The sequence below is a fragment of the Thalassophryne amazonica genome, chromosome 3 (genome assembly GCF_902500255.1).
Source record: "Thalassophryne amazonica chromosome 3, fThaAma1.1, whole genome shotgun sequence".
Classification (NCBI taxonomy): domain Eukaryota; kingdom Metazoa; phylum Chordata; class Actinopteri; order Batrachoidiformes; family Batrachoididae; genus Thalassophryne; species Thalassophryne amazonica.
This window is the reverse complement of record NC_047105.1, coordinates 75,384,497-75,456,585: the sequence shown is the minus strand read 5'-3', so window position 1 is coordinate 75,456,585 and position 72,089 is coordinate 75,384,497. Positions and strand designations below refer to the sequence as shown.

The 72,089-nt window shown below is 41.1% G+C and overlaps 2 protein-coding genes across 3 annotated transcripts in view; both read right to left on the bottom strand.

Moving 5' to 3' along the window:
* LOC117507068 (25-hydroxyvitamin D-1 alpha hydroxylase, mitochondrial) overlaps nucleotides 1–31,901 on the bottom strand; it is a 36,044-nt gene extending 4,143 nt beyond the window's left edge. The window contains exons 1-8 of the mRNA XM_034166824.1: nucleotides 31,728–31,901; nucleotides 26,317–26,507; nucleotides 23,188–23,378; nucleotides 21,913–22,113; nucleotides 4,188–4,351; nucleotides 3,936–4,102; nucleotides 3,773–3,854; nucleotides 2,550–2,747 (exon numbers count right to left, since the gene is read on the bottom strand). Coding sequence (XP_034022715.1) covers nucleotides 2,550–2,747; nucleotides 3,773–3,854; nucleotides 3,936–4,102; nucleotides 4,188–4,351; nucleotides 21,913–22,113; nucleotides 23,188–23,378; nucleotides 26,317–26,507; nucleotides 31,728–31,901 — 1,368 coding nt within the window. The remainder of the gene's footprint in view (nucleotides 1–2,549; nucleotides 2,748–3,772; nucleotides 3,855–3,935; nucleotides 4,103–4,187; nucleotides 4,352–21,912; nucleotides 22,114–23,187; nucleotides 23,379–26,316; nucleotides 26,508–31,727) is intronic.
* Nucleotides 31,902–52,207: 20,306 nt separating this feature from the next.
* Nucleotides 52,208–71,798, bottom strand: mettl1 (methyltransferase like 1). Of its 2 annotated transcripts, none has more exons than XM_034166823.1 (6): nucleotides 71,635–71,798; nucleotides 71,406–71,533; nucleotides 68,949–69,133; nucleotides 60,054–60,125; nucleotides 52,685–52,786; nucleotides 52,208–52,466 (listed from the first exon to the last, which is right to left on the bottom strand). In XM_034166823.1, exons 1-6 carry the CDS (start codon nucleotides 71,712–71,714, stop codon nucleotides 52,350–52,352), a joined length of 684 nt encoding a protein of 227 aa, XP_034022714.1. In that variant the 5' UTR covers nucleotides 71,715–71,798; the 3' UTR covers nucleotides 52,208–52,349. The 2 variants fall into 2 exon arrangements, with proteins under 2 accessions (XP_034022714.1, XP_034022713.1); XM_034166822.1 differs by having other exon boundaries at nucleotides 52,223–52,466; nucleotides 60,054–60,167; nucleotides 71,635–71,795.
* Nucleotides 71,799–72,089: the final 291 nt, after the last annotated feature.

The window sequence follows — 72,089 nt, the reverse complement described above, 5'->3', positions numbered from 1 at the left end:
GCAAGGAAGTTAGGGATTCCATCATCTACAGTCCATAATATAATCAGAAGATTCAGAGAATCTGGAGAACTTTCTACATGTAAGCTGCAAGGCCGAAAACCAGCAATGAATGCCCGTGACCTTCTATCCCTCAGGTGGCACTGCATTAAAAATTGACATTGTGTAAAGGATCTTACTGCGTTGGCTCAGGAACACTTCAGAAAACCATTGTCAGTTAACACAGTTCGTCACTACGTTTACAAATGCAAGTTAAAACTCTGCCATGCAAAGTGAAAGCCATACATGAACAACATCCAGAAACGCCGCCACCTTCTCTGGGCCCGAGCTCATTTGAAATGGACAGACACAAAGTGGAAAAGTGTGCTATGGTCTGATGAGTCCACATTTCAAATTGTTTTTGGAAATCATGGACGTCGTGTCCTCCATACAAAAGAGGAAATCGACCATCCAGATTGTTACCAGCACAAAGTTCAAAAGCCAGCATCTGTGATGGTATGGGGGTGTGTTAGTGCCCATGGCATGGACAACTTACACATCTGTAATGGCGCCATCATTGCCGAAAAGTACACCCAGGTTTTGGAGCAACACATGCTGCGATCCAAGCAACGTCTTTTTCAGGGACGTCCCTGCTTATTTCAGCAAGACAATGCCAAGCCACATTCTGCACGTGTTACAACAGCGTGGCCTCATAGTAAAAGAGTGCAGGTACTAGACTGGCCTGCCTGCAGTCCAGACCTGTTGCCCATTGAAAATGTGTGGCGCATTATGAAGCGCAAAATATGACAACAGAGACCCCGGACTGTTGAACAACTGAAGTCTACTTCAAGCAAGAATGGGAAAGAATTCCACCTACAAAGCTTCAACAATTAGTGTCCTCAGTTCCCAAACGCTTATTGAGTGTTGTTAGAAGGAAAGGTGATGTAACACAGTGGTAAACATACCACTGTCCAGCTTTTTTGAAACGTGTTGCAGGCATCCATTTCAAAATGAGCAAATACAAGGTCTATTAGAAAAGTATCCGACCTTTTTATTTTTTTCAAAAACTATATGGATTTGAATCACGTGCGATTACATCAGACAAGCTTGAACCCTCGTGCGCATGCGTGAGTTTTTCCACGCCTGTCGGTTGCGTCATTCGCCTGTGAGCAGGCTTTGAGTGAGGAGTGGTCCAGCCCCCTTGTCGTTGTTTCATTGCCAGGAAATGGCGGAATGATTTGGGCTTTTTTTCCATCAGTATTTGCACAAAAACAATAAAGTTTATCAGTTTGAACATTAAATATCTTGTCTTTGTGGTGTATTCAACTGAATATAGGTGGAAAAGGATTTGCAAATCATTGTATTCTGTTTTTATTTACATTTTACACAACGTCCCAACTTCATTGAAATTGGGATTGTATATAACCCCAGGTGATGAGCAGCAAATCAGGAACAGGTGTGCATGGAAAGCACCAGAACAAGGGTGTGGCAAGAGAGGGAAACACCCACCATCAAGAACCAAGAGACAGACAAAAGAGATAGAGACAGACAGACCCAAGCAGAAAAACCCCAGCAAGAGAATACACATGCAAAAACCAACAAAGTAAGAAAAATAACTATCAGACTAGAGAACAGATAACCAAACAAACTCAAATCCTGATAGTAACAAGATGAAAACATATTAATTTACTACACAAGGATATACACAACATTTTTAAATTGGAAAGCCATAAACAACTTTTTTTCCCCCCGGGTCACTGAGTGTCAGCACTGCAGAGTCAGTTTGTTATCTGGGATCAGGTCAGTACTGGACAAACTGTTCCTTGTCTGCATTAATTTGACCACGACAGTCTGTTTGCACTCAGGTGTGAACACAATCACACTTTAGTGGATTCTGATGTAACACAGCATTTTCAAATTAAAAGGTGTCAATGAAAGGCCTTTTTAAAAAAAATAATATTGAATTCTCCACAGCTATACAATTTAGATATTCATTCATTCATTCATCTTCTACTGCTTAGTCCAATTAAGGGTGGGGGGGGCTGGAGCCTATCCCAGCAGTCATAGAGCGCGAGGCGGGGTACACCCAGGACAGGACGCCAGTCTGTCGCAGGGCCACAAATAGACAAACAAACACAGACACACCCACACACACACACATACGGACAATTTTAAAGATTCCAATCCACCTAACCCGCATGTCTTCAGATGTGGGAGGAAACCAGAGCACCCGGAGGAAACCCACGCAAACATGGGGAGAACATGCAAACTCCACACAGAAAGGCCACAGGAATTGAACCCACGACCTTCTCACTGTGAGGCAACAGTGCTAACCACTAAGCCACCATTGTTCTTATTCTTATCTTGTGTGTTTGTTGTCTTCTCATCAAAATTTCTCAAAGTCTATTGAACCAATTTTGGTCAAATTTGCTAAATATATTAGACATGGCTGGGATGGATTCAATTATAGTCACTAAAAATATTATGATGCAACACTTTCATTTTTGCTCCCATTTTTCATGAGTTGAAATAAAAGATCTAAAATTTCTCGTGATTCTATCCCATCAACTCACCCTGGAAATTGCAAGGTAAAGCTCCAGCTCAGCAATACGGCGCCCGATGCAGCTGCGTTTTCCCACTCCAAAGGGTACAGAGGCATATGGGTGGTGGTTCTGGTGCTTGTTCAGCCATCGATGGGGCTGGAATTGATTTGGGTTTGGAAACACTGCTGCATCCCGTGAGGTGGCAAAGTGGCACAAGGTAATCAGAGTCTGGATGGGAAGACGTTATAGTCATCTGGATGTTACACTACTCTTAAATCAATACAGCTTTGCTCAATGCAGACACCCTTTCCACAATGCAAACTCATATTTTAATTCACATTATTGTCACAAGGGGGCAGTATACATTATAATGAAAATGTGCTTTATAATGTAGAAAACTCCTGTTTCTTGGAGTTAAATTCAAAATATATATGGTTTGATATAAAAGTATTGCGTGAACCTCCATCTTTGCATGATGAATTTTCTTTTTGTTCCTCCTTTATTTATGCCTTGGCCATGGAGGTTTGGGCCTTAACTACCACACTGCCAAAACAATGACAACTTTTATTGCCAGTTTTTGTATTCTTGTTCACCTTATCTCAGTGCATCCTCATAAACCATCTGCTGTAGTCTATGAGCCAGTCATCAATTATGACCAAATCAGTAAGGTGGTGAAACGACACTTAGAATACAGCCTCAGTTTACCATGGCCTACACAAAAATGTATGATAACCATTCCAAGGTGGCAGCTGTAGCCAGCTAGGGGTCAATGAAGAATTACACAGAGGTCATGCTTGGCCCATGGACTACTGATGTTCACTGATAAACATTACAGGCTTTCTTTGTGTTTACTAGTTCAAACATTGTAGGTTGTTTAATCTTTAGTCACTTTAAATAAAATGTACAGATAAAACAAAAATCATTGAATTTGTCCATTTTAAGGAATTTTGCAGTTGAAAAGAAGAATCAGATAAGCATTTGGACTTTACTCTTGTCTTTCTTGTGTGTCAACTCAATCATCTGTTATAGAAGCACAGACCTTCAAACACACCGATGGTAATGTCAGTTGTACATTTGACAGCTTTTGAGAACACATCACATTTTATCTGTCACATGACAATACCGGATTCTTTAAGGAGGGTTTCTCAGCCTGTTTAGTCTTGGAAAGACAGAGAGAACAAAAGATGCGGTGGGGAGAGTTGGTGGTGATGGTAATGCGGGGGGGGGGGGGGGGGGGGGGGGGGTCAACTCACATTTTTAGGGATGAGATATCCTCCGACTTGTATGTCTCTTTCTGTGATGACCCTTGCATTGGCAGGAATAATAGGATACAATCTATAAAACAAAGTTCAAAAATTACATGTATATTGGCACTTAATATCATCATGAAAATATGAGAGATGTTTCACATTATACCTGAGCACTTCCTTAACTACGGCCTTCAAGAGAGGCATCTGAGCCACATCTGCTGCCTCTGGTACACGTCGTCCGTCCAGAACAGCTAACACCTCGTGTCGGACAGAGGCCTGTATCTCAGGGTGACGTGACAGCTCGTAGAGTGACCATGACAACGTGTTGGCGATCTTTAAAAATAAATAAATATAGTGAGTGTTCTGTGGGACTGGCAGTGGATTGTAGTGAAGAAGACAAGGATGAGATTGGTCTTACAGTGTCAACCCCTGCAACAAGCAGCTCTGTCACGTTGCTGTAGATGGTCTTCATGGGCAGCCCCGTCTGGGACAGGAAGTAGGTGAGATAACGCCCCTCTATCTTCTCACCCTGTACCACCTTCTCTGCTTCTGCTGTCAGACGCTGGTCAATGTGACCTTTTGCTGTATGACAGAGATAATGAGCCGTTATGACACAGTCAATTAAATAAACTAATTGTCATTTTAAGAAGCGATGTTAGTCCATTAATACCTAAAACCGCATGTTGGGTCAAAGGGTAAGAGTACTTTCACATTAGGTGCACCTCCCCCCCCCCCAACCACAAACCAGCTTTCACATAGTGATGTCATTTTGTACCCGAGTACATCTGCATTATCATACCTCATCATAGTGTGACATTTGTTGTGAAACAATCAGTGTTGGACAAGTTACTTTAAAAAAGTAATTCGTTATAGTTACTAGTTACTTCTCCCAAAAAGTAACTGAGTTAGTAACTAATTTACAGCACTATAAAAATAATTAGTTACTAGGGCATGTAACTATTGCCTTACTTTTTAAAAAATGTTCAAATACATCAATGAATTTGGACCCCCCCCCCCCCCCCCACCCTTAATGAACTTTAAATTCAACTGTATGTTCAATTATTTATAATAAAACTGTTTATTGTATTATATGGCTGCGACGCTACGCGCGCTGACTGGCTGATTACCGGTCGGATATTTTCCCATGTTGGACCAGTTTCTGTGACAATCAGACCGCAACACGTATTTTTTCTTTACACACCAGGAAGCTAAAAACACGATTAGAAAAACCAAGTCGGACATGAACGTACTCCATAAATATCTAAACAGCATCGGAAAAACTACACAGATTGAAAGTTTAACAGCTAACAACTTGACCATCTCTTACCAAGTTCTTCACAGAGGTGAAGAAAGCGAACGAGCTCAACACCGTCAGCAGCATATTCGGGTGATACTGTAAGTTTGCATGTTTATGTAACAGCCATATAATAAATGAATTATTAACCTCACTTGGTTGGTCTGTACAGGGATATCAGACCTCTCAGTTGGTTAATAATCCTTTAATATTAAATATGTTTTTAGTGGATTAAATAATAGGATAAATTGTTAACAGAAAACATTGTACACAAATCTACACTATTTTAATGTTGGAGTGGGACAACATGAGACAAGACAAGCAACAAATGAAATATATTATTCTAGATATTATCATTACTATGTTTATAATAGTAGAGGAATCAAACATAATAGATATTTGAGACATTTTGACATTTATTGCACTTCAGCAGGCCACAACCCATCAAATAAATGTAAAATTAAATTCTGCCCATTCACACGTACATTCTTGCCTTTTGTCTCAGTGAGGGGAAAGTTAATGTCTGTAGTTCCAGTTGAAAAACACTAATGTGTATGTGTATGTGTCTTGGTGGTTGGTGTGAGAGAGTGCGTGTGTTTGTATTTGTGTGAACTCCCGCCCACCTCTGCCTCTGGTTGGCTTACTATCAAATTTTACTCTTCCTTAGCCAATCACCATCATTTATGCAGTTACCCCCCCCCACCAAAGAAAAGAAAAAGAAAAAACTACTTAGTAGCTCAGCTGTGGCTGAGTAGTGCAGCAGATAAGAGAATATTTAGAGCAGAATCCTGCAAATGGTGATAAAAGCATCAAATTTGGCAGAAATACTCCTTAGACATTCCTCTTTTGGAAAAAAAAAAAAAAAAACAGATTGGCCACTTGAATTTTCAGTCAACGTTCAGGTAGAGGAGCAAGAATGGTGACTAAGGTCAGTGTCAGTTTGTACAGGGATCAAAAGTTAAAGTTTCTCCAATTTAGTAAAACATGATGCAAATTTATTAATTGATTTAACACGGTTTTAAAAAGGAATAGTTTGGACCATGTATCATGCTTAGTTATCACGTTATGGGGTAACATATGTCACATGTCATAGAATCCAGTGGACATTGACCTTTTTTGACCTTTACTTTGGAGACCAAGCATTCAACACTGTCAAAACTACGCCATTTATTAATCATATTAGCTCAACCAATAATGTGCATCACTTTTTTACCAACATTGGAGCAACTTTAACTTTTGACCCCTGTACAAACTGACACTGACCTTTGTCACCATTCTTGCTGTTTTTATCCCATAACTCCATAGAATTCAGTCACAGATAGTCCAAACTATACCTTTTTGGAATCTTTATGATCAGGTAAATAATGTGGTATAGGTTTCAATACGATTGGAGCATCTTTTAATTTTGACCCCTGTGTAATTCTTCAATTGACCTCTACCTGAGTGCTGACTGAAAATTCAAGTGGCCAATCGTTTTTTCAAAAGAGGAATGTCTAAGGAGTATTTCTGCCAAATTTGATGCTTTTATCACCATTTGCATGATTGTTTTAGTTATCTGCTGCACTAGAGAGATGAGACCAGCTTTAGTGAGCTTCATTATAGTAACTCACCGCATTTTATTGTAAATAACGATAATGGCATTACAGCAGTGAAAACAACAATTAGCTAGATTGCCTGTTGGTGAAAAAATAACTGTGTTTGTAACGCCATTTATCTTAACTGTGTCATTCCCATCAGATGAAGCCATGCAAATGTAAATATGCTTAAATTATTCCAAACATGTCAGAGTTGCTGTTTGCAATGGCCAGATGTGACTTTTTTTTTGTCAGCCCAAAGTGCCAGAAAGAACGGCTGAAATAGCAGTCCCCTTCATTGTTTTGGTACAGTTTGCTTTCACACCATGTGTGAACTGTACCAGAGTGCACATGAACCATATTCTTGATGATGTTTTCAAGTGGACCCAGGCACGGTTCGTTGATCCATACTTGATTACAGTACACAATGTTCACACGATATGACTTTGGTGTCAGGGGCACTTGGATCCTGGTCAGAGTCTCTGGTGTGAAAACCCCCTTAAGCAGTTTTTTGTCCCTCATTTTGCATTTACACCCTGTATGCAATAGCACAAGCAGGAGCATTATGTTTGGGTGTGTGTACAAAATAACTCAAATAGGTTTGATCTGGTTTGGGCCAACCTTGGTGGAGTCAAGGATCAGCCTATCACAATTTTTTTCTTTTATTCTGAGTAAAAACAGCTAAATCATGGTCACAGGCCAAGATCAAAATTCCGGCCCAATGCAATATAATCTGGAATATTTAGACTAGCGGGCAGCACGGTGGCTTAGTGGTTAGCACTGTTGTCTCACAGCGAGAAGGTTGTGGGTTCAATTCCCGTGGCCTTTCTGTGTGGAGTTTGCATGTTCTCCCCGTGTTTGCGTGGGTTTCCTCTGGGTGCTCCGGTTTCCTCCCACATCCAAAGACATGCGGCTTAGGTGGATTGGAATCTTTAAAATTGTCTGTAGGTGTGTGTGTGGGTGTGTCTGTGTTTGTTTGTCTATTTGTGGCCATGCGACAGACTAGCGTCCTGTCCTGGATGTACCTCGCCTCGCGCTCTATGACTGCTGGGATAGGCTCCAGCCCCCCGTGACCCTTAATTGGACTAAGCAGTAGAAGATGGATGGATGGATATTTAGACTAGCTAGTCCGAGGAATCGGTCACAAATACTCCTATGGTTAAACACTAATATCAGTTATCAAGTTGTTCATCAATGAATATGGCTTTATACACCCTGAAGAAAACCACATGGTTTTCAGGAGAAAACCATACACCAAAAAGAAACAGCACCATTCAGCTGAAGCATTTGTGGACGTACGTGACACCGGTGGGAAATACACACGTGGAACAAGAGGTGAAGCTCTTAACAGACAGAATATTTTACGCCCACTAATGCTTCAGCTGAACGGTGCTGTTTCTTTTTTTTTTCTCCCTTGTTTCAGAAGCCATAACTGGCAACTGTCTTCTAGTGTTAGCGGAGGTTAGCCTGTAAGCTCGCCGTCATGCTGATTCGAGTACATTTGTTTAATGAAGCTGCTGTAAAAGAAGAAATTCATCAAAATATCGACATAAATTGCAAAGGTGTTTTGCTTCTTTTATCATCCATCCACCTCAAGTTCCAAGCGCTGTTTTCTAAGCGCGGAGGAAAGAACTGTACGTGACACCTGATTGGCTGATTACTCAGGTGGTATGAAAAATATTACCCGTCTGTGAAAAGGGTGTATTGCTATTTATTCTTTAGTGTTTTATCCAATCACGTTGGCGTATCATTTATAGGTATATGATAAGACGTCATATTACCTTTCTATTGGCATCACGACCTTTGACAGCAATAAAACATCAAACTCAAGGTCATAAGTGCTTATAACATATACAGCTCACCTGCAAAACTGATGCTTAATTTGCACCTTAAAAAATACATATGACTGCATGGGTCAAAAAATGAAATATGAAAATATAATGATGTGCTGCTTACATTATGATTAATTCAAAGGTGAAGTCAAAATTTGTATAGATTGATATAGCAGCTCTAGGCATGTTAAAAAAAATGAACTAGATATGATGTATGTACACAGAACCATATATTACTGATCACTAACCCACTCTGTTTATATACTGTATATGCATATGTACTTATATATGTATGTACATATATATATATATATATATATATACAGTATATGCATATGTGTATGTATATATATATATATATATATATATATATATATATATATATATATATATGTGTGTGTGTGTGTGTGTGTATATATATATATATATACATACATCCATATTCTATTTCTACCTCATTTTCTTAGGTCTTGTACTGTTACAAGTATTATTATTATTGCTTATCCTTGCACACGCTGTTTGATGAACATTTTCCTCTACTTGCACCCAACTTGTGTGTTTTTTAAGAACTGACGTAACATGTGAATTTCTCCACTGTTAGATCAATAAAGTTTATCTTATCTTATCATATAAACATGTCACGTACAGGTGCTGCATGCTCTGAGTGTCCCTTCTAGTTCTGATGTTAACATAGTTCATATTTCTTTAGGTTTTCTGAATGTTATAAAAAAAATTGCACGGCTGACTGGCTGACATTGTACTACATGGATGATAAGAACTGTAATCTCCTGCTTTCTGATACAGTTTGGCCCAGCTTGATGATGCCCATTTTGAACATCACAGATTTGGATCAATTTTAATTTACTATAGTTTTGGTGGGATGTCAACTGTGTTTTGACAGCAACAACAGCCAGTGAGGAGAAAAAGAAAAAAAGCCCAGTATTGGAGAGGAATTTTTTTCTCTCTCTCTCTCTCTCTCTCTAACAGCCAATGACAGAGGAGTGCAAATAATATGTGATTTGTCTTTATGGACAAGACATCACAAAAGCTGTGGTTAAAGTTGAATGAAATGCTGTTGACAGACAGTTTTTGGTTCAGGGAATAGTTTAAATTTGAGTGATGCTTTGGAAGAGCAGCACGTTGGTTTTGTCAGGATGTGAGTTTTGTCTGCTTTTATTTTTATGCGTTGGGTTGTTTCAGTATGTTCAGCTGCTTTTATTCTCTTCTTGGGTTTTTCTTGCTTGAGTTTGTCTGTCCCTGTCTCTCTTGTCTGTCTCTTGGTTCTTGGTGGTGGGTGTTTCTCTCTTTCTGGCCAAACCCTCGTTCTTGTTGTGTGGGCCGCTGAAGAGGAGGTACTGCTGGCCCACCACCACCAGAGGGCACCCTGCCTGGAGTGCGGGCTCCAGGCACCAGAGGGCGCTGCCACCTCACAGGAGCAGCCGGGGTGACAGCTGACACTCATCACCTGTGACAGCTGTCACCACTCATCTGATCCGCATCGGTATATCAGCAAGACGTCATCTCCACCTCTTTGCCGAGATATCGTTCTACCTGAAAGGTAATATCCTCAGCCTGACTGCTTGATAGAAAGCCCTTTTTGTGATTTTTGTGAGTGATAACAGACTTTTTCTCCAACGAGAGGTGGAGGTAGCTTCCCTGCCGTGCAGATTGCTGGGTGCAGACGCACCCACGTTTAATTGTGTTTTTGTTCCTCGCCAGCAGTACCAGGTCCGACACGCGGAGGCAGTGGCCACCTGGGAGTTCGGGACTTGGCGGCTCCAGTATTCCCGGGGTCTGGTGGCGGAGGAAATCGTGTGGTTCCGGTTCTGCTTTGGACAGGCGTCTCCTATCTTCGAGCCTGCCCACACGACACCTTGTAATTTGACCTCTGATCTATTGTGTAATCTGTTGTGTTTGTTGTGCACGTTTGCAACAGTAAAGTGTTGTTATTTGACCTATTCCATTGTCCGTTCATTTGCGCCCCCTGTTGTGGGTCCGTGTACTTACACTTTCCCAACAGGATATCTCGGCCAACGTCATGGATCCCGAGGGGCGTCAACCGGCTGTTGAACGGCCAATGGAAGAACAGGGTGCACAGGCGCCCGCAGGAGGAATGATCGGTGAGTTGCAGCGGATCCTCACCGTTTTCACGGCTCGGTTGGATTTAATGACCGAGCAGAACATCCTCCTTAACCGCAGGGTGGAGGCTCTCGCCGCGCAGGTGGAGGCGCGCCCTCAGGGCGCTGCTGCGGCTCTCCCTCCTGTCGACCCTGTGCGTAACAGTGACGTTCCACTGGTCGTTCAACGACCCCTCCCACCTTCCCCGGAAGCATACATAAGCCCTCCAGAGCCATACGGAGGTTGTGTGGAGACGTGCGCGGACTTCCTTATGCAGTGTTCGCTCGTCTTCGCACAACGTCCTGTCATGTACGCGACTGATTCTAGCAAAATAGCTTATGTAATTAATCTGCTTCGCGGCAAGGCACGCGCTTGGGCTACAGCGCTTTGGGAGCAAAATTCACGGCTCCTTCTGACATATGATGGGTTTGTGAGGGAGTTCAGAACAGTGTTCGATCACCCAAATAGAGGAGAGACCGCTTCAGCCGTGCTGCTGTCAATGAGACAGGGGCGCTGGAGCGCAGCTGCTTATGCAGTCGACTTCCGCATCGCGGCTGCGAGGTCCGGCTGGAATAACACTGCCCTCCGCGCCGCCTTCGTAAACGGACTGTCGTTGGTCCTAAAGGAGCTCCTGGTGGCTAAGGACGAACCGCGGGATTTAGACGGGCTTATTGATCTCGTTATACGATTAGACAATCGGTTAGAGGAACGCCGTCGGGAGCGAGGCGAAGGACGTGACCGGATACGCGCCGCCCCTCTCCCTTCCGGGTTCGAAAAGGGGCCGCCCTCCCCACGCTCCACAGCCGCAGCGCTTTGTGGGGCAACAGCTCCCCCTGTTGACGTTGTTAGGGAGACGCACAGGGCCAAAATGGGAAGGCTGATCCGTGGAGAGTGTTTTCTCTGCAGCTCAACAGAGCACACACAGAGAGACTGCCCCAAACGGCCAAAACGTCAACACTCGCCCTTAGAGACTGGGCTAAGGGGGGGTCAAGACATTCAAGTGAGACACACACAAATTGCCACACGACTCCCAGTCACAATCCTGAGCGGGGATTTAACCCTTCAAGCCCGAGCACTGGTGGACACGGGGTCAGAAGGGAATCTGCTAGACAGCAGATGGGCAAAGGAGGTAGGGCTCCCTCTGGTGGCGCTTCCTACGCCATTGCAGGTGCGGGCACTAGATGGCACCCTCCTCCCTTTACTCACACAAAAGACACCACCAGTAACTCTGGTGGTGTCTGGAAACCACCGGGAGGAGATTGAGTTTTTTGTAACTCCTGCCACCTCCCGCGTGATTTTGGGCATCCCATGGATGTTAAAGCACAATCCCCGGATCGATTGGCCGTCTGGGGTGGTGGTTCAGTGGAGCGAAACCTGCCATCGGGTGTGTTTGGGATCCTCGGTTCCTCCCGGTTCCCAGGCTAAGGAGGAGGTCAAAGTCCCGCCCAATCTGACGGCAGTGCCAGTTGAGTACCACGATCTTGCTGACGTCTTCAGCAAGGATCTGGCACTCACCCTTCCCCCGCACCGTCCGTACGATTGTGCCATTGATTTGGTTCCAGGCGGTGAGTTCCCGTCCAGCAGGCTGTACAACCTCTCACGACCTGAGCGCGAATCAATGGAGACCTACATCCGGGACTCATTAGCTGCCGGGCTGATTCGGAACTCCACCTCCCCGATGGGGGCAGGTTTCTTTTTTTGTGGGCAAGAAAGATGGCGGACTTCGTCCATGTATTGATTACAGGGGGCTGAATGAGATTACGGTTCGCAACCGATACCCGTTGCCATTATTAGATTCCGTGTTCACCCCCCTGCATGGAGCCAAAATCTTTACTAAACTGGATCTTAGAAATGCGTATCACCTGGTTCGGATCCGGAAGGGAGACGAATGGAAGACGGCATTCAACACCCCATTAGGTCACTTTGAGTACCTGGTCATGCCGTTCGGCCTCACAAACACCAAGCGACGTTCCAAGCATTAGTTAATGATGTCTTGCGGGATTTCCTGCAACGATTCGTCTTCGTATATCTAGACGATATACTCATCTTTTCTCCGGATCCTGAGACTCATGTCCGGCATGTACGTCAGGTCCTGCAGCGGTTGTTGGAGAACCGGCTGTTTGTGAAGGGCGAGAAGTGTGAGTTCCACCGCACCTCTTTGTCCTTCCTGGGGTTTATCATCTCCCCCAACTCCGTCGCTCCTGATCCGGCCAAGGTTGCGGCGGTGAGAGACTGGCCCCAACCCACTAGCCGTAGGAAGCTGCAACAGTTCCTCGGCTTTGCTAATTTCTACAGGAGGTTCATTAAGGGCTACAGTCAGGTAGTTAGCCCCCTGACAGCCCTGACCTCACCAAAAGTTCCCTTCACCTGGTCGGATCGTTGCGATGCCGCGTTCAAGGAGTTGAAACGGCGCTTCTCGTCTGCACCCGTTCTGGCGCAGCCCGATCCTAGTCGCCAGTTAGTGGTTGAAGTGGACGCCTCGGACTCAGGGATAGGAGCTGTGCTTTCCCAGAGCGGGAAGACAGATAAGGTCCTTCACCCGTGTGCCTATTTTTCCCGCAGGTTGACCCCGGCCGAACGGAACTATGACGTCGGCAATCGAGAACTCCTTGCGGTGAAAGAGGCTCTTGAAGATTGGAGACATCTGTTGGAGGGAACGACCGTGCCATTCACGGTTTTCACTGACCACCGGAACCTGGAGTATATCAGGACCGCCAAGCGGCTGAATCCCAGGCAGGCCCGCTGGTCACTGTTCTTCGGCAGTTTTGACTTCCGGATCACCTACCGTCCCGGGACCAAGAACAAGACATCGGATGCCTTGTCCCGGGTACATGAAGATGAAGTCAAAATGGAGTTGTCGGATCCACCGGAACCCATCATCCCGGAGTCCACTATCGTGGCCACCCTCACCTGGGACGTAGAGAGAACCGTCTGGGAGGCCCTGGCACGAAGCCCGGACCCCGGAACTGGGCCGAAGAACAGACTTTACGTCCCACCAGAAGCTAGGGCTGCAGTCCTGGACTTCTGTCACGGCTCTAAGCTCTCCTGTCATCCAGGGGTGCGAAGAACCGTGGCAGTTGTCCGGCAGCGCTTCTGGTGGGCGTCCCTAGAGGCCGACGTCCGGGATTATATCCAGGCCTGCACCACCTGCGCCAGGGGCAAGGCTGACCATCGTAGGGCTTCGGGTCTGCTCCAGCCGCTGCCCGTGCCCCATCGCCCCTGGTCCCACATCGGCCTGGATTTTGCCACGGGTCTCCCGCCGTCCCAGGGCAACACCACCATCTTCACGATAGTGGACCGATTCTCCAAGGCGGCCCACTTCGTGGCCCTCCCGAAGTTCCCGACGGCCCAGGAGACAGCGGACCTCCTGGTTCACCACGTCGTCCGGCTGCATGGGATCCCAACAGACATTGTCTCAGATCGCGGTCCCCAGTTCTCCTCGCACGTCTGGAGGAGCTTCTGCCGGGAACTGGGGGCCACGGTGAGTCTCTCATCCGGGTACCATCCCCAGACCAACGGGCAAGCAGAACGGGCCAATCAGGAGATGGAGCAGGCCCTGCGTTGCGTGACAGCCGCGCACCCGGCGGCCTGGAGTACCCATCTGGCCTGGATCGAGTATGCCCATAACAGCCAGGTGTCATCAGCCACCGGCCTCCCCCCTTTCGAGGTATGTCTGGGGTACCAACCGCCTTTGTTTCCAGTGGTTGAGGGAGAGGTCGGTGTGCCCTCGGTCCAGGCCCACCTACGGAAGTGCCGTCGGGTGTGGCGTGCCGCCCGTTCTGCCTTGCTGAGGGCCCGGATGAGGTCAAAGGCCCATGCAGACCGTCGGCGGACCCCGGCCCCTGCGTATTGGCCAGGGCAGGAGGTGTGGTTGTCGACAAAGGACATCCCCCTCAAAGTGGACTCCCCCAAGTTACAGGACCGTTACATCGGTCCCTTCAAAATCCAGAAGGTCATCAGTCCAGCCGCAGTGAGGCTTCAGCTGCCGGCCTCACTGCGGATCCATCCTGTATTTCACGTGTCCCGAATCAAACCACATCACACCTCACCCCTCTGTACTCCGGGTCCGGCACCGCCTCCTGCCCGGATCATCGATGGCGAGCCGGCTTGGACTGTGCGCCGGCTTTTGGATGTCCGTAGGATGGGCCAGGGCTTCCAGTATTTGGTGGACTGGGAGGGGTACGGACCTGAAGAATGCTCCTGGGTGAAGAGGAGCTTCATTCTGGACCCGGCCCTCCTGGCCGATTTCTACCGCCGCCACCCGGACAAGCCTGGTCAGGGGCCAGGAGGCGCCCGTTGAGGGGGGGGGGTCCTGTTGTGTGGGCAGCTGAAGAGGAGGTACTGCTGGCCCACCACCACCAGAGGGCACCCTGCCTGGAGTGCGGGCTCCAGGCACCAGAGGGCGCTGCCGCCTCACAGGAGCAGCCGGGGTGACAGCTGACACTCATCACCTGTGACAGCTGTCACCACTCATCTGATCTGCATCGGTATATCAGCAAGACGTCATCTCCACCTCTTTGCCGAGATATCGTTCTACCTGAAAGGTAATATCCTCAGCCTGACTGCTTGATAGAAAGCCCTTTTTGTGATTTTTGTGAGTGATAACAGACTTTTTCTCCAACGAGAGGTGGAGGTAGCTTCCCTGCCGTGCAGATTGCTGGGTGCAGACGCACCCACGTTTAATTGTGTTTTTGTTCCTCGCCAGCAGTACCAGGTCCGACACGCGGAGGCAGTGGCCACCTGGGAGTTCGGGACTTGGCGGCTCCAGTATTCCCGGGGTCTGGTGGCGGAGGAAATCGTGTGGTTCCGGTTCTGCTTTGGACAGGCATCTCCTATCTTCGAGCCTGCCCACACGACACCTTGTAATTTGACCTCTGATCTATTGTGTAATCTGTTGTGTTTGTTGTGCAGGTTCGCAACAGTAAAGTGTTGTTATTTGACCTATTCCATTGTCCGTTCATTTGCGCCCCCTGTTGTGGGTCCGTGTACTTACACTTTCCCAACAGTTCTGGTGCTTTCCACACACACCTGTTTCCTATCACCAAGGTGTATTTAAGATCCTCATTTTGCTCTATTCCTTCGTGTGTTTTGACCACCTGCCTGTATTACCGACCACGCCTAAGCCTGATGTTCCTTGTGCTTCTGCGCTTGTTGGGGTGCCTTTTTGTGTACCGGACCCCGTTTGCTGTTTTTTTACACACAGAGCCTTTTGTTCGAATCCTGCATTTGTGTATAGCCATCCCAGTTTACCCAGCCTGATAGGTTTAGTGGTTAGCACTGTTGCCTCAAAGTCAGAAGGTCACAGGTTTGCTTCTGTCCTGGCCCTTTCTCTGTGGAGTTTGTATGTTTTTCATGTTTTTGCATGGGTACTTCGGCTTCTTCAAACTTCCAAAGACATACATACAAGGTCTGTTAGAAAAGTATCGGACCTTTTTATTTTTTGCAAAAACCTGATGGATTTGAATCATGTGTGCTTGCATGAGCCAACCTTGAACCTTTGTGCGCATGTGTGAACTTTTTCACGCCTGTCAATTGCATCATTTTCTGGTAAGCAGCCTTTGTGTGAGGACATGTGTAGTGTGCTCGGTGGATTTTCATTTCAAGGAAAAAGACAGGATGACTGGAGCAGCGCCGCATCAAATTTTGCCAGAAACTGGGCGACAGCCAGGTGGAAACCATTCGGAAGATTCAGACGGCTTTCAGTGACGATCCTATGGGCATCATGCAGATTAAGGAGTGGTACAACCGGTTTAAAGACATCCGCACAACGGTGGAGAGCGAGCCACGCTCCGGTCGGCCATCAACATGCTGAAATGACCAGATCATTTCCAAAGTGAACGCTGTGGTGATGCGGGACCATCGTGTGACTATCCGAGAAATTGCGGAAGAGGTGGCCATCAGCACTTTTTCGGTACATTCCACTGTGATAGAAGATTTGGCCATGAAAAGAATGGCGGTGAAATTCATGCTGCTGCTAACGGCGGAGCAAAAAGCACCTTCGTGTTGAAGTCTCACAGGACATGCTGTGACATGCCCACCTCTTCCACAATTTCTTGGATAGTCACATGACTGAAAAGTCACCGGAAGCCATCTGAATCATCCGAAGGGTTTCCACCTGGCTGTCGCCCAGTTTCTGGCAAAATTTGATGTGGCGCTGCTCCAGTCGTTCCGTCTTTTTCCTTGAAATGAAAATCCGCCGAGCGCACAACACACAAAGGCTGCTTACCAGAAAATGACGCAATCGACAGGCATGAAAAAGTTCACGCATGCGCACGAAGGTTCAAGGTTGGCTCATGCAAGCACACGTGATTCAAATCCATCAGGTTTTTACAAAAAATAAAAAGGTCAGATACTTTTCTAACAGACCTCGTATATAGATTAGGTGACTCTAAATTGAATGGGAGCGTGAATGTGTTAGTCTGTCTATATATGTCGGCCCTGTGACAGACGGGCAACCTGTCCAGGGTGTGCAATGCCTCCTGCCCAATTAATAAGCGGGTTCAGAAAATGGATGGAAGATTTAGAGCAGTCTCAAAATGCTTTGGCCTTTTCCCTTAACATTCTGAAATAATGTCTTTACAAAGTCACAAAGATCTATAGATTTGCAGCTAGGGCTGCAACAACGAATCGATAAAATCGATTACAACAGGCGTTGGCAACACATTGCGTCATCGATGCGTTGTGTCGAGCGATTACGCTTCTGACGCCAGTAGCGACCAGTGCACAGAGCAGATCAGACGCTGTTTTGTAGAACTACACAGTTAGAATATGGCAGATGCAAGTAGACGAAAAAAAGTTAAGACTTTAAAAGTGTGGGAGCACTTTACGTTAAACAACGCAAAGATGTTTGTTAACTGCAACATTTGCAAGTCAGACCTCGCATGGCACGGGAGGCTCAGGCTGTCTGCGCGTCTCCCAGAGCAGCAAGGTGAGGGGCAGAGAGGGAGAAAAAAAGAAAAAGAAAGAACAGTAACAGCACCGACAGTTTTTTATTAATGTTGTCAAAGTCCTACCATCGACATTAACGCTTGTCCGATTGTCCGGGACAAGTGTAAAATGTGATCGGACAAGTAATAGCTCTAAATCGTTGTCCGACCGGACAAGTGGCATTTTCTTTTTTTTTCTTGGTTTAAGACGTTCAAATCCTTCTCGCACCTCGCGAGAAAGTCGTCTTCGGTTTTTCCTGCCACACTCTACGCAGCGGACAATCGGAAAACATGATAACACCGAGTTCTCCCCAGACAGTGGAACAACGACGCCGTGCCATCAGTGTTCTGACAGCGCCGTCACACTCTGCCGTGCTCTCAGGTAGTTTTTAAAAATTCAGCCAGACTGTTTGTGCAGAAGTGGACGCCCCCCACCCCCCGCAGACGCTGCAGCGGAAAAAAACTCCGTCAAAGTCTTCACATAAAACGAGCTCCTTCTGGATGTATAGCTCCAGAAATTCATTTATAGGCTTTATTTTACTGTTGAAAGTCTTCATGTTTCCAAAGTTTGCTCAAATACGGTGTGTGTGAGAGAGAGAGAAAGAGGGTGAGAGAAAGAGAGAGAGAGAGAGAGAGAGAGAGAGAGAGAGAGAGAGAGGGAGAAAAAGAGGAAGAGGGAGAGAGAGAAAGAGAGGGAGGGAGAGAAATACGTATATGTGGGATGAGTCACATTTGTCATTGTGAAATGACCACATAGTTTACAAGTTATACAGAGAATGTTGCACATACAACCCCTGGCAAAAATTATGGAATCATCGGCCTCGGAGGATGTTCATTCAGTTGTTTAATTTTGTAGAAAAAAAGCAGATCACAGACATGACACAAAACTAAATTCATTTCAAATGGCAACTTTCTGGCTTTAAGAAACACTATAAGAAATCAAGAAAAAAAGATTGTGGCAGTCAGTAATGGTTACTTTTTTAGACCAAGCAGAGGAAAAAAATATGGAATCACTCAATTCTGAGGAAAAAATTATGGAATCACCCTGTAAATTTTCATCCCCAAAACTAACACCTGCATCAAATCAGATCTGCTCGTTAGTCTGCATCTAAAAAGGAGTGAACACACCTTGGAGAGCTGTTGCACCAAGTGGACTGACATGAATCATGGCTCCAACACGAGAGATGTCAATTGAAACAAAGGAGAGGATTATCAAACTCTTAAAAGAGAGTAAATCATCACGCAATGTTGCAAAAGATGTTGGTTGTTCACAGTCAGCTGTGTCTAAACTCTGGACCAAATACAAACAACATGGGAAGGTTGTTAAAGATACTGGTAGACCAAGGAAGACATCAAAGCATCAAGACAGAAAACTTAAAGCAATATGTCTCAAAAATCGAAAAATGTACAACAAAACAAATGAGGAACGAATGGGAGGAAACTGGAGTCAACATCTGTGACCGAACTGTAAGAAACCACCTAAAGGAAATGGAATTTACATACAGAAAAGCTAAACGAAAGGCATCATTAACACCTAAACAGAAAAAAACAAGGTTACAATGGGCTAAGGAAAAGCAATCGTGGACTGTGGATGACTGGATGAAAGTCATATTCAGTGATGAATCTCGAATCTGCATTGGGCAAGGTGATGATGCTGGAACTTTTGTTTGGTGCCTTTCCAATGAGATTTATAAAGATGACTGCCTGAAGAGAACATGTAAATTTCCACAGTCATTGATGATATGGGGCTGCATGTCAGGTAAAGGCACTGGGGAGATGGCTGTCATTACATCATCAATAAATGCACAAGTTTATGTTGATATTTTGGACAATTGAAAGGATGTTTGGGGATGATGAAATCATTTTTCAAGATGATAATGCATCTTGCCATAGAGCAAAAACTGCAAAAACATTCCTTGCAAAAAGACACATAGGGTCAATGTCAATGAGCAGATCTGATTTGATGCAGGTGTTAATTTGGGGGATGAAAATTTACAGGGTGATTCCATAATTTTTTCCTCAGAATTGAGTGATTCCATATTTTTTTTCCTCTGCTTGGTCTAAAAAAGTAACCGTTACTGACTGCCACAATCTTTTTTTCTTGATTTCTTATAGTGTTTCTTAAAGCCAGAAAGTTGCCATTTGAAATGACTTTAGTTTTGTGTCATGTCTGTGATCTGCTTTTTTTCTACAAAATTAAACAACTGAATGAACATCCTCCGAGGCCGGTGATTCCATAATTTTTGCCAGGGGTTGTATAATGAGTCAGGCTACAGGTTTTGATTTACGTTTTATGATTAACTGGTTATGCTAATTGCTCATTTGCAGCAATAAAATACCTCTTTTCACCATATACGTATTTTAGAACATTTATATGTTTCAATGTTGTTTTATGGCAACTCAGCACTTTGATAAAGCAATGCCATTTGAAATAATAATTTTTGTTCTTTATTATAAACTGTTTTATTCTTTATTATTTTATATTTCAACAGCCAAGGCACATTTGACAATTTGTGGTGGTGGCCAAGTGGTTAATGCACTTGGTTTCAGTGCAGAAGGTTCCGGGTTCAAATCCCACCCCCGCCACATTTCTCCATGTAATGTGGAGATGCGTCAGGAAGGGCATCCGGCGTAAAACCTGTGCCAATTCAACACGCAGATCCACCTTGGATTTGTTGTGGCGACCCCGAGTGCAAACAAGGGAGCAGCCGAATGGACTTACTGTTAAATAAAGTGATGGAAGGAGAGAAAAATAGTTTCCCTGGCACATTTTTAAAAATTCCCCGCTAATCCGAGATTAGAGCATGCCATAGGTATTAAAGGCACTACGCTGCGGTGGTTTGAATCATATTTATCTAATAGATTACAATTTGTTCATGTAAATGGGTAATCTTCTTCACAGACTAAGGTTAATTATGGAGTTCCACAAGGTTCTGTGCTAGGACCAATTTCATTCACTTTATACATGCTTCCCTTAGGCAGTATTATTAGACGGCATTGCTTAAATTTTCATTGTTACGCAGATGATACCCAGCTTTATCTATCCATGAAGCCAGAGGACACACACCAATTAGCTAAACTGCAGGATTGTCTTACAGACATAAAGACATGGATGACCTCTAATTTCCTGCTTTTAAACTCAGATAAAACTGAAGTTATTGTACTTGGCCCCACAAATCTTAGAAACATGGTGTCTAACCAGATCCTTACTCTGGATGGCATTATCCTGACCTCTAGTAATACTGTGAGAAATCTTGGAGTCATTTTTGATCAGGATATGTCATTCAAAGCGCATATTAAACAAATATGTAGGACTGCTTTTTTGCATTTACGCAATATCTCTAAAATTAGAAAGGTCTTGTCTCAGAGTGATGCTGAAAAACTAATTCATGCATTTATGTCCTCTAGGCTGGACTACTGTAATTCATTATTATCAGGTTGTCCTAAAAGTTCCCTGAAAAGCCTTCAGTTAATTCAAAATGCTGCAGCTAGAGTACTGACGGGGACCAGAAGGAGAGAGCATATCTCACCCATATTGGCCTCTCTTCATTGGCTTCCTGTTAATTCTAGAACAGAATTTAAAATTCTTCTTCTTACTTATAAGGTTTTGAATAATCAGGTCCCATCTTATCTTAGGGACCTCATAGTACCATATCACCCCAATAGAGCGCTTCGCTCTCAGACTGCAGGCTTACTTGTAGTTCCTAGGGTTTGTAAGAGTAGAATGGGAGGCAGAGCCTTCAGCTTTCAGGCTCCTCTCCTGTGGAACCAGCTCCCAATTCAGATCAGGGAGACAGACACCCTCTCTACTTTTAAGATTAGGCTTAAAACTTTCCTTTTTGCTAAAGCTTATAGTTAGGGCTGGATCAGGTGACCCTGAACCATCCCTTAGTTATGCTGCTATAGACTTAAACTGCTGGGGGTTCCCATGATGCACTGAGTGTTTCTTTCTCTTTTTGCTCTGTATGCACCACTCTGCATTTAATCATTAGTGATCGATCTCTGCTCCCCTCCACAGCATGTCTTTTTCCTGATTCTCTCCCTCAGCCCCAACCAGTCCCAGCAGAAGACTGCCCCTCCCTGAGCCTGGTTCTGCTGGAGGTTTCTTCCTGTTAAAAGGGAGTTTTTCCTTCCCACTGTCGCCAAGTGCTTGCTCACAGGGGGTCGTTTTGACCGTTGGGGTTTTTACGTAATTATTGTATGGCCTTGCCTTACAATATAAAGCGCCTTGGGGCAACTGTTTGTTGTGATTTGGCGCTATATAAATAAAACTGATTGATTGATTGATTAATCCGATTAATCGTGTCGAAATAATCGTTTGTTGCAGCCCTATTTGCAGCTGAAAAATTAAATCCAAATAAACAACAACAACAACAACAACTGTCAATGTAGAACCTACCAAAGTCAAACATGTAGTCCCAGCACTGACAAAAAGTGTTCCAACTTTTGGGGAATAGCTGGTGCAACCACTGCGGCATCACCATGATAAGAAGTGTCATTACAAACATGGTGTTGATTGACTGGATGAAACGCTTCGTCTCTATGGGAACAACTTTATCCAGACAACCAATTCTGGATTCAAAGAGTACCGTGGAAATCCCTGTCAAAACACAAATAAATAAATAAATACATTAACTGAGAGTCTCACAAGAACTGGCAGTTGACATGAATAAAGACACAACCATGTGTTGGTTGGATGATTAGAGACATTCAGCCAGGTGTCACACGAGCGTGGCTGTCTTCACTTATCAGAGAGATGTGAGATAGTATAAAGTCTAAGCACAGAAAATAATATAGTCTGCTGGATGCTTTTGCCCATCGTTACCTTCACAAGAAAGGACTTGATGTTTTCCACCTCGGATGGTTCAGTGCTGTTGGGATTGACCTAAAATATTGAAGATTAAACTAAGGGGCAGAGGCAAGCCATTAATCAATCAATCAATCAATTAATTAATTAATTGATACTTCTTCTTCTACTACTACTACAACAAGAGTACTCCTTTTTATTAATTATCTTTTTCCTTATTATAAAACTTTTGAAAATGCAGGGTGTGGTCAGGAATAGGGAATAGGTACTATTACATTTTGGGGAAGATCTACAAAAAGGGGCAAAGCCAAGAAAATGGAAGACATTTTTAAAATTGAGTGGATGTTTCACTAGAAAACCAGTATTCAGTAAATGTGTGTGTGTGTGTGTGTGTGTGTGTGTGTGTGTGTGTGTGTGTGTGTGTGTGTGTGTGTGTGTGTGTGTGTGTGTGTGTGTGTGTGTGTGTGTGTGTGTGTGTATGTGTGGAGTGGGTGTGTTGGGGGGTGTTTGCAGTGAAGGTCTAACATTACAAAATTAGCTGTTTTTACCATTGGTGAAGGTAATACAATCTACTGAAGGCCCTCCTAGTTATCATCACCAAACAGACTGTGTGATGACTCGCGCTGGTTTGCCTGTTTGACTACCACAAAGATATGAACAGATGGAGAGCTAGGCCTTTGGTCAAGAAAGACTGATTAGATTTTGAAACAAAAGCAGGTTAAGAATCACTCTGAATTCATATTTTGATAATGTTTGTCATTGTTTGATAACTACTTCATCAAACAGCACCCCCAGCTGTACTTCAGCTTGGGTAACAAAAGGTAACCACAGGATTGTTGGGGTTCGGCAGAATGTCAGTCTAGTTACCTTCGAGGCCAAAGTGATAGAAGTCGCTGGCAATGTCGGTAACAAGCCCGTCAGGATGCCTGCGAAGGTGAAGCTTTGCGATGAGGTCACTGACCACGCTGTTCAGGGTTTTACCGTAGGCCTCCACTGCCTTTGGCCGCAGCATGTTCTTCGCCAGAAGACTTCTGACTGACTGCCACTCCTCTCCCTCACTGGAACCAAAAAAGCAAAGTTAATGAGTACACACACGTGTGTTTTCAGACAGAGTGTTTCTTTATTTTCTTCAGATACAATTAAAATTTTATGCAGTAAGAGGCTCAAGCATGATACATCATTACTTACATAGTGTGAAATTTGACCTTCAATGCTATTCCTTGTTTACTCAAAGCATCTTAAGTTGAAGATGTTCACTTAAAAAATAAAACTCACTTTTTACCTTTGACCCCCAACGACCTTGACCTTTGCCAAAACAAAGCGTTTAACCTGTTTTGCCCCACTGGCAACAATTGTTGTCGAAGTGTATCACTGTCATTTTCTACCCACAATAAAATATCTCAAAGGTACTAATGCAACTTTTCCCACTTATAAAAAAAATCTGGGCATAAACGGGTTAAGGGCAATTCTGGGGTCAACCTACATGCACACAGGCAGTTTGGTGAAATTTGGCTTAAACCCTTTGGAGGAGCAGAGGAATAAACACACATACAAACTAACATCTTTCATATAATATATTAATATTTAATATGAAATGCTGCTTTTCCTTGATATTCTGTTTTGTAGTTTAGTTTTTCCTTCTTCAAATTTAAATCCTACTTTCCTTTTACCAAGTGCCGTGTATTATTTCTTGTTTCTGAACAGGAGGAGTGGGGTAAAATAAGTTAAACCTAACAGCTAACGTTAACTTATCAAGACAGCCTTAGCAACGTTCATTGTAGCTTACAAAATAGTTGGTTCCTTTGTGTTTGATAACAATCTTCTCCTGTGATGTCTTATCCTTCTTATGTCTTATTACTTATTATATTATATATACAGTAGTGTTCAGAATAATAGTAGTGCTATGTGACTAAAAAGATTAATCCAGGTTTTGAGTATATTTCTTATTGTTACATGGGAAACAAGGTACCAGTAGATTCAGGAAATTCTCACAAATCCAACAAGACCAAGCATTCATGATATGCACACTCTTAAGGCTATGAAACTGGGCTATTAGTAAAAAAAAAAAGTAGAAAAGGGGGTGTTCACAGTAATAGTAGTGTGGCATTCAGTCAGTGAGTTCGTCAATTTTGTGGAACAAACAGGTGTGAATCAGGTGTCCCCTATTTAAGGATGAAGCCAGCACCTGTTGAACATGCTTTTCTCTTTGAAAGCCTGAGGAAAATGGGACGTTCAAGACATTGTTCAGAAGAACTGCGTAGTTTGATTAAAAAGTTGATTGGAGAGGGGAAAACCTATACGCAGGTGCAAAAAATTATAGGCTGTTCATCTACAATGATCTCCAATGCTTTAAAATGGACAAAAAAAAAAAACAGATGCGTGGAAGAAAACAGAAAACAACAAAATGGATAGAAGAATAACCAGAATGGCAAAGGCTCACCCACTGATCAGCTCCAGGATGATCAAAGACAATCTGGAGTTACCTGTAAGTGCTGTGACAGTTAGAAGACGCCTGTGTGAAGCTAATTTATTTGCAAGAATCCCCCGCAAAGTCCCTCTGTTAAATAAAAGACGTGCAGAAGAGGTTACAATTTGCCAAAGAACACATCAACTGGCCTAAAGAGAAATGGAGGAATATTTTGTGGACTGATGAGAGTAAAATTGTTCTTTTTGGGTCCAAGGGCCGCAGACAGTTTCTGAGACGACCCCCAAACTCTGAATTCAAGCCACAGTTCACAGTGAAGACAGTGAAGCATGGTGGTGCAAGCATCAAGATATGGGCATGTTTCTCCTACTATGGTGTTGGGCCTATATATCGCATACCAGGTATCATGGATCAGTTTGGACATGTCAAAACACTTGAAGAGGTCATGTTGCCTTATGCTGAAGAGGACATGCCCTTTAAATGGGTGTTTCAACAAGACAGTGACCCCAAGCACACTAGTAAATGAGCAAAATCTTGGTTCCAAACCAACAAAATTAATGCCTCGCAGATGTGAAGAAATCAGGAAAAACTGTGGTTATACAACTAAATACTAGTTTAGTGATTCACAGGATTGTTAAAAAGCAGTTTGAACATAATAGTTTTGAGTTTGTAGCGTCAACAGCAGATGCTACTATTATTGTGAACACCCCCTTTTCTACTTTTTTTTTTTACTAATAGCCCATTTCATAGCCTTAAGAGTGTGCATATCATGAATGCTTGGTCTTGTTGGATTTGCGAGAATCTCCTGAATCTACTGGTACCTTGTTTCCCATGTAACAATAAGAAATATCCTCAAAACCTGGATTAATCTTTTTAGTCACATAGCACTACTATTATTATGAACACTACTGTATTTGTATTTGTACTTGTTCTTGAGCTGCTTGGGTGGGTAGGGAGAATTCCCATGGGATAAACAAGCTTTTTAACCTACCATCCCTGGTTCTCAAGACCAGGCACCTAAGTGGCTCTACTCTACTCTTTTCTACTCTCCTATTTTACTCTTCCTTTTTAGATATTTAGATATATTAGTATACTGGCATAGTTCCACTTTAGAATTGGAATATAATATATAAGATATACCTTACTGAATTTTCATACAGTCAGATCCATAATAATGACAGTGACCATTTTTTGTCATTTTGCCTCTCTTGGCCTTCACTATGAGATTACCTGAAACAAAGCATCAAAGAACCAAAATATGTGCGATATAAATTTATCTCACATCCTTCTTGTGAGATCAGATCATGACCTATTTTTCTTGGTCAAATCAGGGAGGATTTATAAAGTCAGTAAGCGTCAGAACAACCGTCAATCTACTCTACACTACTAATTTAGTGGGAGCTACTGGTCCTTGAGGACAGATCTTGTTTCTTTCACATCACAGGGGATACATGTTCCAGTCAAGTTGAACAGATAGCAATGATCCTAACAAGGGAGCTGAGGAAAAACCTGAACTCAGAGCAGATATACGAACACAAAAAGCATGTAGATGACAACAGAGTGACACTGACGATGTTAGGAGTCCGTAGTGATGTCCTCTGTGCTTCCTGTAGTCCTTCCAGGAGGAAAGGTCAGAGCGCATGGGGTGCTGGCCCTCCTGCCTCAGCACCTGCTCAATGAGCGTTGGTTCAGCCACATGTACTGTCAAGATGGGACCAAAGCTGACCTTCCACACGGGCCCGTACCGCTGCACTCCCTCCAGCTGGTACATAAGATAGACGTTAGAATTAATCAACAATGATATCATCTTTGACATGGTGTTACCCGTGTTGAGGAAGCTTTGCCTTTGCATTTCCCACTATGGGACTAAAAATGGAATATCTTGTATCTTAATCAATGATGCTGTCAGGCAAGGCAATATGAATAAATTTAGACTCATACTACATTAAAAAGTATGGAGTTAAACAGGATAATATCAGTTTAATTATGATGTGTTTAATCATGATGCATAATTTATGCATGATTTTCAAAATAAAACTGCTTCAAAGTATTGAAATATTAAATTGATTACTGTCCTAGTGCAGGTCTGGACCACTCAAATTACGTTCATCATATGAAATAACTGATCATATCATAAAACTGGTAAATATGAAAATGTCTTAAATCAATCACACACTTTTGTAAAGAACTTAGTAGAAATGGATGATTCTTACTGAAGTGATACAACAACGACTTTGAAGTCCTCTTATTGGATCATTTTGTAATTCTATGACTGGCCATTACTATGGACCATCTTAAGAAAACGGCAATTTCTTTTAGGTGTATAAGGATTTGACAGCTATTTATCCAAACTAAAAGCTAGCAACCTACCCTGTAGTGTCCTACTGTCTTTGCAAATGTACTTTTTTAATGTGCTGTACAAGCATTTCTTTGAAAGTAGGTAAATGTGCTTTTATTGAATCAGTTTTATCCTTCTGTCTTGTTTCATGGTTTGGAAGCGTGTCCCTCAAAAACAAAAATTGTTTAAACCAAATTGTGAAATGGTCGAGTAAGCTGAATGGAGAGTCTCAGATTCAGCCAGAACCCCTGTATATCAAACAGGTACAGAGGATCGCTGGTTCCATTCTGAGAGACGACTCCCACCCTCTTCATGGTGAGTTTCAGCTGCTCCCCTCAGGTCGGAGATTCAGGGTACCAGCTTGTAAAACTAAACGGTACAAAAACAGTTTTGTACCAGTGGCCATCAGTGTTGTAAACAAGTAACAGAAACTTAAATATAACTTATGTATTTATTTTTTGTATAGTCTCTATTACCTTGTTTTTATGAACAGCACATTTTTATTTTTATTTATTTATTTAGTTTTTATCCTTTTGGCTTGGTATGGTATGTTTTTAGACTTTTTATCTACTGATGTTTTAACTCATCTTGCTTTTATTCTACTTTGGGGCCGTCCTTGTGGTTCTTTTAGCTTTTTTAGCACTGTTGTCGCTTTGTCTTGTTCTGTGTTTTGCTGTGTGTTTACCGAATGAGATGACTCACTCACTGTAAATTAATTTTACCCAAGGGTATAATAATAAATTGAATCTGAATCTGAAATGTTTTGCACTGTTCTGACATAATTCTCTTCCTGATAAATCAAGCAGCAATGCACCTTTAAACTGCACGGCAGGCGGGATCTGACCTTATCAAAACAGTCTGGGCTAATGGGATAAAGACAGATTTTTTTCTATATGCACTCTAAAAATGAACCACTGTCTCAATGAGAAAAACTGATGTAACAATTTGCATAGATTTTTTTTTTTGTTATTTCACATTAACTACACTGAAAAAAGAGAATAGTTGAACCATCTTAAAAAAGTGTTACAATTGATAAAACCTGAATGAATTAAGTTGTTTGAACCTAAGATGGTGAGTCAGATTAACTTATAAACTTAACTTCAAACAATTTAATTCATTCAGGTTCTACTAATTGTATCGCTTTTTAAGTTGGTTCTTTTTTCAGTGTAGAGAGGTCTTGTGGCATTAACTCTGTTGAAAGTTGAAATAACTAAATTGAAATAACTTTCAAAAAATCTATGCAAACTGTTACATCAATTTTTCTCGTTCAGACAGCAGTTCCTTTTTTAGAGTGTAAAGGTGGCAGAAGTAAGTCTGATATAGGACCTGAAGCCATTTGTAGATTCTGTAGCATCAAGCTGATGAGAGTCCACGACTGTCACAACACAAGTCTGACACCTAGGTTACTTCCCCAGTCAAGGCCAATCCTCATTCACAGCTGTGTGGACTTATGGCCCAGTCACACGGCACACGACGATTCCTGAACTGAAGGGGAAAAGTAAAAAACATCACAATTCGTTGAGAAAAGGTGGACGAAAGAGCTTTTATCACCGAACAGTCTGTGAAGCAAGAGCGCAAAAGGGACAAAAGAGGAACTTAACAAAACCGAAGCTAACGATCTCGACGCTTTAACAAAATGCGCCTGGAGTCACAGCTGGAGCTGTGTGTGTCTGCATCTCTGAGTTCCAGAACTCGGCGCTGGGACGGAGCTCAGAGCGCCTGAGTCCTGGAGAAACTGCAAACAGAAGCTGTGGAGATCTGTGTGCACGTTGGTGGACCACCTGCTCTGTTTCCTCGTCCAGAACAAAAGAGGGATCATCTCCTTCATCATCACAATCCTCACTGTCTGTCGACACGCTGCACGCTGTCTCTCCTATTAAAAAAAAGGAAAAAAAGTGTGCTGCGCTGTATCACTGTATTATGTTCTAAGCCATATATATTGATTTATAACTGAAAACTGTCAAAAGGGAGAATAAATATAAGTGTAAAGATGATTGAATATATCAGAGCAGTAAATTAATCAGTGCGTGTGAACGCGCGCATTGACTCACGTGTGGTTATTTCCACCAGCTGATCACTGATCCACAACGTGAATTCTTCCTTCCAGAACAGTTCTTTATGTCATCATTTTGATTCATCTACCTGTTGCCACGTGTACAGGACTGGATTATCATTCCTACACTCATATTGTTATATTTAATACAAAATAATAAGCGCACGCAGGAGCTCCTGCTGCCGCTGCATTCAAGTACCGTTGGAAATTACACAACTTTTTGTTGTTTCAAATTCAGCAGTTGCTTGTGGCAAAATAATTAATTATATCCGCACAAAAGATTAATTCTGGCCTATGTAAGGTGCCTGAGCCCATTGAAGCTGCCCCCCACACAGATAAAAAAATCCAAGCAAGCAGGCTGTTTGTCCTGTAATTTCCAACGGTACATGAAGCAGCAGCATCCCAGGGCTCAGAAACCGGCTTCTGCACGGTGTGAAAATGTTCAGCTGCTCCAATGAAGTCAAATTAAACAATAACGTTACAAAATCTAAAATGATTAAAAAACATCAAGAACGACAGCAAAACGAAACCCAGATGAATTGAGGTTTTCGTTGCCCTTCGTTCAAATTTTTCAACAGTTTAAAAATCCTGACGAAGCTCCAGCTGCAGGAACGAAGCTGCGCGAAGGTTAAACGATGCCAACGACAGTCCAGATTTCTTGTTTCGTCAGGGCTTTGTCACCCTTCGTTAAGTGCTGTGTGACTGGGCCTTAAGACAATGTAGATTAAGTGTCTTGTCCAAGGACACAGACAAGGCAGCATGAGTGAGATTTGAACCCAGGTCTACATATTGGCAGGGTAGCATCTTATTCACTGACCTACCTGCTGTACTGCTGGGTCCTGACAGAAAGGTTGACAAACAAATGAAGGTTTCTGATGCAAAACACAGTATATCTCCATTTTGTTTTAATGTAGAAAATGCCATTTCAAATGGAGATTTAAAGGGGGGTGCATTAGAAATAGTGTGCACTTGAAAAAATTAAACCCTAACTGTATAATTAAAACAAAATAAACTGCACAGTTGCTAAGCAGCTGACACATCAGATTTGGACCTTCATTCTGATGCCAGAAGAGCAAAGAGCCCTTTCAGAAATGGTGGTCATATTCAAGATGGCAAAAAAATAATAACATTTTATTATTTTGTTTTTCCATTATGCTGTTGTTAATTGGTACTATTGCTTTTCTGTAATTATCGATGTGTCTGTGGCACTGCTGTCTTTGCCAGGCCTCATTTGCAAATGAGATTTTTTTTTTTAAATCCTAAAGTGATGTGAAACCTGGTTTTGATTGAATTCATTATTATATGGCATTAAAAAAAACAGATGCAATAGCATTAAAATAAAAGGATAAACACAATAAAGTGCAAGCACTTATTTCCATTGTGGTCCTCAAGAGAGAGGATACATGATCAAAATATGAGTACAACATGGAATAAAGAGTGACAAACTAACTCAAACCATAATAACAGTAAAACTTAAAAAATACACTAAACATATAAAAATGCAATTTAAAACTGCTTAAAATTTTTACATTAATACTGACTAAAAAGAGGAGACTCCTGGGAGCTATAACCATTGTATAACCATTGTAAACATGTGACCTGAATTGTGGTTTGTACCCGAGATTCTGTATATGAGTAGGGAGGCTGTTCCATAACAAGATACTGATATAACAAAAAGATTTACCATGGCACTTTACTGAGGGTACCTGGAGAGATGTGTTACTGGATCTTGTTCCAACTGAATGCTGCTTACGTGGTGGTTTGAAAAAGGCTGAAAAATAATTTAGAGCTTTGCAACTAACAATACTATGAACCAAGTTTAATTTAAGTTGGTTAAAACGTAATTCAACAGACGGCATTATCAACCAAAGCAAATTCCTGAGCACCATATATGAATCCTGGATGGTGCATTTAAAAGGAACCAAATTACTTTGTTTTGAGTATATACTGTAACCTCACATTATATTTGTTTTTTAAACCAGAGTACCACAAAGGGCTGGCATAGTCAAAATGACACTGGATCAAGGCAGACACAAGGATCCTCTTGGTTAAGTTGTTGATATTCCTTGCTTTCCTATAGAATTTGTGTTTAGCATTTGCCTTTATGATAACATCTGTGGTTATGTTCTCTCTAGACAGAGATTGGTCAAGAGTGGTACCCAAGTGTTTAACAATTATTTGACATTTCAGTGTATTTCCAGCACATTGCATCTGAATGGAGTTTCGTTAACAAAATATATGGTTGGAGCCAAATAAGACTGTTTCAGTTTTTCCACATGAAGACGAAGCTTGTTGTCAATCAGCCATACTCTAAACTCAAGCTCTAAGGAGAGACTCTGCTCTATATCCTCTGTATTAGCACCTGAGACTATATAAGGGTGGTATCATCTGCATATAAAAGCATTTTACAGCAAACATCTTATGCAATATCATTCACATTATAAAAGCAGTAGGCCAATGTAAATCCACTGATCTTGGGCGGAGGTGTGCGCTCTGTTCTCCCACAGTGCCTTTGTAGTGCTTTAGATGACTTTTACATACAGATGGATCGACTCTCATATGCAAACACAAGTTCGGACATGTGGCGGTACCTGTAGTTCGTTGAGCCGTGCCAGACCCCGCTTAAAGACCAGGTCCCACACGAAGCCGAGGAAGGAGGGTCCGGGCATGTCGTCCAGCGTGCACACCGCCCGCGCTCTGCTGCGCGCGCCGGTCTCCGCCCACCTGAACACGGGCAGCGACACTCGTAGAAGCTCCTGTAGCATCGTCACGCTCTCCGTGATGTCCTCGTTGCTCATTTTTATAAGCCTTCGGCGTGCGCGTCGAACCCGCGGACATTAAAGCAGACATTAAACTTTCACACTCTGAGCCAATCATGGGCGTATCAGGGTCCTGTGGAGGCGTGGCCATAAATGAGGTGTGTCCAATTGGAGGGCCACGTGGGGACCATCCCAGGTAGGGCGCACGTCTTTGTTCCGTACAACAACAACAACAACACACACACACACACACACACACACACACACACACACACACACACACACACACACACACACACACACACACACACACACACACACACACACACACACACACACACACACACACACACGTCTCAATGCGAATGGATAGATTTCATTGATCTATCGGTGGGACGTCGTCCTTGCAGTGATAACCTTTTTGTTCACCTTTACCAAAGGTCGAACCTTAAAGAGGAGCCATGAAGCCCAGATGGAAATACTGGGGGAATGCATAGGCATGAAGGGGGCAGTATGTAGGTCCCCAGTAGTACTGTGTTTGAATTCTTGATAGTTTAGGGTTATTGCAGTACTTTTCTATCCAGTTTCTGTTTTATATATATTTAATGTGTTGCATTAACTGTCTAGTTCGAAAAAAAAAATGGAAGTGGTATGTGGCGTTGGTCACATAATCATGGGGTGGGGTGTGTGTGGCAGGTGTGGCAGGTGTGGCTCATTTACTTCCATACTTATTCTCCCTATTGAGGTTTCAAATCTTGCAAAACTTCGGAGAGTTCGCCGCTCTGCAAGATGTCAGTAACATTGAGAAATGCATTGAGACGCTCTGATCCGGCTGCAATTAAAGTTGCTCCAAATATTGTAAAACGTGATGAAAATTATTGGCTGAGTTAATAGGGTTTTAAAAAGGAATCGTTTGCACCGTGTGTCATGCTTAGTTATCATGTTACACAGGGTAACTAACATGTCACATGTCATAGAATCCAATGGATGTTGATATTGTTTAATCTTTACTTTGCAGACCAAGCATTTAACACAGTCAGAACTATTCCAATTATTAATCCTATTACCGGTAGTTCAACCAATAATTTGCACCACTTTTTTTTTAAACCAAAATTGGGGCAACTTTAACTTCTGACCCCTGCACAAACTGAAATTGACCTTTGTCACTATACTTAATGTTTTTACCCCATAACTCCATAACATTCAATCATAGATAGTCCAAACTATACCTTTTTGGAATATTTATGTTCAGACAAATAATGTGGTATAGCTTTCAATATGATTAGAACATTTTAAAATTTTGACCCCTGTGTAATTCTTCAATTGACCCCTACCAATTTTGGTGCTTGTTTCCAGAAATGAACAATTGTTAGTTATCTGCTCCACTAATACAGTAAAACTCACCTAAACCGTCACCGTATAATCCAGATATTCACACTCACTGGACAAAAGCAAAAATCCCAATACTTTTGTATGGGTTTCCATGTAATAAACACTGTATAAAACAGATTTTGTATAACGGATTTTCCTGTCCCATCACAATGCATTTCCATTAAAAGCCCCTCACATATACCACACAGAGCAGTCTGGATGTGCCCAGTAACAGAGGTATGAAATGAAGTTCAGCACTGACACTCTCCGATTCGAGGAAAGTGGGTACCGCATTTCCTTCATTAAAAGACTGGGCATTTATTTTTTCAAATCGTACTCAGACATGGGACCTAAACGAGGCAGGGCGTAATTCAAGGCGGGTCATTATGAACAAAATGCTGCTTGTTGCCTGCACTGTAATATAGCAACCCAGTCTCATGTTTTTCTTTCATGCTCCCGTCATGAAATGATTCAAATTTTCGTGAAGGGTTTTCTTTTAACTCACTATTACTAACCCTACTCCTACCCCCAACCCTAACCTTAACCATAACCTAACCCTACTCCTCACCCTAACCCTAACCATGACCACCCCGACCCCCCACTGCACTTTTAAATATATGCAGCCATTACGGAATGAATTAGAATGAATGTGTGCTGCCGTGACGAAAACCTGTGCTGGGGATTCCACATAGATCATTCAGCACCTCCTGACTGTAACTAAGCTGTTACATACTTATAACAGATTTTGTCCGTTTTATACATATAACAGATTTTGTCCATTTTATACATATAATGGATTTTGTCCATTTTATACGTATAATGGATTTTGTCCATTTTATACGTATAATGGATTTTGTCAACAGACAAAATTCACTGGTCCACCTGAATCCATTATATGTGCGTTTTACTGTACTTATTTATACATTGCTGTACATACCCATGTCCTATTATACCTCACTCCTAACTGTACATATTATTCAAATGCACTTGGTATTTAATGCCTTTTTTGCACTTCTGGTTTGGTTCCATGTCAACTGCATTTCATTGGCCCTGTACCTGTACTCTGCACAGTGACAAACCGGAGCACCCGAAGGAAACCCACGCAAACATGCAAACTCCACACAGAAAGGCCACAGGTGGGAATCGAACCCATGACCTTTTTACTGTGAGGCAACAGAGCTAACCCCTAAGCCACCATGTTGCCCATGGAATGAGGGGTATATTGGAAAAAGGATGCTCAAAATGAAGGCCACAGAGGAGGTGTAAGGATGAGGGTGAATGAAGACATACAGATGGTGACAGAGAAAGATACATCATGACACATACCTCAAATATATGAGGACAAGTAACCTCTGGGTTAAATATATGGTCGGGTACACACATTTGTCATCATAATATAATTCACACACATTATCAAGTAGTGCCATGACTTAATTATGTTGTTCTGATTAATAGATCATGGCTATGGGAGTTTTCTTTTTTTTACGCTAGTATCACCAGCTGGGTTCCATAGGAAATAATTAACTTGGGGGAAGAAATCCAAACTGAGCAACACTAATTGGCTCTAAAGTGGCCGATCTCCAAATAATATTAATTTTTAAAGAAAATGAAAATTTTCATAGCTGCATGCAGTCAAGTTTTGAGTCATCCTTCGAACATACCACAAAACAGCATAAAAGCACAGAGGTAAAAATGCCACAAATGATAAGTACTTATTGACAAATAAACAGCAGAAGACAGCGTCAATAAAACAGTCAGATTCTGTGGAGACTTTCAAGTCCAGACTTAAGACACACTTATTTTCCCTTTCGTATGGCTAGCATACTGGTATAGTATAGTTCTATGCTTTTTACTCTTTTAATTCATTTTATTAGTAAACAGAGTGTGCCACGTCCTCAACTGGATGATGACAATGCAGATTAAGTGTCTTGTCCAAAGATACAGATGGTTAGCCTGAAACAAACAACTGGAATCAAACGTTGGTCTATACGAGGTCTGTTAGAAAAGTATCCGGCCTTTTTATTTTTTTTCAAAAACCTGATGGATTTGAATCACGTGTGCTTGCATGAGCCAACCTTGAACCTTCGTGCGCATGCGTGATTTTTTTCACGCCTGTAGGTTGCGTCATTTGCTTGTAAGCAGCCTTTGTGTGAGGATGGGGGGAGTCTCTCGTCGTTTTTTCTTTGCAAGGAAATGGCGGAACGACTGGAGCAGCGCGACTGCATCAAATTTTGCCACAAACTGGGCGACAGTCAGGTGGAAACCATTCAGATTATTCAGATGCCTTTCGCTGACGATCCTCTGGGCATCACACAGATTAAGGAGCGGTACAACCGGTTTAAAGATGGCCGCACAATGGTGGAGAGCGTGCCACGCTCCAATCGGCATCAACACGCTGAAACGACCAGATCATTTCCAAAGTGGACGCTGTGGTGATGTGGGACCGTCGTGTGATTATCCGAGAAATTGCGGAAGAGGTGGACATCAGCACTTTTTCAGCACATTCCACTGTGAAAGAAGATTTTGCCATGAAAAGAGTGGCGGCGAAATTCATCGGCACGAAGCTGATGGCGCAGCAACAGCGCCTCCGTGATGAAGCCTCACAGGACATGTTGTAACATGCCCTGACATGTCCAGCTTGTTCACAATTTCTCGGATAGACACACGACTGAAAAGCCACCGAAAGCCGTCTGAATCTTCCGAATGGTTGACGAGCTGGGCATGTTACATGTCCTGTGAGACTTCAACACGGAGGCGCTGTTGCTGCGCCATCAGCTTCGTGCCGATGAATTTCGCCACCACTCTTTTCATGGCAAAATCTTCTTTCACAGTGGAATGTGCCGAAAAAGTGCTGATGTCCACCTCTTCCGCAATTTCTCAGATAATCACATGACGGTCCCACATCATCACAGCGTTTACTCTGGAAATGATCTGGTCGTTTCAGCGTGTTGATGCTGACCGGAGCGCGGCGCACTCTCCACCGTTGTGCGGACGTCTTTAAACTGGCTGTACCGCTCCTTAATCTGTGTGATGCCCAGAGGATCGTCACCGAAAGCCATCTGAATAATCCGAATGGTTTCCACCTGACTGTCGCCCAGTTTGTGGCAAAATTTGATGCAGTCGCGCTGCTCCAGTTGTTCCGCCATTTCCTTGCAAAGAAAAAAACGACGAGAGACTCCACCCATCCTCACACAAAGGCTGCTTACACGCAAATGACGCAACCGACAGGTGTGAAAAAAATCACGCATGCGCACGAAGGTTCAAGGTTGGCTCATGCAAGCACACGATTCAAATCCATCAGGTTTTTGAAAAAAATTAAAAGGTCAGATACTTTTCTAAAAGACCTCATATATTGGCAGTTCAACTCAAATCATGTTGTGATAGTAAAGAAAAATATTAATCTGATATAGTAGGGGTTGGCATGACGGGCAAAGCTGGTGCAGGTTTTCTTTGCGACTGATGATCACCTCAGTAGGTAGCTTCACAAATGATCAGGACTTCATGATAAAGTAAGGAGCTCATCTGTGGAACCACCTGCTGAGGTGCCTGGCTGCATCTGTTTGACCTTTCATAGCACACTGTTTCCCACCATATATATGTCTCAGGTTCTATATAGCAGCATCTTTAGCCCAGGATTCCATAGCGTCAGTGGATGAAAGTATACGACTTCTTCTGGCTGGGACACCAATCCAACACAGGTTAATTCCCCAGCCAAAGCTAGTACTATTCACAGCCAAGTAGGCTGGGACAACGTGAATGCAAAGTGAATGGGACATCTTGTCCCAAGACACAGAAAGGTAACGTGAATGGTAATTGAACCCCGGTCTACATATCTGTAGAACAACTCCTCATCCCACTGAGCCACCTGCTCTATTGTATAAAACATAATTTAAGATTAAAATGTTCAAATAACACAGGTCCTGTAAGCATTGTTCACATCTGGTGGCACATTGTTCACCCGGCTGTGGCACGTTCTACCTTAGTGGGTTTCCTGGCAAAAGAGACAATCCCGCCCTGATTTCATTTGAAGTGGAACTTGTCCAACACACCATGTGTGCAGACTGTGAAGAAACCACCACAGGCCTGTACTCAGAAACTGCTTTCACATTTACTCCCACTTTTCACATGCTCAAGCAAACGTTTCAGAGTGGATATCTTTACGCTTTCAGTATGTTCTTAACACTTCTTTATTGAATCATTGTGGTTTTAGAGGTTTCTGAAATATTGCATAATGAATGCAAATGCATTTGGACAGGTGGAAAATAACACACTGCATGTACAAGTAATATTTTTTCTCACTTGAATTAGTCAGGTCGGTGTACAGGCCGTGGAATGGAATGGAAATGGAAACAACTAACAAAAAGGGGAAATGACATGTTTCTGCCTGACACCAGCATGTTATGTTTATGCAGTGTAGATTCAAGTCTCCCGCCTTATGACAGTGGGACTTATTCATTAGTGTGCACAGTATGGAGTTTTTCTGAGTGGATCAATGAGAGACATTCTTTCCATAGGAGCTCTTTCCTTTGCAACATCACATGTATATCCAGCCTGCTTCAGGGGTTAAAAGGTCACATCTGACCTGAGATTTTATTTTTACACATTTTTTTTCCAGTGTTCCATTTCTTATTCATAAACTACATAAAATGAAGTGCCCTTGTAGTGCTTGTATTAAAAAAAAAAATCACTACAGTTTTTCTGTTGCATAGAATACTATGTAGAAAAGTGTATCTCAGAAGAAAAAAAAACATCATATTGATCATGTACTTAGAGGAATTATTGCCAGATGAGATTGGACCATGATGATCACAGATGCAAAATTGACAGATTTTTTTTTTTATTGTGTTGCATTATTTTATCAGCATTTATGAATGAATGAATTTATTCAGCATCAACAGTCCAAAACAACAACAAAAATTTATGATTTATGTCTCCACAAACCAGGACCTTGTGAGATGATTTTTTTTAAGCAGTGCACCAAAGCCCATGTGTCTGGCCTCTTTGTCTGACTCAAACTCTGTTATACAGTTCATACAGAAAGTATTCACAGCACTTCACTTTTTCCATATTTTATTATGTTACAGCCTTATTCCAAATTGGTTGAAATTAATTTTTCCCCTTGAAAATTCTAGACAATACACCATTTTTTTTTAGATTTTTGTAAATTTATTATTATTATTATTAATAATAATAATAATAATAAAACAACTAAGAAATCACATGTACATAAGTATTCACAGCCTTTGCCATGAAGCTCAAAACTGATCTCAGGTGCATCCTGTTTCCACTGATCATCCTTGAGATGTTTCTACAGCTTAACTGAGTCCACCTGGGGTAAATTCAGTTGATTGGACATGATTTGGAAAGACACACAATTGTCTACATATAAGGCCCCACAGTTGACAGTGCACGTCAGAGCACAAAACAAGCATAAAGTCAAAGGAATTGTCTGCAGACCTCTGAAACAAGATTGTCTCGAGGCACAAATCTGGGGAACAGAAACATTTCTGCTGCTTTGAAGGTCCCAGTGAGCACAGTGGCCTCCATCATCTGTAAATGGAAGAAGTTTGGATCCACCAGGACCCCTCCTAGAGCTGGCCACCTGTCTAAACTGAGCGATCGGGGGATAAGGGTCTTAGTCAGGGAGGTGATCAAGAACCTAATGGTCACTCTGTCAGAGCTCCAGGATTCCTCTGTGGAGAGAGGACAACCTTTCAGGAGGACAACAATCTCTCTAGCAAACCACCAATCAGGCCTGTATGGTAGAGTGGCCAGACGGAAGCCACTTGTTAGTCAAAGGCACATGGCAGCCCACCTGGAGTTTGCCAAAAGGCTGGGACTTGGGCGATAGTTCATCTTTCGCTGGACAATTTCCCTAAGCACACAGCCAAGATATCAAAGGAGTGGCTTCAGGACAACTCTGTGAATGCCCTTGAGTGGCCCAGACAGCGCCCAGACCTGAATACGATTGAACATCTCTGGACAGATCTGAAAATGTCTGTGCACCGACACTCCCCATCCAACCTAATGGAGCTTGAGAGGTGCTGCAAAGAGGAATGGACAAAACTGCCAAAAGAATGGTGCACCAAACTTGTGGCATCATATTCATGAAGACTTTTAAGGGTGTGGATACTTGTGATTTCTTCGGGGGGTTGTTGTTTTTAATAAATTTGCACACACACAAAAAACTTTAATCATGTTGTCATTGTGGGGTGTTGTGAGTAGAATTTTGAGGGGAAAAAATTATTTACTCCATTTTGGAATCAGGCTGTAACATAAAATGTGGAAAAAGTGAAGCACTGTGAATACTTTCCAGGTGCACTGTAGATATCACAAATCAAGTGAGGCTGAGTTTTTATGCTGAAAAATGCAGCACAGAGCAAAGATGAAACCCAATCTATCAGTGAGCAGAAGACACAGACACAAGGAGTTCCTGGGCGAAAATATTTTCATGTGAACGATAAAGAATGACTTCTGAAATTTTTCAATGCAAGTGCTTCAGTAACAACACGATGGCTTTACAAAACAGACTGGAAACAAATCAAGATTTATTGTTAACACCTGATAAGCTTTTTTCATACATTTCAGACAAGTGATTACAGAATGCGGGCAGCACGGTGGCTTAGTGGTTAGCACTGTTGCCTCACTGTAAGAAGGTCATGGGTTCGATTCCCATCTGTGACCTTTCTGTGTGGAGTTTGCATGTTCTCCCTATGTTTGCGTGGGTTCCCTTCGGGTGCTCCAGTTTCCTCCCACATCTAAAGACATGCAGGTTAGGTGGACTTGAAACTTTACAACTGTCCAGGTATCCCTTGCAAAAGATGTCTTGATCTCAATGGGACTAACCTGGTTAAATAAAGGTTAAAAAAATGTGTGCACACTATACATACAACAACATACAACTACATAAATATAAAATGTGTGAAAAGGTTTCCTACGAAGCATCTTAAGTTGCATCCTGACATGTTGTGCTTATTTTCAATCTCCCCTCTTATTTAACAGCAGGTTTTAAATGATCAACAGACTGACAAGCATGATGATAATTCCTAAAAAAGAGTTTCTGTGCAGAGTGACTCTAGCTCATGTGGCCCAACAGCGATAAACCTGACAGATATTTCTCTTTCCTGTATCGGCCTAGCGCACAGCAGCGAGGTCGAGTGGGGGGGGTCACAGACAAGTAAGTTAAAGGTCATGGCTGCAGTCTGTCTGGATGATAACAGCTGACCTTTCTTTTACATGTACACGTGCACTGTGTGTAATGAGAGGCACACATGAGGGCAACGTGTCTGAGAATGATTGAGTATTTTTGACTGAGGCGTCTGTCGAGCTGCTCCTGTGATATGCGACGTAATCACAGATTGACTGACCTCCCGCTGTGTACGGTGAGGCTGACTCAGGAATCTGGTCTCCCTACACTTACATTTTCTGCAGAGAAATAATGAAACTCACAGCCAAAGATGACGTGAAAGGGATTTTATGTACGTATTTGCCTTCCATACTATATCTGAAATATTTGTGCAGTAATGAGTTTGAGAGTGTGGTAATGAAAAATATAAAAATTTAGTATTGCAATACCTGCAGTAACTCACAAGTTGTTTTAAAATTTTAATTAGAAATGATTCGTGTAAAGGCATCTTTATATATCACTGTGATTAAACATCACCTTCTTTGATGTTTTTTTTTTTAATTTTTCTTATTTTTACTTGATAAGAATAGCTATGCAATTTTAAGATTTTGTTTTAAAAGATCAAGTTACAGATTTTATTTGACTTTGAGATTAAAAACCATTTTTAAAATCATTGTATAAAGAGCCAGATGATGTCATGAAAGAATTTAAATATCAAAGCAATATCAAAACCTTGGGGCAAGGTTATCATAACACTTCTTTTTTGTAAAGTTTTAAGTGGCATTTGTTAATGGAATATGCAAATCCCTCCCCGCTGTTGCAGACCGAACAGACCCCCCTAAAAATTGGTCCGCCCAGCCTCCACTGCGCATGCATCATTTCAGAGCTCAGCAGCTTGTCTGAGACGGAGTCTCTTCACCCAAAGCAATCAAATGGATTAATGTGATTATTAACTATTAGATGACAAGGTAAAGACTCTTAAATCAATCTAAAGTCAGTCTTAAGCAGACGTGAGGCCGTTTTAGGCAGAAATGAGGCAAGAATCTGTGATGCTTTGAAATGATGGAGATGCAGTGAACACAACTGCGAGCAGCTCGTGTAGCTGTGGTGCTCTGATCGCTTCCTCAGTCTTTTCTGATGAAATAATGCTGAATTTATGTGGAAATAATTGCTGTACAAAAGCATCAGATATCTGTCGCTGAGACAGATCATGACTGGAGTGCAGTTTGAAGCAGAAAATTAATAAATGTAATCAAATAATGGTGATGCTATGCTATAATATGGGATTAACGTGGTTAAATAAAGGTTAAATTAAAATCAAATAAATATAACTATCTGTTTAAAGAATTTAGGTTTCAGGTTGTCCAAGACTGTATTTGAGGTTTCTCTCTGAGTCATTAATTTTAAACAATCATTGAGGGCCACTTCACACATAGTGTGAAGTTTGGACGAAATGCACACTTAGTGCGCATGACGCAGGAATCGTGTGCAAACCGTTTAATGTTGTCCCTGCTGCCAACGCCTTGTACACTAGTTGCTACAAATACAGTAGTGTTCAGAATAATAGTAGTGCTATGTGACTAAAAAGATTAATCCAGGTTTTGAGTATATTTCTTATTGTTACATGGGAAACAAGGTACCAGTAGATTCAGTAGATTCTCACAAATCCAACAAGACCAAGCATTCATGATATGCACACTCTTAAGGCTATGAAATTGGGCTATTAGTAAAAAAAAGTAGAAAAGGGGGTGTTCACAATAATAGTAGTGTGGCATTCAGTCAGTGCGTTTGTCAGTTTTGTGGAAGAAACAGGTGTGAATCAGGTGTCCCCTATTTAAGGATGAAGCCAGCACCTGTTGAACATGCTTTTCTCTTTGAAAGCCTGAGGAAAATGGGATGTTCAAGACATTGTTCAGAAGAACAGCGTAGTTTGATTAAAAAGTTGATTGGAGAGGGGAAAACTTATACGCAGGTGCAAAAAATTATAGGCTGTTCATCTACAATGATCTCCAATGCTTTAAAATGTACCGAAAAAAACAGAGACGCGTGGAAGAAAATGGAAAACAACCATCAAAATGGATAGAAGAATAACCAGAATGGCAAAGGCTCACACATTGATCAGCTCCAGAATGATCAAAGACAGTCTAGAGTTACCTGTAAGTGCTGTGACAGTTAGAAGATGCCTGTGTGAAGCTAATTTATTTGCAAGAATCCCCCGAAAAGTCCCTCAGTTAAATAAAAGACGTGCAGAAGAGATTATAATTTGCCAAAGCACACATCAACTGGCCTAAAGAGAAATGGAGGAATATTTTGTGGACTGATGAGAGCAACATTGTTCTTTTTGGGTTCAAGGGCCGCAGATAGTTTATGAGACGACCCCCAAACTCTGAATTCAAGCCACAGTTCACAGTGAAGACAGTGAAGCATGGCAGTGCAAGCATCATGATATGGGCATGTTTCTCCTACTGTGGTGTTGGGCCTATATATCGCATACCAGGTATCATGGATCAGTTTGGATATGTCAAAATACTTGAAGAGGTCATCTTGCCTTATGCTGAAGAGGACATGCCCTTGAAATGGGTGTTTCAACAAGACAATGACCCCAAGCACACTAGTAAATGAGCAAAATCTTGGTTCCAAACCAACAAAATGAATGCCTCGCAGGTGTGAAGAAATCATGACAAACTGTGGTTATACAACTAAATACTAGTTTAGTGATTCACAGGATTGCTAAAAAAAGCAGTTTGAACATAATAGTTTTGAGTTTGTAGCATCAAGCAGATGCTACTATTATTGTGAACATCCTCTTTTCTACTTTTTTACTAATAGCCCAGTTTCATAGCCTTAAGAGTGTGCATATCATGAATGCTTAGTCTTGTTGGATTTGTGAGAATCTCCTGAATCTACTGGTACCTTGTTTGCATGTAACAATAAGAAATACGAGGTCTGTTAGAAAAGTATCCGACCTTATTATTTTTTTCAAAAACCATATGGATTTGAATCACGTGTGATTACATCAGACATGCTTGAACCCTTGTGGGCATGCGAGAGTTTTTTCACGCCTGTCGGTTACGTCATTCGCCTGTGGGCAGTCTTTGAGTGAGGAGTGGCCCACCCTCTCGTCGATTTTTTCATTGTTTAGGAATGGCTCAGAGACTGCTGCTTTGTTTGATCAAAATTTTTTCAAAACTGTAAGGCACAACTGAGTGGACACCATTCGATAAATTCAGCTGGTTTTCGGTAAAAATTTTAACGGCTGATGAGAGATTTTGGTCTGTAAGTGTCGCTTTAAGGACGGCCCACGGCGCCTGACGGCGATCTGCGCTTCGAGGCGGCAGCGTCTCGCCGTTTCAAGTTGAAAACTTCCATATTTCAGGCTCTGTTGACCCAGTAAGTCGTCAGAGAACAGAGAACTTTCAGAAGAAGTCGGCATGAGGAGTTTATTCGGACATTCCATTGTTAATGGACATTTTGTAATGAAAGAACGTGCGGGCAGAGTCGCATGTTGGGCCGGACCCGACCGCGGGGGGTCGCGACAGGAAAAACACCTCCGTTGGAAACCTTAACGGGCAAGTTGGAACATGCCCAAGCTGTTAAACAATTTCTCAGTTACTCACTTGTTGAAAGCCATCAAAAGCCGCCTGAATTTTACAAATGGTTTTCAACACGGAGGTGTTTTTCCTGTCGCGGTGCACACAGATTCGCCGAGTCGTCACAGAAACGACTTGGCGAATTTGCGCGCACGTCTTTCATTAAAAAATGTCCTTAAACAGTGGAATGTCCACATAAAGTCCTCATGCTGGCCTCTTCTGAATCTTCTCTGTTCTGTCATGATGTCCTGGGTGAATTAAGCCTTAAATTAGGATGTTTTCAGGTCGAAACAGGCCGACGACGACGCCTGGAAGCGCTACGCGACGTCCCGCTCCGTGGGAAGTCCTTACAGCGACAGAAACACCCCATAATCTCTCATCAGCCGTTAAACTTTTCACCGAAAACCAGCTTAATTTCTCGAATAGTGTCCACTCGGATATCCCTCACAGGTCCAGAAAAAATTTTGATAAAGCAACGCGCGCCGTCTCGAGCAGCGTTGGAATTCAGCCGAGAGGACTGAACCACATCTCACTCAAGGCCTGCCCACAGGGAAATGACATCACCGACACGCGTGAAAAAACTCACACATGCGCACGAGGGTTCAAGCATGATTGGTGTAATCGCACGTCATTCAAATCCATATAGTAAAAAAAAAAAAAGTGTCGGTTTCTTATCTAATAGACCTCGTATACTCAAAACCTGGATTAATCTTTTTAGTCACATAGCACTACTATTATTCTGAACACTACTGTACCTTTTTCTTGAGCTGCTTGGGTGGGTAGGGAGAGTTCCCATGGGATAAAAAAGCTTTTTAACCTACCATCCCTGGTTCTCAAGACCAGGCACCTAAGTGGCTCTACTCTACTCTTTTCTACTCTCCTATTTTACTATTATTCTGAACACTACTGTATATGTGCACACAAGCACCTGAAAGACAAAGTGTGCGCTGTGTGAACCCATCACACCCTCTTGCGGCAGGTGCCGGCCAAATTCCAGGTGACACGCAGGAACACCTAACACCGCTTGGATGGCACTTAGAAAATGTGTGGCCAGTTGCACTGTTGGCACGACAAAAATTTGCAGACAATCACTGTCATACTGCTGTGAAATTTGTCTAAGTTTCCCACAAGTGTGACATTGCAAACACACACTGACATGTGGGTGTGTGTGCTCCACTCACGGGAGATGCGGCTTCCGACAGAAACAGCTGTGGTGATCTGTCATTCTGGACATTCCAGCTACACAGCATCTGTGTTTGGACAGTTATGGACTAAGAACTGTCCACTATGAGGCGTGTGTGTCTGATTGCTGTATTTACGTGGACATAAGTAAAAACATATATCACCGTGGTGGCGACAAGCTGCAGCAAGCGATCGCGCGCATGGAGCGGACAGTGACAGCCCCCCCAGGTTGAAACAGACCGTCAGATCAGAACACGCAGCGGGCGATTTGACCGTCACGTCACCCACGTGAGCTATGTTCCACAAGACACGCATGTCGGGCAGAACAGGCACGTGGCCGACTGGATGCACCTGACCAGTAGATGTGGACATCAGAGCACGCTGCTTCTCATTCATGTAATTTCACGACTGTATGTCTGTGGCCATGGGTCATCACCAGAGGAACAGACGGATCATATTTGTATTGCTTGCTTGATAAATGCAGTGTTTTTATACGGTGTGGGATTTTAATTTATTTTGTAATACTTCCATGTCCTTCCTGATATGAGGCAGCTTCCTGCAGCTTTCAGAGAACAACTCCATAGCTCAGTGGTAAAGTCTCTGACTGGGAATCAGAGGTTTTTAAAGGTGAGATTTCGCGTCCCAGGTTGTGTTTTTTTTTTTTTTTTTTGTAAATTATTTCATGTAAGCAGCACGATGTGGTGGCACAGGTACCGGCTGGTTTTATTTGTTATTTCTTCCACATAAGCGGTGCCATGTGGTGCACCTGGCACTGTTCCTGCTCGATGGACACCGGCACGTGCATGAACTTTCGCACCAGGTTGGTGCATGCCTGCCCGTCGGCGCAATTTTTTGTGCGCTAATTTCAAACTGTTTTGCCGTCTTCTTCCAAATGTGTGAAGGGGTCATGAATCATTTGATACATTTTTTTTTTCACATTTTATGTGCATTTATTTCAACTTCAAAAGGTTGGTTATGTGATTATATACGTATTAACTAGCATATTGCTTGTGTGGATCCATGGGCTCTAAATTGGGTAGTGTTTATAAAATAGGTAGCTGACATTTTTCAAGGGTGGTAATAAATTATGCAAAGTTTCTATCCGTAGTTTCTCCAAAAATATTAGTCATACCATTATTCCGTTTTGGTGGCGTTCATCCTTGACCCAAAATACATAAACATACCAAACAGCAAATGTCAGCTCTCCGCAGTTTTTCAGTGATCAAAAGTATACGAATGCACACACACAGAGCTTTTTGCCTTTTCTGCATTCTTTTGCAAGCAGGTGCTTTTATTTTTACACACCCACAGACAGACAGTGGCAGAAAACATCAAACGCACCACACATGGTAACGGCAACATGACAGCTAACTAAACTGGCTAAACTAACTGAAGTACAAAAACAAGAAATCAGTAACACTAACAACACTTAAACTAACATGAACCACAATAACATTTAGACCCCCAAAACCCCAAACTCCAAGGGTGCATTGCAGCACAATGTCCATTTTTCACTGTTGTTAGATATCAATTTCTCCAAAAATATTAGTCCTATCAACTTTCCGTTTTTCGCAGTGTTCCTCCTTGACCCCCAAAATACATAAGCATACCAAACGGCAAATGTCAGCTCTCACCAGTTTCTCCATGATCAAAGCCATATACATGCACACATACACACACGGAGGCCACTTGGGTATTATAATATAGATGTAAAATATTTTTTATAATTATAGCTTAATAGTTAGATGGTTGTGTTTAAAGACCTCAGTATACAGAGATCAACTTTTGATATTTTGAAAGGTACAAAAATAACTGCCTCCAGGAGAAGGATTAGTGAATTTAAATGAATTAGCATCCTGGCAATAACCACAGGAGTTCTGGATTTCTGTCAACACAGTGATTCAACTACATGAGAAACATGGAATGATATCCATATGTCAACAGCGAAAACACATGACCATTCTATCAGTTTATTAATTCCTGCTCTCAATATTAAAGATGCAAGTATTAACAATTAGGCTCATAAAAATATTTTCATTCTCATGAGATGGTGCTTCATACAAAAAAAAAAAAAAATCATACCTTCACCAGAAATGCAAACAAATATATACAACCCCTGGCAAAAATTATGGAATCACCGGCCTCGGAGGATGTTCATTCAGTTGTTTAATTTTGTGGAAAAAAAGCAGATCACAGACATGACACAAAACTAAAGTCATTGCAAATGGCAACTTTCTGGCTTTAAGAAACACTATAAGAAATCAAGAAAAAAAGATTGTGACAGTCAGTAACGGTTACTTTTTTAGACCAAGCGGAGGAAAAAAATATGGAATCACTCAATTCTGAGGAATAAATTATGGAATCACCCTGTAAATTTCCATCCCCCAAACTAAAACCTGCATCAAATCAGATCTGCTCGTTGACATTGACCCTATGCCATGACATTGATCCTATGTGTCTTTTTGCAAGGAACGTTTTCAGTTTTTGCTCTATGGCAAGATGCATTATCATCTTGAAAAATGATTTCATCATCCCCAAACATCCTTTCAATTGTCCAAAATATCAATGTAAACTTGTGCATTTATTGATGATGTAATGACAGCCATCTCCCCAGTGCCTTTACCTGACATGCAGCCCCATATCATCAATGACTGTGGAAATTCAGATGTTCTCTTCAGGCAATCATCTTTATAAATCTCATTGGAACGGCACCAAACAAAAGTTCCAGCATCATCACCTTGCCCAATGCAGATTTGAGATTCATCACTGAATATCACTTTCATCCACTCATCCACAGTCAATCAATCAATCAATCAATTTTTTTATATAGCGCCAATTCACAACAAACAGTTGCCCCAAGGCGCTTTATATTGTAAAGCAAGGCCATACAATAATTATGTAAAACCCCAACGGTCAAAACGACCCCCTGTGAGCAAGCACTTGGCTACAGTGGGAAGGAAAAACTCCCTTTTAACAGGAAGAAACCTCCAGCAGAACCAGGCTCAGGGAGGGGCAGTCTTCTGCTGGGACTGGTTGGGGCTGAGGGAGAGAACCAGGAAAAAGACATGCTGTGGAGGGGAGCAGAGATCGATCACTAATGATTAAATGCAGAGTGGTGCATACAGAGCAAAAAGAGAAAGAAACAGTGCATCATGGGAACCCCCCAGCAGTCTACGTCTATAGCAGCATAACTAAGGGATGGTTCAGGGTCACCTGATCCAGCCCTAACTATAAGCTTTAGCAAAAAGGAAAGTTTTAAGCCTAATCTTAAAAGTAGAGAGGGTGTCTGTCTCCCTGATCTGAATTGGGAGCTGGTTCCACAGGAGAGGAGCCTGAAAGCTGAAGGCTCTGCCTCCCATTCTACTCTTACAAACCCTAGGAACTACAAGTAAGCCTGCAGTCTGAGAGCGAAGCGCTCTATTGGGGTGATATGGTACTACGAGGTCCCTAAGATAAGATGGGACCTGATTATTCAAAACCTTATAAGTAAGAAGAAGAATTTTAAATTCTATTCTAGAATTATCAGGAAGCCAATGAAGAGAGGCCAATATGGGTGAGATATGCTCTCTCCTTCTAGTCCCCGTCAGTACTCTAGCTGCAGCATTTTGAATTAACTGAAGGCTTTTTAGGGAACTTTTAGGACAACCTGATAATAATGAATTACAATAGTCCAGCCTAGAGGAAATAAATGCATGAATTAGTTTTTCAGCATCACTCTGAGACAAGACCTTTCTGATTTTAGAGATATTGCGTAAATGCAAAAAAGCAGTCCTACATATTTGTTTAATATGCGCTTTGAATGACATATCCTGATCAAAAATGACTCCAAGATTTCTCACAGTATTACTAGAGGTCAGGGTAATGCCATCCACAGTAAGGATCTGGTTAGACACCATGTTTCTAAGATTTGTGGGGCCAAGTACAATAACTTCAGTTTTATCTGAGTTTAAAAGCAGGAAATTAGAGGTCATCCATGTCTTTATGTCTGTAAGACAATCCTGCAGTTTAGCTAATTGGTGTGTGTCCTCTGGCTTCATGGATAGATAAAGCTGGGTATCATCTGCGTAACAATGAAAATTTAAGCAATACCGTCTAATAATACTGCCTAAGGGAAGCATGTATAAAGTGAATAAAATTGGTCCTAGCACAGAACCTTGTGGAACTCCATAATTAACTTTAGTCTGTGAAGAAGATTCCCCATTTACATGAACAAATTGTAATCTATTAGACAAATATGATTCAAACCACCGCAGCGCAGTGCCTTTAATACCTATGGCATGCTCTAATCTCTGTAATAAAATTTTATGGTCAACAGTATCAAAAGCAGCACTGAGGTCTAACAGAACAAGCACAGAGATGAGTCCACTGTCCGAGGCCATAAGAAGATCATTTGTAACCTTCACTAATGCTGTTTCTGTACTATGATGAATTCTAAAACCTGACTGAAACTCTTCAAATAGACCATTCCTCTGCAGATGATCAGTTAGCTGTTTTACAACTACCCTTTCAAGAATTTTTGAGAGAAAAGGAAGGTTGGAGATTGGCCTATAATTACCTAAGATAGCTGGGTCAAGTGATGGCTTTTTAAGTAATGGTTTAATTACTGCCACCTTAAAAGCCTGTGGTACATAGCCAACTAACAAAGATAGATTGATCATATTTAAGATCGAAGCATTAAATAATGGTAGGGCTTCCTTGAGCAGCCTGGTAGGAATGGGGTCTAATAAACATGTTGATGGTTTGGATGAAGTAACTAATGAAAATAACTCAGACAGAACAATCGGAGAGAAAGAGTCTAACCAAATACCGGCATCACTGAAAGCAGCCAAAGATAACGATACGTCTTTGGGATGGTTATGAGTAACCACGATTGTTTTTCCTTAGCCCATTGTAACCTTGTTTATTCTGTTTAGGTGTTAATGATGGCTTTCGTTTAGCTTTTCTGTATGTAAATCCCATTTCCTTTAGGCGGTTTCTTTCAGTTCAGTTATAGACGTTGACTCCAGTTTCCTCCCATTCGTTCATTTGTTTTGTTGTGCATTTTTGGATTTTTGAGACATATTGCTTTAAGTTTTCTGTCTTGACGCTTTGATGTCTTCCTTGGTCTACCAGTATGTTTGCCTTTAACAACCTTCCCATGTTGTTTGTATTTGGTCCAGAGTTTAGACACAGCTGACTGTGAACAACCAACATCTTTTGCAACACTGCATGATGATTTACTCTCTTTTAAGAGTTTAATAATCCTCTCCTTTGTTTCAACTGACATCTCTCGTGTTGGAGCCATGATTCATGTCAGTCCACTTGGTGCAACAGCTCTCCAAGGTGTGATCACTCCTTTTTAGATGTAGAGTAATGAGCAGATCTGATATGACGCAGGTGTTATTTTTGGGAATGAAAATTTACAGGGTGATTCCATAATTGTTTCCTCAGAATTGAGTGATTCCATATTTTTTTTCCTCTGCTTGGTCTAAAAAAGTAACCGTTACTGACTGCCACAATATTTTTTTCTTGATTTCTTATAGTATTTCTTAAAGCCAGAAAGTTGCCATTTGAAATGACTTTAATTTTGTGTCGTGTGTGATCTGCTTTTTTTCTACAAAATTAAACAACTGAATGAACATCCTCCGAGGCCGGTGATTCCATAATTTTTGCCAGGGGTTGTATATATATATATATATATATATATATATATATATATATATATATATATATATATATATATATATATACACACATACAGAGAGAGAGAGAGAAAGAGAGAGAGAATTACAAACACACATACATATTAACCATGGGCACTTTGATTGGGTGTTGTATCATTGCTTCACTTGCAACATCATTGGTGGCCCAGTAAATTCAGCACTTAAAAGACTCAAAACCAAACTCTTCTTTGAAATAATAGTGTATATATATATATATATATATATTTTTTTTTTTTTATATATTCTATTATACATTCCAAATCTAAGGTAGAACGCTACTAGTGTACAACCCCAATTCCAATGAAGTTGGGACATTGTGTAAAATGTAAATAACAAGAGCCATTTGTCATGAAATGCCCCACGCGCAGTACTATTTTCCATGTAAAGTGCAGTAATATGTACATGTGTGGGGTAGGTATTTGGTTGAACCCTCATGTGTTTATGTAAACTGGGATACACAGTGGAAAAATTGGAGATTGACATTATATTTATTTAGAGGATGTGGCCAACAGTGACCATAAAAAGTCGGTAGCCTTCGAACATATGCAACCTTTGGTAATTTTTTTTAAAGTAGGTCAAGGCCACCGACCTTCGAACCCATGCAAAGTACTTCTCCAAGACATGTACCCATCAAATATGAAGTTTATATAGGATTTGGCAGTTGTGACCACTGGTGACCATGGAAAGTAGGTCAAGGTCACCAGCCTTCAAACCCATGCGAAGTACTCCTCCAAAGCATGTACCTAACAAATATGAAGTTTCTGTGAGCATTGGGTGCCGAGCAATGTTGTGGCAAAGGATTTGACAGTTGTGACCATTGGTGACCTTGAAAAGTAGGTCAAGGTCACCAGCCTTCAAACCCATGCGAAGTACTCCTCCAAAGCATGTACCTAACAAATATGAAGTTTCTGTGAGCATTGGGTGCCGAGCAATGTTGTGGCAAAGGATTTGACAGTTGTGACCATTGGTGACCTTGAAAAGTAGGTCAAGGTCACCGGCCTTCGAACCCATGCGAAGTACTCCTCCAAGGCATGTACCCACCAAATATGAAGTTTTTGTGAGCAATAGGTGCCGAGCTACGTTGCGGCGAACGAATTGTGGCCGGACAGACGGACAGATGAACAGACTATATGCCCCGCCTCGCAGCGCAAGTGTCACACGGGGCATAAAAACAAAATACAATGATTTGCAAATCCCCTTCAACCAATATTCAATTGAATACACCACAAAGACAAGATATTTAATGTTCAACCTGATAAACTTTATTGTTTTTGTGCAAATATTTGCTCATTTTGAAATGGATGCCTGCAACACGTTTCAAAAAAGCTGGGACAGTGGTATGTTTACCATTGTGTTACATCACCTTTCCTTCTAACAACACTCTAAGCGTTTAGGAACTGAGGATGTTCTTGATTGGGTATAAAAGTAGTATGTGTATATGTAAACTATTATTTCTCTACATTAAATGCCAAAAGGTTTAGTTTTAGCTTGTATCCTCAATTCTCTGGAAAACTGCAAGAAAATTCTTTCCTCCGTTTCTCAGAACCTTCTTTCCTTCCTCTGTACACGAGCCCAAACGACTTATGATGACATCATTATCCTGATCACAAAGAAAGAAAAGAAAAAGAAAGACAAATATGTGAATGTGAAGTTTCAATTAAAATGTTGATTACAACTATTCTAAATATAGTGTAGATGCTTGTGTAGAAAGCTGACCGTTACTGGGTCATAAGTTTTATCCATCATCCCACTGTTGTTCAGTCATTATGTATTAGATTACTTTTAAATACCAGGTGTGGAATGAAAACGTCCACGTACCAGTTCTTCATCAGGAACACGTTTAAATAGTGGGTGCTCGGTGAAGTGCTTCACCATCCAGATGTGCACCTCCTCCACATCTGTGATGGTGTACACCAAGCCCTAAAGAACACATGTTAACAAAACATAAGTGATGGGAAAACACAGAGTCCTTCATCAACAGCATAAAAATATAACTCAATGCTAAAATACCCTCGGCTGTTGTTCTTTATAATTTACAGTTTTTAAATTAAATATCAAGATCCTATTGTCTTACATATAATTTGTATACGTTAAACAAAGCCCCTCTATCAATCAATCAAAAAAAGTTTAAATGGTGTCTGCAGGAGGTTTTGCGTGTGCGTGTACATGAGCTTTTAACCAGAGCGTAAGTTGTGCAAATCTAGGAATATTTGTCGATCACCCTTTGTGCATTTGCAGGTATTAATGAGACAAATTTTACTCAATAGGAAGTTAACTTTGATTTAGCAAAAGTTAGCGTGCATGCTAACGTCCGCGATTTTGCTCCAGAAGTGTTATTTCAAACAGTGTTTTCAGTTTTAGAAATGTTCATTTCTTGCTAGCTTTTACATAATTAATGGAAAAGAGGTTATATAAATACATAAATGAAACTGAGTTGTGCAGCTAGCTAAACCAGCCTATGTCGTCATCACGCTAATGGCAGCGAAATGTCTTCTAAATCACTTCAGAGGTGTTAAAACAGCGTTTTGAATTTTATAAGTGTTTGCTTCTGCCTATACCCTTTCAGGCACATGGATGCATTGTTAATCCATTTTCTTTCTTCAATGTAAGTTTTTTGTTGTTGTTTTGGACTGTGTGTGTGCTGAATAAATAAATAAATAAATAAATAAATTCATTCATTATTTCTCGCTAGGTTTTACATAATATATGAGAAACATGTTATATAAACACATAAATTAAACAATTCTAAACAGACCTGCCAGTGACATCTACTCTGATTGGCTGTCACCCCCGCCACTCAAAAAATGAAAAAAAAAAACAAAAACAAACAAACAAAAAAACAAAAACAAAACAACAACAACAAAAAAATGAAACAGACTGAAACAGAATCTGACGTTTTAACTTCTTAACCCTCTGGGGTCCGAGGGCATTTTTTGGACAGTTCACTCGCCTGGCATAAATGTTTTATTATTGCTGTTAACAGCTCTCCCTGCATCCCACAATCAAGTTTTATGTCTCTTTTTTCCAGGACAACCTGTGCTTTCAGAATATATGTTTTTGTTGTGTTTTATAAGTGTAATAAAGGTTTACAATCAAAAATAGGCAAGGAAAAAATAAAGCGAAAAATAATTTTCCACACACATTTATTCAAAACACACAGCAAACTATAATAAACAACTGTTTTGACACTTTATAAAGGTAATTTGAGAAAAAGGTTCAAACAATAAACACAAATGCACATTTTGAACAATATATACAAAATGGTCTATGCGTTTTGTTGTCCACTGATATGGTAAACAGTGCTTTACGCTGAGAAAGCAAGAGTTATCCAGTAACATTCACATGCAAACTAGTGGAGCAATCCTGATAGTTACACACTCTTTGTTTGAGCACGTGAGATTGTCATCAGAGGCTCTCAGTCTGCTCCTGCTTTCACTTTCGCTGTGCATAATGGCGCAGGAAACATTGGAATAGTATGTACTCATTGAAGCACCCAGATGGCTATTCAAATGGGCCAACTAGTAACATATCACTCCTGAAAACGATCTTTGGCTTTTCACGAGGTAAATCTGCCCTACGATTGGATTTTGGAAAACCATGTGACGGTGAACCAATTCCGATTGGACACTCACATTGTGCACGTCATCACACAGCTTCTATGAGGAGTACAAAGATGGCCGATGGCTGGCTCGAAAGTCCGCGGATTTAACTTTTCAGCAAAAAAAAGTAAGTGTCTAGCTCATATCATTAAAAGGTTATTTATACTTTAGCAAAGCTTGGTCTTAGCCATCATATACACCCCAGAGCATTAAAATACCTCTTAAAATAGGTCAAGGTTAGCAATCTTTGAACTTGTCCAAGGTCTGTGTCCCAAGGATGTTCCCTGTGAATGTAAAGACTTTGGCAGTAATAGGACTGGACTTATTCTGAACACAGACAGACAGACAGACAGACACAAAGCTTTCGCATTACCCGATGGCCATATTTGATGGCCTTGAGTAAAACTGCAAGAATAACATTAAGACTTTGATTTAAATGGTCAGATATTTCAGTCTGATTTAAACGGTTTCACAACCTTTAACAATCAATGATTCTTGCAGACGATGTATAAATAACCTACAGAGAACACAGAGGCCCCGTGACCCGATCCCAGATAAGCGGTTGAAGATGAGTGAGTGAGTGAGAACACTGAGGTTAGTCACCTGTGTCACTATGGTTTACTTTGGAGCCTGTACAGATATAATGGCAAGAACACAAGTTCTTAGAAAACTTAGCAACAGCACAGGTTTCCACAGCACAGCATGTTGACACAGGATACAGAGAATCCAGGAGGAGCAAGAACTGTCTGAACAGGTTACTGTTTGTTTTAATTCAACACTATTCATTATATTTCCCAGCTGGCTTAGGAACGTCTCCGGATCCCCCAGGAAGAGTTAAGAGGACGTGCCTGAGGATCAGGAAGCATGAGGTGAGGTGCTTGGTCTACTGCCACCATGACCCAGTCTAAAATAAGCAGCAGAAAATGAATGACTGAACTAGTGATGGTGTGCATTTGATGCTGTGAATGTTCTTGACAGTCTCCCGCCCACTTATACTGTAACAGCAGTGTCTGTGTAAAGGTGCCCTGATACCTGCATGACTTTGATCCGTGCGCTTGCACGCACATTGTTGTGACAATCCAACCCGCTGTGTTCCCAGCTGGACGCCGTGCTTTATTCCACTGGCTTCCACGCGTTATGCGCTGGACACTGCATATATTAAATAATTATATTGTAGCGGATTAATCCTTTTCTGTCGGAGTTAGTTGTTGAAAACATCTTTAATTACTTCTGGAATCACAGAGTAGCGCTCCAGCTGCTGCTTTCCTCACGTGTGCGCTGGAATGAGGTGGAGAAAGCATTTGGAACCATCTAAAAAAGGTAATTATTTGTCATATTTACATCATCATGGCTTGGTAAAACAGTTGCATGGTATTTTTACTTCTTGTCTGCAGCTGTAAAAGTATGTTTGTCATCTCGTTATAAATCATTCAGATGAGCTGCACTCTGATGCGATGCGCTGACGCAATCACTCACACTGTTCACTTCTTTTTTACTCAACTTGACAAGCTGCACGTAGTATTGGTGAGTAGACTGCGCAACATTCACTACCACTTCACGTTTGTTGCATGACATGCGTGAAAGATTTTTTGAACATTTCAAAATTCTCTTTGTGTAATTGCACGCCTCTCACGTTCAGTTTACACCCATTAACAATGAATTTACTCTCCTGTACAACACAGGCCACCCCTAGATACAAACACAAATATGCATTGTTCACACAACTTCCATTACATTAAAGTGTCCCATTGCTCCTTTTGTGTGTGTGTTTGTGTGTGTTGGGCAGGGGGATAGGTGTCAACAAGCAGCAGCACAGACTGTTGGGTCAGTTTGTTTTCAAGGAATTCCTAGATTTCTACAAATTGCAATCAGCTGAAAGAAGTGTGGTAAATTTTGGCAAAAATTTGTTAAACAATTACAGGGTCTGAGCACCATCTCAAACAAATAGAAAGCCAACAAATGGATCCTATCAACTTAAAAAAAACCTTTTACTTCTGCAAAAATCTGAGTGGTATTTCTGTCAATATCAAAACAAGAGCATTCAGAGACTGCAGCCCTTCAGTCCTGCATCAGTTTGCTGCCTCAACATGTCATCAATCTCCACAACCATAAATAAAATACCAACAGAGCATTTCCAAACTATTTTGTGCAAACTGGTAGACATTATTGAGGGGAAACACCCTGACATAACCCCTGCCCCAAAGACATATTTCAGCTTGACACTGGCTTAGAAGAAACAAGAACAAGAAGAATCTAGAATCCAGGTCTAGATTCAAACCCATCTTAAAAGGCATGATAACACCCTCACCTTGTGTAAAAAAATTTCACTATCATTCATTGGGCATATCACTGGAGAGAGGAAAACATATAATAACCCTCTCTGTCAATAACAAAGTTATTTAAAAATACTGTAAAAACTGTAGCACAGACATTCATTCATTTATTCATTTTTAGCCGCTTATCGGAGTCACTGTGGCAGCAGAGCAAGCAGCTCCTCCCACGCATCCCTATCCTCTTCCCAAGGGATCCTAAGGCATTCCCAAGCCAGCTGGGAAATATGCAGTGCATCCAGAAAGTATTCACAGCACTTTACTTTTTCCACATTTTGTAATTATAATTTGTTTGAAAAAGATTATAGAATCCACATTAAGGTCTGAGCCATAGTGACAGACTGCATCGGTATAATCTTCAAGTACTGTAAGACATAGCAACAACAAAACATAACACGCCTCAATACATCCAACAGCAAACAAGACACACTCATTTGCAGAGAATCCCCTGATGATTTGCACCATGGGATTTAATTTCCTACTCCCCACTGAACTCAGACCAAAGTTTGCTCAAAATTGCTAGTCACAGCAAATCATATCTGAGCCAACTTGGTCAAAACATTAATCAAAATTCAAAAACTGGGGTTGTGGTGGCAGCAGACCAAGCTGAATGAATGAATGAATGAACGAACGAACAAGAGTGCTTTGAGAGCACGATATCCCTCGTTAGCAAATGCTGCTTTGGTACAAGTGCTTGCTACATTCTGACAGCGTTTCAAGGACCTGTACCAAGTTTCCCAAAATTCCCCCAAAAAATGTGAATGGAGTTGATTTCAGAATGCAGGGACCAATACATGAAGCTGGGATTGTCTAGGTTTGTTAATCAAGGGCCATAACCCTGGTAAAATGAGCCCAACTGGAACGCTATGATAATATGCATATTACCAACCTATAACAAGGACTTATACCAAGTTTAACAAAGTTCCCCCCAAAAATGTAAAAGGAGTTGATTTCAGAATGCAGGCACCAACTCATGAAACCGACAGTGTCTATATTTGTTAATCAAGGGCTATAACTCTGGTAAAATGAGCCCAACTGGAACGCTATGATAATATTCATATTACCAACCTATAACAGGGACTTGTATCGAGTTTCACAAAATTCTTCCTAAAAGTGTGAGAGGAGTTGATTTCAGAATGTTTATACCATTTTTGGGGGGACGGAGGGACAGACAGACAGATTAATGTATCAATCTTGTACAACATTACAATATGTGTACTGTCAACCTATAACAAGGACTTGTACCAAGTTACATGAAATTCTTCCTAAAAATGTGAGAGGAGGAGATTTCAGAATACAGGCACCCACTCATGAAACTGACGAAGTCTAGATTTGTAAATCAAGGGCCATAACTCTGGTAAAATGGGCCCAACTGGAACAATATGAAAATATGCACATTACCAACCTATAACAAGGACTTGTACTACGTCGCGTGAAATTCCTCCTAAAAATGTGGCAGGAGTTGACTTCAGAATGCTTATACCTTTTTGGGAAGGACAGAGACAGACACACACAGGCGGACGGGAAATGCAACAACATAATCCCCCTTTGTGCCTTTGGCCAGCAGGGGATAAAAACTGGTACACTTGAAGTTGGATGGAATTTTTTTCAAATGGGGGGAAAAAAGATGGTCCTACACAGTCAAGTCATAAAATGGGCCAGTTCAGTCAAAAAACAAATTAAAACTGTGTTGCTGTCTTAACAATTGCAGTGCTTCTTTGCAGTCTATGATGATTTTCAGGAAGCATTCATTTCAGCTGACTAGACTGCTCTGGGCGACAACCTGAGAAATTCGTGGGATCCCCAACAAGTTGCACAACTCTGCCTGCCATGGAATATTTGGAAATAAAAGCAAACAGCTGAGTTGCTGACCTAATTATGCCTCCAGCAGGATTTGGTTAAAGAGAATACTGGCAATTCTGAATTCAAAATGGCTTGTAATTTCTGCAGACCAAATACTGTTTCTTTTTTTTTTTTAGTGGGCAAATGGTTTGAACAGGGACATAAAAAAAAGAACCAGCTGATACTGACCCCCCCCCCCCCCCCCCAAAAAAAAAACCAAACAAACAAAAAAAAAAACACTACTGCTGCCAGATGATATTAAATTACAACAATCAGTATTCTGTTCAGTAAAGTGGTGGTAGTGGTGGTGGGGGGGGGGTGTCCTTAGGTCTTGCTGGAACCCAATCAACTGGAGCTCTTCCAAGACACTCTCATTTGGGATGCACCCATCCATCCATTTTCTTCCGCTTTATCTGGCGTTGGGGTCTCAGGGGCAGCAGCTCAAGCAAAGCCGTCCAGATTTGATTTTTTATTGATTTAAAAACAACAGAAAAGGGACTTACATTTTGGTGTTCCACTGCTGGTAAATCCAACATGAACTGGTGATGCTGTGCAAATGACTTTGTACCCCCCCCCCCAAAAAAACTTTGTGTAGTTCCTCAGTCCAGCGAAAAATCATGTCAGCTTTTCATCTGAACAGCTCTTCATGCATCCAGACGGCTTACAGCGAAGTGGATTTTTGTGTGTGTGTGTGTTGGAAGAACTAGCACCGTCAGTTAGCTCAATCAAATTGTAGTCTTGCTTATGTTGTCGTCCCGCGTGCGCATGCGCGCTCACACAAAAGGGATGTGTGTACTACCCAAAAAAGGACTGTGTATTTCCTCAGTGCAGCAAAAAAAAATCAGAGAAATTAGTCCAGCTTTTCATTCTAACTTCCTGCTAACAGCCTCCAGACAGCTTACAGTGCAGTGGATTTGTTTTGTGCGCGCGCGCGTGTGTAGGTGCGTGTGTGCACACAAAGTGCAATGGTACCAAATGAATGGAACCAAATTTGCACTCTAAATGGAGCCAAATTACACTACAAATGCAATGCAACACAAATGGGATGAATAATCTATGTCACGTGACATACAAAGCACCAATATATAAAATGTATTTCTATACTCCCCTCCTGTTACAGGGAAAATAATCATTTATAAAATTGTGGAAGTTGGTTTCAGACCAGGATCTGGCTACCTAAAAGCCAACCTTATGTCATGCAAAAGTTTTAAGTCAGAGAAATAATTTGTGTGAGATACCAGACCACTTACATCACCCTCCTCCAAGCCAACATTCATGACCTACCTGGGAAAATTTTATTCCACTTAAGAGGGAAACAATCCATTTTGCTGATTTAACTCTTTAAAAATTCAGACTAAAATTGCTCTTCAGATGCAAGATGTGACTGACAGAACCCAGGCTTAATGATGTACCTACCCCAACTCTCAGTGTGTAGGCATACTCTGCCAACAAAGTGGGGCTAATGATCCTCCACTTGTGCTTGGTCTTCTTAAAGTGAGGATCAGGGAAGAGAAAAAACAGCTTACTGAGCTGCAGGACAAATTGAGAAAAGAAGTGTCAGAAATGGCAGCACAGGGTTTCATTTTACAATTAAAATTGAGTTCTTTTATATCACTGCTATTTATCCACACAAAATCTCTATGTTGAATATATAATTCTCGATGACTAACATCAGCACTGAAACACGGCTCCCATGATGTCTGTGGTTAGACATTAAATCACCAGACTACAAAGCTCTAATTTCCCCCATTGATACACTTTTCCTGATTTTCCTCATGTGTCCCATTGATGAGTATAAAAGGCTCTGCTGATACATAAAAAACAAACAAAACACTGCAGTATATTTAGTTAAGTTAGGTCAGGTAAAGAGACAAAGATAACCACCGGGGACTTCGGCAGCCTCAGGGGCTGGTTCACCGCCAGTGGTAACTGGAGAAACATAAAGCCTGAATTATTTTTGGGAAGCAAAACATATTCAGAAAATAAACAAATAATGAGCTTCTCTGTCTCTGCTGATCTGTGCACACCTGGTCCCATCAGATGTCAGAAGCTATGTAGATTAGGTCCTGATTAAAACTTGGCGGGAAGACAGCTTAGGAAGATCAAAAACAGCACACATCTCTCCAAGTAAAACTGGAGTTGTATCAGGAAGGGCATCAGGTGTAAAACTATTACCAGATCCCAATGCCAATATCTACCAGCTCTGCTGCTGTGACCCTAAAGACCCAAACACAGCAGAAAGCAACCAGAACCAAAAAAGGCAGCTTTCTCAGACATGCAATAAAAATAGTGTCCTGGCATCTGTCCCGGTGCGGGAGACGACGGTGTAGCGTCCACTTTGTTTTTTTATTTGTTTTAACACTTTTCTAATTAAATTTTAATTTACTTTATTTATATAGCACCAAATCACAACAAAGCTGCCACGAGTAAGATCTAACCTTACCAACCCCCAGAGCAAGCACACAGGCGACAGTGGTAAGGGAAAAACTCCCTCCGATGATTTGAGGAACAAACCTCAAGCAGACCAGACTCAGAGGGGTGACCCTCTGCTTGGGTCATGCTACTGACACACTTGACAATACAAATATACAGGAAATTTTTGTCTTTTGTTTATATCTGCAACTGCGTGAATGACTTATCAGTCCAATGCACGAGTGACAATCTCTGCTGCATTTGTTGTACGTGTACTGTGATGCCTGCTGAGGCTGCCGCTGTCGCTCCGTCCTCCTAGCTTGTTGCTCAGCAAGGCCTTGGTTCCTCTCCTGCTCAGCCCTCTGTGCACCTGTTCTGACAGTAAGGCACCAGGCCGCACGGTCCTCTGCACACTGCTCTCACATGTTGACATTGATGCTGCAGATTTTCATATCCTTTTTGCAGACATCCTTGAAGCGCAGGCGTGGTCGACCAGCCAAACGAGTGCCCTCTGCCAGCTCACCGTACAGTAGATCTTTAGGAATGCAGCCTGGATACATTCTGCTGACGTGGCCGAGCCAACGAAGACGCCTTTCGCCAAGAATGGCGAACATGCTGCTCATGTTGGCACATTTTAAGACCTCTGTGTTGGGCAACTTGTCCTGTCATCTGATGTGCATAATTCATCTAAGTGTAAAAATAATGTGATTGTAATATTGCAGTAGGTAGTAATCACTGACGGTGCAACGGTTTGCAAGTACTTGTGAAGACAAATGTGATTTACTTTTGCTGTTTGCTTTATCCGTCATTTTTGCTTGTACGTTTCTTTGCATCAGAACCGCAGATGAATCATTTTCATGTCAGCGAAGCATCACCCGTCTCCATCTCCCCAAATTAGAATTATGAAACTACAAGTTTTAATATCTTTGTATTCCAGAGAGTACTTACAAACTGGTATTTGGCGATGAGTGAGTGTGTCACATGTGCAAGTCAGCGACATGAAGTGCAAATGTGTAATGTGTGCCTGCATGTACGCGCTTTTGTGACAGCACGTTGTAACACTTTTTCTCGGGCTGCAACAAACGATCATTTTCATAATCGATTAACCCCTTCTAAGCCTGTATATCGATGGGAAATTTCAGTTTTTATTTGTGAGCCAAAATGAGGCGGGTGGTAGGGGGTTAATCGGTCACTTATTTACTTGATTAGCTGTTAGGTCCATAAAATGTTAAAAACTGTGAAAAATATTGATCATTATTAGGGTCATTCCATGTCAAATCACCCAATTCTGAAAGAAATTCCCAGCTCACCCCTCAGTCCTGAGTTGCCAATTTAATATGTTGTTCCTATGGCAGAGTAATGGTGAAATGCCAAATATTAAGTCCAAATCTTGAAAAGTTTTGCAGCTACAGCCCAATCAATATGTTTTTGGATTTTCCACATTTTAAGAAAACGGTGATTTCTACCAAATGTAGACATTAATAACTAACCCGTCATTAGCTTTCCAGCTTTGAATCTACACATTCTAGCCTACGTTTTAGTGGAGAGTTGGGAAATGAAGGGAGTTTTAGAGTATCTGGTGTGTATCTGCCTTCCACAAGGCCCTGAAAATGGTAGAAATTCCAAAATTTTACATGTCGTCCATATATCTGCTTGCTCAAAATCCCCTCAAAGATACCAGCTATGGTCTTAAAATTATTTTTACCATGATTTATGATGTGTTAGAGCATATCTATGAAGGGAAATCATATTTCAGTCTGTTTGGAGCAAAATGGTGAGTTGTGAAAAACATGCCAATATTTTGAAAACATGAAAATAGGCCATTTGTGGCACCCCAAAAGGCAACGTGGGTGTTTGAGCATCATATTCATATTTATATCATGTATTATTACATATCTCAAGATGATTTATACATAGTCTGCAGTAAATCATAGTCATAGTCTAATCAAGACACCAGAAATCAAACTGCACAAACATTACAATTATTACCACTGGCTAAAATGGTTCATTAACACTTGACATGTTATGAAACGTGTGTATATGCTTATACAAAATACCTATACATGTTCTATATACCACAAATATTACAGCAGCAATTTCCACATTTTTTATTTCATTGTCACAGAAACTGTGTGGTAACGTTTTATCCAGGGGACTTAATTTTGGTCTAATTTAATGCCGACTTTACTGGATAATCTTATACATTACAGATAAATGGAACAAATAAATGCTTTATATTGAAATAGCTACACTCAGCCAGGGAAATCAGTATGATACACATCCTTCAGTAACCACACTGTAGTAAAAATCCTAGATTTATTACATACATTGTGTAAAATATCAGTCCATATGTTCAACATCAAGAAAGCAATTATTGTGAAGGATCACAGGGGTGGAGTCTATCCCAGCACACAGAGGAGTGTGTTTAAAAAGTGAGTACAGCTCAAAATTTTTATAATAGCATTTGTTTCCATACATGTTAATACATTGGGAACATTGTATTCTATTCCAATCAAAAGATGAAGAAAAATGTATCAAAATTGATATTACTTTACAGAAAGTGAACAAAAAGGAATATTAGGCTTTACACGAGATGCCCTTCCTGACCCCAACCCTACTCATTTATCCAAGCTTGGGACCAGCACTCCAAATGCACTGGTTTGTGCACCCAATGTGACTAAGATGTGACAAAATTTATGGTGTACACCCGTCTCACTTCTTCTCTCCTCATTTACGAGGACTTGGGACTGGAAGTCAGATTGTACTGGCTATAAATGATTATCTGAAATCTGAAACATTTAATGCCTATTTCAAGCCCTGACAGTAAAATAAGTTTTCTAAATGCACGTGGGACACAAAGCAGTCCACTAAATCCCATCATTGTATCTTTCAATGTGCAGTTAAATACTGAAAGATATACTCCTATATTTTGTATCCTAAAAATACAGCTGACTCACATTAAGAAAACATCAAATTCCAGTTGAGCATGGGCATCACTAATATGACATTGCTGTCTTCCATATTACTGCTAATAAATCATTTAATTTTGGGACATCAGGGTTACATGTGAAACTTGGCTGAAGCCGAATATACATTTTTGGCTTTGAATAAATCCTGTTCATTTGGGTGTTCAAATATTCATGTTGGTTGTGATGCAAAGCCAGAACATGTTCTTTTATTCAATAATGTTGCCGCTGTTTTAAGTCAAACAAGTGTACAGCCCATTAAAATTTGGGGTGTTAAGTTAAAAATATTAAACATGTTGAAAATGTATCATTTTTTTCAAAATAAATGCTTTAAAAATATGTATGGTTATACAGCTGTTTTGTGTTTAATTCTTAGAGGAAAAAAAGGATGGTTTTTAAAACTGAAGTACTAAGAATTTGAATGTTAAATACCATGCTATAATACTGACACCAACCAGACAGTTTAATATACCGTGATGTTACTTTTAGCCCATGCAGGGGTGGTGGCCAAGCGGTTACATGCGCTTGTTTTCAGTGTGGAAGGTTCCCGTTTCAAACCCACCCGTGCCCACTCTCCATGTAATGTCTGCTGTGGCAACAGCAAGGAAGAAGCCGAAGGAACTTACTTTATTACTTTTGCTTCATATTGTTAACCCTAATCTTAGCCATGTAATGCTCAATAGTTGATGAACTGTGAGCCAACTAACCTCACTAATGATTATTTTAACTTGCTAATTTTGTTGATTTTGGACAGCAGTATATTATTATGAAAGATACTGTCTATCTGATTTTAGGTCTATAGAAATGTGTGAAAGTGTTAAACTGTTGGATAACTAAGCTGCCACTTTATAGTTGATTGGCGGCGTAAAGCGTGGCCTATAACCACAAAACACCCAGACCCAGGGTCTCACTATAACCTAATTTAAATGCCATTTAAAGAAAATATCTGGACTCAACTGGTTAAAAAAAGCTTAAAATAATATTTTTATTTATTAAGGACCAGTTTAAAACCAGAAAAACTATTATGTAAATCAGAAACGACTGATCATTTATTAAAACAGTTAATTATAGTTCTGTTGATTGATTGATGGGTCAACTCTCAGCATTAAAACACAGAACCCAAAGTACATTAATGGATCTTATTCAAATATCAAAATAAAGCAGCATTAAACAAACTGTTGTGAGATTATTCATTGTATGACAAGAGGAATGCTGTAGGGCTGCAGCTATTGAATAGTTTTGGAATCGAGTATTCTATCGATTATTTTATCGATTAATCGAGTAATCGGATAAAAAGTACTTTTGTATTTTTAAACAATATCAGTAGTGGCATGGTTCTCCCTGAGCAATGGCACGATGTCGCTCTGCCATCATGCAGATTTTTAAGTTTAGGGTGTTCCCTCTCTCTATTTAGGCAATTATTTATTTTTTCACATTAAGTTTTGGAGCTTTGCCAAACCATAAGTCCAGGCGTGCTGTGAAATCTTCAGTCTGCGGACAGGACATTCTTTTTTTTTTCCTTATTGCACATTTTATTTGCACTTTTTATTACTGTGATTTATTCAGTGTTTACTGTATATTTCTACATGCTGTACAGAGTAGCTCAAACCAAAGTCAAATTCCTCGTTTTCTGTGGATATTTGGCGAATAACAAAGCCTTTGAAAAAACAGCTGTGGAGTGCAACATTTCCACAACAGCTGCACTGATAAAATAACTCTACAGCCTGTTGATAAAAACTCTTATCAAATCTGAATATAGGCATTTTTTTGAATAGATAATCATGATTAATTTAAAGTGCACTTCCTTTTGCTTCATCTGCGGAGGTGGAGAGCAGCCAGTGGACCAAACCACGTTTTAAAAAAAAAAAAATATATATATATATATATATATATATATATATATATATAAACACACTGCTTCACTTTAAATGCATAATAAGTCCGTTTCAGACGATCAGCACAGACCCTTTCTCTTAAAAGGCTTTATTTTACTCAGCATGTGGCTTTGTAAACTTGTAGCATCGCCTGCTACATTGATTAGTGCTTACATTAGTTATGGGCATGCTCTACGGTCTTCTTCTTGGTTTTCTGGTGGGAGCGCTACAGTGCCACCTACCAGCCTGGCATATGTACTACAGCTTTAAACAAAGCTTCGAGGCAAAGAATTTGCCTCAAACATTTTGTAATCGAATTATTCGAATTACTCGATTAATTGTTTCAGCCCTAGAATGGTGGTTAAGTTTGAGTTGCAGCACAGACTAATATGAATGTGACAAGCAGAGGGTCACCCCTTTGAGTCTGGTCTGCTTGAGGTTTCTTCCTCAACATCATCAGAGGGACTTTTTCCTTACCACTGTCGCCTGTGTGCTTGTTCTAGGAGTTGGTAAGGTTAGACCTTACTTGTGTGAAGCGCCTTGAGGCAGCTTTGTTGTGATTTGGCACTATATAAACAAAATAAATTAACACAGAGTCAAATTTAGGATGAGGAGACTGATGAGAATTGGGTATTTTATGTATTACATTTAAACTAAGAAATCCAGTATACAAAGGATCAGTGGTGGGCACAGTTCAACTAATCCGATAGCAGATAATTATCGAAGCTAATGTTTTTGCTATCGGATTAGCTTTTCAGATAAGTTTTAAAACCATCATTGGACCAATTATCTTCCAATAAATTTAGTTCTGATAACATTTTTTTTTTTTTTTTGCTGGTAAAGTGAGCAAAGTTTAACAGTCAAAAACGTTTGTAAACCCTAAAATCAAACATTTTAGTCTGTCTGTTGTGTATTTGTGGCAGACTGGCTGCCTGTCGCTTGCTGATGATGTCATCATGAAGCGCAACACGTGATTGGCCAGTCGACGCAGGGAGCATTGTGTGTAGTGTAGTTCAGGTTCACGTTGGACGTTACAGTAAGTCGTCCACTCAACACAAAAACAAAACAGACTAATTTTAACATTATTTAATTTCTTTGTGCCTGTAATTTAATCACCAAGACTTTGTGGGGGAAAGGAGCTCTGATGGCGCAGCTGTGTGTACAGAGGGAGGGACTTTTCTTCACGTTTAGACACTGTTTTGGATTTTTTTTTAAAAAGGACGCTTATGTGGATTTATTCAGATGAATCCCATTGAAACTAACAGGTAAGAATTTACATTTACTACATGTGTATTTTACTCTGCTATTCAATGCATTAATGGATGTATTTTGGTTGTTTAAGCTGCAGGGTTCAAAGCGTGTGAAAAAAGCAGCAGCTTTTAGTTTGTAAATGACGGTGTATCTAATACTGAGATAAACTGTGACTTCTAATACTGTGTTTTACTGCTTTTGAAAGATGACGACAGTGTTTGGGGTTTTAATTTTTTATTTATTCATTTTCGTGTGTTCTTTGTATTTGTGATCCTTGAATTTATCTAGAAGCCCCTGCGGTGCTTAAAGTGAAACTGGTTTATCAGAAGCCGACAGTGTAATCAGATGTGGCCGCGTCCAAATCAATACTAATAGTTATCGGTTATCTGGAATAAAGACAACTTTTTTAGCAGTTTATCGTCATAAAAAATAACTTTTCAGTTATCTGATTAATGGTTATCAAAGCTAACTTTTTGGTTAGCTGTGCCCACCACCACAATGGATAAATGCCTTAACCATCAATGTGTGTAACTACAAAGGACAGAAGAGCAGAGTATTAAAGGAAAACAATGATTTAATTTTGTTCATTCATGCACATGTGGTAATATGAAACGGATGTTTAATGATGTCAAATTTAGGGCTTCAACAAACGATTATTTGGATCATCGATGAATCTGATGGGGTTTCGACACGATTAATCGGATTAGCGGGGAATTTTTTAAAAATGTGCCAGGGAAACAATTTTTCTCTCCGTCCATCACTTTATTTAACAACAGAACATTATTTGAAAACTTAAAACACTTGAAAATCAACAAATTGTCAAATGTCCCTTGGCTGTTGAAATATAAAATAATAAAGAATAAAACAGTTTATAATAAAGAACAAAAATAATTATTTCAAATAGCATTGCTTTATCAAAGTGCTGAGTTGCCATAAAACAACACTGAAACATATAAATGTTATAAAATACGTATATGGTGAAAAAAGAGGTATTTTATTGCTGCAAATGAGCAATTAGCATAACCAGATAACCATAAAACCTAAATCAAAAACTGTAGCCTGACTCATTATATGTGCAACATTCTCTGTACAACTTGTAAACTATGTGGTCATTTCACAATGACAAATGTGACTCATGACTCTTTCTCTAAAATTGTATTGTACCATTATTAGTTATTATTACTATTATTATTGTTTCTATTATTATTAATATATAAATAAAATAAATGTAAAAATATTATAATTTGTAATACATTTGACTCTTTTACGACAACAAACGCTGAGCCATTAATTATTATACAGAAAACAAATGCACAAACATGCTGAAATTCCAGCAGCTTAATGCTAACTTTAACACTGAAAACGCCATCGCCATGCGTTAGCATAAAATACATCTATCAACTGTTTCAGAAGACCATAACAGGACAGTTTAACATAAAAAAGGTAAATATTCCTCACAGACATATGCTCTTTAGGGTTTTAGTGGGGAAAAATTAAGATAAAGTGAAATAAAACAAATGAAACCAACGAAGCATCAGCTCGAAGCATTCCTTCATTGGTTCAAGATTCAAAGCAAAGCTCGGTTGATTAAATGGAAGAAACGAAACATTTGAGGTAAAACAAAGTTATTTAGCACCTAATCGATGCCTAAATTAGTTAACTATTTTAATAATCGATTTTAATCGATTAACTCGATTAGTTGGTTCAGCTCTAGTCAAATTAGTGACGAGTGTCATTAAATTCAGTCAAACACCTGGTGGGCTCATTGTACTATGAATCAGCAGGGAAATACATAGATGAAGGCCTACCTGTCCTTTAAAAAAGAAGTTGGGTAGGTACTTCATAGCATTACTACGAATGCAAGCGATGTTCTGGTAGCTCCCAGGAGCAGATGCACGCAGTGACTGGATACGGTCCTGAACATAATCGGACACTTTCACGCGGATTTCCATTCCTAACATGAGCTTGTCTGGGAAAAGTGGCGATAACTCCACTGAGAGAAGGTAAAGATTAACCAAGACAAAAACAGAGCTGGAAAGTAAGTGGACATGTGAACAATATAATTTGAAAACAAGAGTTTACAATATTAGAATTCATGTCAACATGAAGTAGAGTATTGAATTATGGGAGTAGATTTGTGTCAAAAGCATGAAATGTCATACTTGATCAAAAATGAAATGATCTGAGGGTCTGTCACACCTTGATGATTTAGCCAGTGTATGCTGACGTATGAAAAATGCGCCTAATACGCTAGATACATCAAATAAGTTATGCAGCTGTCACACCATGACCATTCAGCCATCTTGGTTTGCATTTCCACTGCTGGCAGAACCCTTTCGTTTTGCAGGTGGTGCACATAAATATTGACGAGCACGTCATCAAGCATGCGCACACTGCCGCGCGACATCTCTCCATACAAATGGAGGCCAAATAGAGTAATTTAATATTTTTTAGAATTTTATTTTATTTTTGTCTTGGTGGATCATGGTATTTACGAGGTCTGTTAGAAAAGTATTGGACCTTTTTATTTTTTTGCAAAAACCTGATGGATTTGAATCACGTGTGCTTGCATGAGAAAATCTTGAACCTTCGTTCGCTCCAGTCATTCCGTCTTTTTCCTTGCAATGAAAATCCGCCGAGCGCACTACACGTCCTCACACAAAGGCTGCTTACCAGCAAATGATGCAATCGACAGGCGTGAAAAAGTTCAAGCATGCGCATGAAGGTGCAAGGTTTGCTCATGCAAGCACTCGTGATTCAAATCCATCAGGTTTTTGCAAAAAATAAAAAGGTCCAATACTTTTCTAACAGACCTCGTATTTTGATTTCATGCAGAATGCTGAAGAATCGACTAATGTCTGTAGTAAACGCTGATGTGAATGAATGAGGTGCTGTGACTCAACTTTTAAAAGAAGTTCATTTTCTTGTTGTGGCACAAAGCGCCGGCTTCCTCTGGTTCAGGCTGAGAAATGCACAAAACACAGAGGGACTTCTTTAAAAACACTACGTTTCTTCAGCCATGACAAGGAACTAAAGTATTTTCAGACGCCGTTTTACAAAATCAGGACACTTCATGTGGATACGTTTTCATCAGGCTGTGATGATGAATCCAACTGAAACTAACAGGTAAGATTAAGAGTTTATATTTACTCAGTGTGTGTGAATGGCTTTAATATCTGAAACAGTCTGAACTATTTGTATGAGGACTGCAGCTTTCAGTTGTTGAGTCAGCTTACTTCGACTTATGAGTAACTTACAAGAAACGTGTCAACAATCATATAACTTATCTACAACTTATGTCCCGCGTATGCAGGATGTATGAGACATATGCTGGCATATGTCAAACTATATATATGTCAACTATATGTAAATAAGTAATTTTTCTTTAATGCAAAGAAGTGCAGTTTGGCACTATGTACTCAGAAAGGGATTCCATAAATTCTAATGACAACGTCACAAATCCCAATACAAAACTCAAGGATTGTTGAGCCTTGGTGAAAGTGTCACAGACTGAACGGTCCGCCCCAAAAAAATCAGTCTGCCTTTTGCATCTGCACATGCGCCATTTCGGACCACAGCAGCACGTCTGAGACGGAGTCTCTTCACCCAAAGCAATCAAATGGATTAATGGTATTATTAACCATCAGATGATAAAGTAAAACCTCTTAAATCATTCTAAAGTCAGTTTTAAACAGAAACAAGACCATTTTAAGCAGAAACTTGCCAAAATTCCGTGATGCTTTTAAATCACCGACACACAGTGAACACATCAGCTAGCAGCAGCGCTCTGATCGCTTCCGCTGCCTTTTATGATGAAATAATGCTGAATAAATGTGGAAATGATTGTTGTACAAAAGCTTCAGATATCTGTCACTGAGACAGATGATGACTGGAGTGCAGTTTGAAGCAGAAACGAGGTGATAATCGGTGAATCGCGTCATCAGGGGGGACCGATTTTTAGGGGGACTGTTCCGTCAGTGACAAAGGTATCCACGATCCAAGCAATTCAGAACTGTGCCTCTAAAAGAGTTATACATGTAAATCAAGTGAAGTGAGACATTGTTTGAGCTGTACTGCCATTACAGCTGTGATCAACTGACTTGTCAGTCCAAAACATGATAATGACTTAATGTCAAAACCACAGTCAAAAATCCAGCTCCTTCATTTTTACTGTTATTATTTTCAGTGTGTTCATTTTACTGTCAGTTTGACACAAATCTAACGCCACAAAGCAGACTATAGTTAACATTCAGTGACATAACTACCTAGAAGCCCCCCATATCCACATCCGATGTCTGCAAACTCCACCTGACAGCAGTTTTTCTCAGAGGAGGGGCCGGAGAAAAATTCTGGATAGAGCTGAGACCAGTCCATGTCCTCGGGACAGACGGGACTGCGGGACAAAGACGACACAAGTAAGTGATGATCCCAAGTGCATAAAAACGCACGATTTTCGTCTGAACATGAGTAAGTTGTGTCAGGCTGCAGACTCACTAGTCGAACGTGTGATCTGCCATCGGGTTTGAATGAGCTCTCTGTCTGTAGTAACGCTTCTGCGGCATGGAGGAACTCATGATGACTTAAAATAAACGTAAAATAAAACAAAACCCGCTACTTTCACAGCCAAGCTGCCTGCTGCTGATTTGCTGTGTACACGTGAACTCGGAACGAGCTTGTGACGTCATCACGGAGCGACTGTGATTGCTTGTTGCCAGATTTGTAATGAGGAAAAAGTGGGCCACAAATGCTTCTGCTGTAGCCTTGACGTCAGTGATCTTAGTCATTGCGTCTTTCTGAAAATAAATATGTAAGGTCAACTAAAAATAGTTGTAGAGCACTATCTAAGAAATTATTCAGACATAAACATTGTTGTTGATCCTGTAAGTAAGCCAGTGCGTTCAGCGTCTCTTTCTCTCAGGATCACCACAGCAGATCCAAGGTGAAGCTGT

Excerpts from the sequence above, each read along its gene's own strand:
- mettl1 (XM_034166822.1), bottom strand. The coding sequence starts at position 71,714 with ATGAGTTCCTCCATGCCGCAGAAGCGTTACTACAGACAGAGAGCTCAT. Across the intron at positions 60,168-68,948 it reads ACTTCTTTTTTAAAGGACAG|CTCAGTAAGCTGTTTTTTCT; the intron begins GTAGGCCTTCAT and ends TTTGTCCTGCAG. Across the intron at positions 52,467-52,684 it reads GTGTTCCTGATGAAGAACTG|GATAATGATGTCATCATAAG; the intron begins GTACGTGGACGT and ends CTTTGTGATCAG.